This window comes from Amborella trichopoda, chromosome 5 (genome assembly GCF_054954075.1).
Source record: "Amborella trichopoda isolate Santa Cruz 75 chromosome 5, AtrichopodaSantaCruz75HAP2 v2.0, whole genome shotgun sequence".
Lineage (NCBI taxonomy): Eukaryota > Viridiplantae > Streptophyta > Magnoliopsida > Amborellales > Amborellaceae > Amborella > Amborella trichopoda.
Window position 1 is genome coordinate 40,906,852 of NC_142340.1, and position 70,218 is coordinate 40,977,069.

The window sequence follows — 70,218 nt, forward strand, 5'->3', positions numbered from 1 at the left end:
TTCATGATGTGGTAGAAGATAGAAAAAAATTATTGCAAAAAATTCATATTGATGACAATCCAGTTGATATGTTGACTGAGCACATTGGGAAGGGGAAGTTCACTTGGTATAAGACTTCCTTGGGGATTGTGGTTACTTGACGATTAGTTATTGGTGAGCAGCAATTTCTTGAAGTATACTAGTCACAAGGGAAACATGTCTTTAAGTGGGAGAATGTTGGATATGCAGTGAAACCCATGTTTGTGGGATACAATATTTACTTGATATCTGTTGTTATGAAGTTTCCTATATTTGTGGGATGTCAAGTGTGATATCATAAAGAGATAAACTTCCCTACTCCTTAAAAGATGGAAAATAGATCCTAGTAGATTTAGGACACTAAGTGAATTACGAATTGGAGAGAGAGTCATGTGGTGACTTCTCTTGAGTGTTTCTCTTTATAAAAGTATGCTTTGTAGAGATAGAATATTATACAAGGAAATCGAAAGAGATAAAGGTTAGTTATTTAGTCATTTTGGATGGATATTCTTGAGAAAGAAAGATCATGTTTTAGGGCTTCAGAGGGAGAGCTTGTATTCTCTTGTAATGCTTGCATGGTGTTTTTCTGATTGGTGGAAGAGAACTTTACTGTCCCGTGGACTAGGGCAATTTGCCAAACCACGTAAATCTTTATGTTTCTGTTCTTTTATTTTTCTGCACTATTTTTCTTTTCTTTATTTTTAATAAACCTTGGTTTTTATCCTCGACAATATATACATGAGTTTGTGTCTGCTCTGTATGTCTTATTTCCTTGCATGAAGCACGAGATAGCTCTTGCGTTACGTGGCAATCAAGAATTGCTTCACATGCTTGGCCGGTATAAAGATCTATTTTTTGTGGCTCTTTTGAAAATTAAAAATTTATGTAGCACTTTATGTTGGAACTTAGGGAAAGCTAATAAACACCAACAAAATTATTATGCATGTAACAACATAATATAGCTGTTGATGTGAACATAAAAATTTCAATAGTTGTACCTTCCCTTAGTTACACACTCCATTGGTTTTTAAAAATCGAAAATTTACTCTTTTTTTCTTCTTCTAAATACTCATGTGATTAAAAAGATAAGATTTAAATTTTAGATCAATAAAATATTGATGAGAAGTTCTTTTTTATTGGATTAAGTATATATTATGCTCCTCCTAGAGTATTTAAATTTAAGGATTGTATATAATGAAACCATTTACTTTTGATACTAGGTGGTCGCAATTACTTACAACCATCCGATGTAAAATTTGGTAGCTTGGATTTGTTACAAAGTTTGAGAAAATTTCTTTTGAAGTTTGATCTTGGTCAATAGAATAATTGCAGTCACCCAATTTCACATCTAATAGTCAAGATTAATGCGACCACCTTGTACCAAAAGTAAATGGTCTCATTTTATGCTTTTCCTTAAATTTATAATTTATTTCACTTGCGTGGATGCAAGCTTACTTTTACAAATGCATCATAAATGTAATTAAGATTCTCAAAAATTTACAATTATACTGTTTACAATTATATAAACAATAAATTGTAAAAAATTAAGATCCTAAATTGTAATAGGATTGAATGTAGACCGTTACTTTTTTTTTTTTTTTTTTGATAGTGATATCTAAGAGTTTAGAATATTAAAAGTTTTTTTTTTTTTTTTTTGTGGGTTACACCTATCGAGTTATTTTAAAGTGAATCCAAGAATCAAAGTAGTCCTAAATAGATCTTTAATATGATTAAGGATATAATATAAATTTAAATAATTTAACATTAAGGTATAATTTAAAAGTTGTAACGGATCAACTTTATTGATTAAGTCAATAAAATTATATTTAAATTATATCTATTTTATCATCAATGATTAAACAGGGTAACTCACATTTTCAATACTCTGCCAAGCACTTTAGATATATGAGCAGTAATAAGTCATATTGCTAGATGTGATCCCATAATCAAAAGCAACAAAGAAAAACAGGAATGGGTAAAAGTACTCACTTCAATATAATGTTAAATTTTTAATTAATAATTTTAATAATATTAATATTACTTTTTTTAATATAAATAATAAATTATTAATTATTTATTTTAAAATTATAATTATGAACTTCAAAATATAATTATCTTATCTTTAATTAATTAATAATAAATATGAATTTAAATGATAGTTATTTGTAATTGTTAAAGGAGAACATAAGATCCCTCGCATTTTCAATTGTCTAACCAACACTTTAGGCAGTCAAATTAGTAGTTATATTAGTATTGCCACTCGGAAATAAATTATTAAAACTGTGCACGGCTATAATTATTTTAATTTGTAAACTGTTAAATTTTGCTCTATTTTTAATATTTCTCTTTGCGATTTACAATACAATGTTAATAAAAAAAATTGAATTTAGTAAAGTTGACTATAAACATTTAGTTAAAAAATTCGGTATTAATTTTATTTTAATTAAATTTGACTAATTTTACATATATTGATAAAATTTCCATAATCGGATGAGAGATAAAAGTTTCTCTTTCAATTTATAATGGTTTTATAATGGGTCATTATATTGTTTTGAAAAGCATAGTATATTACACCATATGGTATATAAATGTCAAATACCTAATATACTACATCTCACATGAATTCCAATTAGTCTCTTAATTATCATATGATACTACAGGGCTATCGTATGATACTGAAGGGCTTTGACCAAATTTTCTTTATGAAATTGTTAATTACATATACTTTGATTTATTTATTTTTCATTCTCCAATCAACATAAAGTTTTACTTGTGTGTGAACTTGGGTCTAACTGAATTCGTAAAGCTCTATTCATGCGTACAATTAGATTTTACATGCTTTTACAGGAATTAATATTTTGTCTTTTAAAGTACAACTATATAAGCAGATGTGTCTGTATATGCGTGTGTGTGCGCATGTAGGGGGAAAGAGAGATTTTTTATGTCGTTAATAAATTTCCTTGAGAGTTGAGAGTATGGGCTTAAGGGGGAGAGCTGAAATTTCCTTTTGCAAAGAGGGTAGGTGGGTCGGTGGGTAGGCGACGAAGAGGAAGTGTTATTTTTCATCAAATTTGATATATTTTGTCAACTTCTATGACAATGGTCCAACATTTTTATAAAGAAGCGAATGAAGATGTCGATGTTTTTGCCAAATGAGAAATTCATACTCCATCTCTGTTGGTTACTTCATTTCTATAATCATGTATCTTTGCTTAAACATCTTGTATTTTATATTTGAAATAATGATAAGTCATACAGTACTATTCAAAAAAAATCATGTATCTTTGCTTAAACATCTTGTATTTTATATTTGAAATAATGATAAGTCATACAGTACTATTAAAAAAAAAGAGAGATGTAGAGGAAGTGGAAGAAAGGGTGAGAGAAAAGAGATTTGGGGAAAAAGAAATCCCCGATGCACCCCTTGATTCAAAGAGAGAGAGTTCACTGGAGAATGATGGAGAGAGTGTGTGTTTGTTGGGGAATGGGAAAGAGAGAGAAGAGAGAGAGAGAATGGGAGAGGGAGGGGAATGCACAGAAGAGAGAGAGGGTGGTGCAGGTTAAGTAATGAGAGAGGAGAGAATACCTAAAAAATGCAAGCATGAGGGAATGATCATAAAGAGGAGCGGCGAAGCGAGGGATGCAAAGCTGGGAAAGGTTTATATGTAGCCTAGGCTCTAAACAATCAAATTAGAGTCTACCTGGACACTAAAAGAGGTTGTTTTGAAGTTCAAATATCATCAAATTGATCAACTGGACATCAAGATGGATGGACATGAGAAAAAAATGGATTTCAAGTTTTGCAGATGGTGCATCTTGTAATGCATTTTTGGGCCGTTAACTTTCAAGATTTCACGTTTTCATAGAACCATATTTCTCGACACTATTTGAAAGTGGGCTCCAAGTGGATTGTTTAGAGCCTCGGCTCTATACAAACAGCACCCTTTTCTACCTTCAAATATGTTGGATGGAAATGAAGTTGTAAAATTGGGTCCACATGAATACCCACTTAAAGGAGGCGCCAATCCACATAGTCTGGAGTACGCATCTCCATGTTTTAGGCCCTAAAATGTGGATACACCATTCAATGGGAGATGTATAGCCATGCCCTTTTTGTGATCCAAACTCAAGCGATCAATGGAATCATATCTCCCATAGAATCATTTTCAAGAATTCAAACAGGCCTTCGGAGTTGATACCTAAACTCATAATGCAAGTTGAGCGATCAGCACAATATGGTACGACCACAAACATAACGCATTGCACTACTCTAAACGGTCATGTACTTATGTAAGAAAATGATTCATAGCTAGGGACATTTAAAAGAAGGAAAAAGTTTATATAAGGTCTTTACTTTATACTCTACCCATAAGGTGCACCTAAAAAACCCACTAGTGAAGGTTGTTTTTTTTGCTAGAAAACCCTCATATGGATCATCTCTACCTTGATACTCATAGACATGAAAAAAGGGGATTTCTAGTGTTAAAAATAGCTCATCTTCTAACACATTATCTGGACCATTCATTTTCAAGATTTTCAAATATTTATAGATCTACTTGATCATCACTATTTCTAGAACTTTAAATTTCCTAATGGGCAATAAATTTTCATTTAATCACAAGGCTTTGCAGCACCGAAACTGCATTTAGTTTTGAGGCGCACCTTAGTTCTATAGTATAAGGTTGACACTATGTACAAACCTCACCCTTAAAAGAATCCAAAAAAAGGAAAATATAAAAATAAAATGTATGTCAAGAAAAACTCACTAATCTTTGCATAAAACATCCAAATTACATACAAAAAATTTATACATTGATTCTTCTCTATTCTTCTTATATGCCTGGATTTGTGTACTCTGAGTAACTTAGCTCGCCAAGTGGACTCGGCCGAGTTTGAAAGCACCAGTAGAAAGCTATTGAGCTGGATATTGGGACCATTTAAGGCAAGTTGGGTGACACCTCGATCTTAGTCATTTATTTGTACAATAAAGCTCAATGTTACTAAAGGAAATATCCTCTTATGATATACTACAATTATTGATGGCACATTTAGAAAGCGATAAATAAAAGAACCTTTGAGGGAGATGTTGGCTATGTGGAGTAAGTCAAAGCAAAGACCTTAGATTATGGACAAGGAAAAGTAGAGTTTGTCGGCGTTAGGACTTTGCATGAAAGAATTGTACCATAAATTCTATATCTTTTTGTAACATTTTTACTTATCAATGAAAAACATGTAGAGACCTAAATCTCCACTGAATTACACAAATAAAAAAAAAAGAGAATATAATCAATCAACAGCTCAAAGCAGGTTGCAATAGTGAAGTCAAGAAGGTGCGCAAATCCAATAGATGGGTCCTCTACCAATTCTTTAGTTGAAGTTAAAATTTCAAAAGAGGTGATTTGAGTAGGCTTAAATTTGATTGTTTAGAGTCTCAACTCTCTATAAACTTTTTCCTTTAAAAATAGCCACCAGACTAGGTAATTAGATTGGTGAAATGTCACAACATAATATCTTGAGTTCCATTCTTGCTATGAATAGATGACTATTTCCCTACAAAACTACTTAAAAAAACACTTTGACTTTTGCTTCAATATTAGTAAAATGAAGTGGAGTTCCTGGCTCAATAACATGGACTGCTAAGATTGTACCCAATTTGAAGGTGGCTCTACTAATATCATTTCATATTGCAATTAAGGATTTGGATCTCTAGTATACATGAAATTAAGCATGCTTTCAGAGGTAGGAAGGTTAGGTTCCATAAATCAATGGAGTGAGAGTAGTGTTTGAAAAAGCGTTGTTCCATCGTTTAAATCTCCCAAGAAAACATATCATAGTTTGAAAAGAAAAGCAGTAGTAGATTACATATGGTTTTAGTTATCATGGCCAGTAATGGTGCCACTGGTGGCGTTCATTGCAGCCTAGGGGACTGCCTCCATCCCTCCCTCTCTCTCTCTCTCTCTAAACCAAAGAACAGAAAAACTACTTTGGTGACTCTTTTGCGGAGGTCGTGGCCCATTGACATGCGCAATGGTACCAATATGTAGGTAACAATATGTCCACAAGGGTCACGGTAGCTAGTAGTGTTAGAATTAGAAGTTAGAACTAGCAGAATCGGATTAGCTATCAAAACATTAAGGGGTTCAATCTACTCAAAATCAGTCTAAACATATAGTGAATACCGTTCGACTAGATTTTTAAAATCAATTTAATAATTAGTTCAAAAGTATAAAGAATATTACAGCAAAAATTACCCAACGTGGTATAACTGCCTGATCAGTCAAAACTAATAGACAAAGTGATGAAAACCAATCAAATATTAATTTTGATTAATTTTTTACTAGACTCAATTTTTACTTTAGAAAAAACAAACTACAGCACCCAATATGAATGATCAAACTGGGCAATCCAATCTTGTCTTAATAATCATAAGTCGCGATTCGATCTTAATAATGACTAGTCGATAACTACGATGGTAACCGTATGTTCACATGGGTCATTAAGGTCCCATCACGATGATTGATTGATAATAAGTGTATGATATCACCATAACAAAGTGTACGGGTGGCAACGAGCGGGGTATGGGCCAAGTTACCCCTGGCCCTCGTCCCCATAAGGCCGGGCCAAATTAAATGAAAAATAAAAAAAACTAAGAAAAGAGGATAGCGGGAACCAGGCTAGCCTTGGCTATGATTACCCAGCCCTGGCCTGACCCTCAAGCCACATTTCATGACTCATGTCCTAGTTTTTTAAGGCCAAACCGAACCGCCTGGTGCATTGGCACCCTTGACCAAGGGTTGGGTTGGTGATAGAGGGAGAGCGACAACTCAATTAAAGAAATTGAATCGGACTACACCCATTACCATCCAACCCTTTCATTATTGGTGATAAACCTTAAGATATGGTTTGTATAAAGCCGAAGTTTTGAACAATCAAAATAAAGCACACCTTCAAACCTTCAAATAGTGTCAAGAGTATAGTTTCAATATTGGAAATCTTTATGAAAGCCTTAAAATATATTTTCATCTTTAATTATAAAATTTAAAGCTTCAAAAATAATGTAGATCAAGCAAAACTATAAAAACTTGAAAATTAACCGTCCAAAAATACATCACAAGATGCACTATTTTTAAAACTTGAAATCCACTTTTTTCTTATGTCCATGCATCTTGAGATCGACGTGATCAACTTGAGAATATTTGGGCATCAAAACAACCTCTTCTACTGAAATTTTTGAGGCACGCCCTAATTTGATTGTTTAGAGACTTGCACTAATATAAACTGTTTCCTAAACCTTATGACCATAAACATTATCATGACGAGTTAGTTTGGGCTTGGAGGGCCAGGCAAAATTCAAATCTCATATAACCTAAATCGAGATGCAAAACAAAGCTTAAGCGAACTGAACTGTTTTCCAACAGGAAACAAACGTGTAACACACACTCCCCCAGCACGTTACATGTCATCTCCATCGTCCACATTTAGTGGATGATGACGATGACTTTCTTTTACTCCATTCTAAGATTGACCCGGTTTCTATGTGTGCTTTAATTTCAAATTCCAATCAAAAGACACATAATCATGAGTTGAAATAGTTGCAAAACTGCGAGATACTTAATACTACATACCTCATGGGTAATTTCCCAAAAATAAGTGGAAGATTCATATACCCCCAAATGGACTGCTCAGATTACAGGTCATTAACTAGCTCTTCCACTAAGAAAATCCAAACCGTTGAACTAAAATATACAGAGCATAGCCCACATTTACTATACTAGTGCTTGTGCTTTAGAAAGGAAGAGATGAGAGTGAGTCCATATCAGACTTCCACAAAAATTAATTCATCTCAAAAAGTTTGTACTAACCCAAAAAGATTACAAAGAAGGGGAAAAAACAAAAGATAAAAAGATAAATACTAAAGGAAAATGACAGGAAACCAAAATTACATTTTCTGTACCTCTTTTTGGCTTTCACACTTAGGATCCATTGCCTGTACAGCCTGTTTGTCATCATTCAGAGTATTGCCACCCCCTGATGTCAAAAATTATAAACAGTGAATAAAAATAGTGTCCACTGGAGGGAGAAAAGAAAAGATAATTTCCTGACTTATGTACAAAGCAAAGAGAGAGCACAAACAGTAAATAAAACAACAGTGAACACTAGAGGGAGAAAACAAAGATAATTTCCTAACTTATGTACAAAGAGATTGAGAGAGAGAGAGATGGTGTTGACGAAGTTCACCCATTTCCTTCAAGTGAAAGATTTGTTGTGAGTTCCCAAAAGATCAAAAAGAAACATAGTTCTTTAGCTTTCTTTGGAACCTGAGGCTCATTACATACTTCGATAACAATTCTCCCTTATGATCCTAATTAAATACTTTCTTTAGGTTTCTTTGGAACCTGAGGCTAATTAAATACTTTGATAACAACTTGCAGTGTCAAGATTGAAAAATTGTGCTGCATGGCACTGCATAAAAAATGAGCTAATGCCACTTATGCAACAGACCCAAGAAATAGTCCCACTCGCCGTAATAGAGTCAACAGTGAAAACCAACAACTCTCTCCCTCTCAACCCAAGAAATAGCCCCACTCACCCTAATAGAGCCAACAGTGAAAACCAACAACTCTCTCTCTCTCTCTCTCTCTGTAAGAGGGATCTGCATGTTGCAGTTTTAATGCCCGGACAACAAAGCCAAGAGACACAATCCTAACTCTTTTGATACTTATAAAAGGAGGAAAAAGAAGTCTTTCCAAAAATTCTGGACAACCCAATGAAGAGATTCTTTGAGTTAGTTCAATATATACCATGACTAGTATTGGGCATGATGGGCGCCCGCCTTTGTATATCACCAATCACATTTCCTCCATGAAACACGTTTTCTTTACTTGGGGAAGCTTGGAGATCAGATTTTGAGGAGAGGGCCGTCGACCATGATCTTCCACTTGAACCCGCCAAGGACATGATTGCATCCGCCTGTGAGAAACACAAACACGTATATCAAATCGGTGAATTATACGCTCTCTCTCTCTCTTTCTCTCTCACTCTCTCTACAATCCGCCTGTGAGAAGCACAAAGATCATGCACTTAGACCCATTGTTGCGAAAAATTAATGCGTGCTGATGCACCTAAACACCTCTATGGCATTCAATGGTGGAAAGAACAAGGAGCAAGGTATATAAATGGAAACATACCTTTCTCTATATCAAATCAGTCAATTATACTCTCTCTGCAATCTGCCTGTGAGAAGCACAAAGATCATGCACTTACTGTTGCGGATTGATGTCTTGTATTATGAGGAAATAGATCTACCAATGTGGAGTCAAAAGGACGACTCCGGAGGGCCGTTAAAAGCTCGAAGGGCTTGATATATCTGAGATTCTATATATATTTGTATATAGGGTATTTCGGTAATTTGTACAATCTATCTGGGACTCAATATATATTGTTGCGATGGGGTTTTTTTGGGTTAAGGGAAAAACACAGATCTTTTATAATCAGAGAGAGAACAGAGAGACGTGAGGAAGAGAGCTATTGTAACCCTATTCTCCATTGCCAGTAAAGAAGCTCTCATCTCCCATGGACGTAGACACGTTGCCGAACCACGTATATCTTTGTGTTGTGGTTGGTTGTATTTTTCTTTTGTATTCGTTTCTTCTTTCTTGTTTTCGTGGATTGTTTTTCGTTTCTACACTTACACCCTTTGTTGGGAAAAAAATAATCTGTGCTGATGTAACTAAACACCTTTATGGCATTCGATGGTGGAAAGAATAAGGAGCAAGGTATATAAATGGAACCATGCCATCCTCGAGAGGAAGGTTTAGGCTTCTAAAGGAATCTTTTTGTTTTTAGTTGGAGGGTAATGCTTCTAAAGGATATCGTCTGTGGTCATTTATTGATAAATTGATTTGTCTAGCCTTCCCTCTTTACTAGGTGAAGCAAGGGGCGAGTAAGTGAAATAGTAGATCACTTATCAGTGGACTATCACTTGACATGGAAAATTGGTGGCTCATCTAAGTCACATACAGCATCACTTGGGTGCTCCCAAATTCATTGAGGATTCATTAAAGTTGGAATAAGTGAGCTACAATCATAGAGGACCTCTGGTATGCCAAGTTTCCATTCCCATTATTCGACAAAGAATTTGGAAAGACAAGTTCATTTCAAAGGCATTGCATGAGCAAGGGGTGACGTGTGCTCAGCAATGGAAGTTAGCAAGAATTTGGTTCAATCAGCCAAGAGATATTCTTATTTGCTACGGGAAATTGGATAAACCTCAGAAGCAAACCATAGTTGCAGAAGTTTCGGAGCAAGAAGGGATAGATGCAAGAGTTATGAACCTATCAGGTTTGTTGAGTCATCAAGTGGGAAGAACATGGCATTCCTAAGAGGGCTACAAACAAATAAGAATACGTTGGATGTAAACTGTGTAGTGAACAAGCACAGATTTTGTAGTGAATTGTAGAGCAAAAGGTACAGCATAGTCACTCCAGTCTAACTTTCTAGTTCTCTTGTTTTAATTCCACCACCAGATTTATAAATCTAGAATAGTCATGTACCCATATGTGAGATTCTTTTGTCTCCTAATCTAAATTGCTGCATAGAGAGTTTCCAATCGAGCAATGGAAATATCTAGACATTTTCAACCCCTAATGAACATTAGGATGCCGACAGGATCGCTCCTTACTGCTTGTTCGACCTCAATAATGTCATATATATATATATATATATATATATATATATATATATATATATATATATATATATAAGATCTTGTCAGCCCATAGGCTAATGGAATAGTGTAAGCCCTACGAAGGTCACGATTGCATTTTGTATTTGAATTTTAATTTTTTTTTCTACAAATTCAAATTACATGAAATTTGAGACGGCCACTCTTCTCATTAAGGCACACCTAATAAAAATATTAAAAAACTTATTCGCAAACAACAAATTTACCAAAATACCCCTAATAATTTCAAGGGTATTTGGGTCTCTTTAATTTTTGTGAATAAAGTGTTTGATATTTTTATTAGATTCGCCTATTGTTTAAGAATAGAAGCTCCAAATTGCAAGTAATTTGGATTCGTACAAATAAAGCTAAAATTCAAATACGAATTGAAATCATGACCATTGATCTGGGCCCAGATTCAATCTGGGCCATTGGTCGTTTTAATGTAGCTATCAACTAGTGGGCTAACATCATACTGCTCTTATATATCTATGGGTGTGTGTGTCTTTGTGTTTCAATCTTCATCATTCATTTATTGTTTATAGCGTTTCATCCCAAATACCCAACAGTTCATTGGCTAGCTTAGCTTTAAGTCTCACCTAGTACATACAGTACATTTCATCAGATCTACATAAACTTATCCAGGACTTTTGAGAATAGGAATAATTGATTTGTATATCTTCCCTATGCAACACTCAAGGTTACTTACACTCACACCTTGACCATCATGTGCCAAGGAACATCTACAAGCATCTTAATATGAAGTCTTCAAGCCAATTTACCCTTACCTACAAAGCATATGAACATGCTCCAAGAGGGACAGATGTCTCTATCTCATGTCTCGTGGCCCCTAATATATAAGGAACACTCAATAAAAGGACATAAGTCCAATACCTAAACCAATCAATAATCATAATCATCGTCATTATACGAGCTTTAACCCAACTACTTGAGGTTGGCTACATGAATCCTGTTTGGCCATTCCACTCTATTAAGGACCATACCCTCAATCAAACTATAAGTGACAATATCTTATTACTACTTTAATACAAGTTCTTTGAAGCCTTTCCATTGTCCTTTCTAGAGCCTCCCACTTGAACCAAATCACCCTCCCAACTAGTGTTGTTCTAGTTGACGCTGCACATGATTAGACCACCAAATATACTTTCCCTCATTTTATCGCCTATTGGAGCTACCCTTGAGTTCCCTCAAATGTAATAATTTTCTTCTAACCCTATTTTGTCACTCATCCATCTTAACATCCTCATCTCAACTACACTCATTCTACGAATATGTTGTTTCTTCACCGCCAAACATTCCGTCCCATAAAGAAAGATGGTAATGACCTAAAAAAAATAGGGAAAAAATCTCAAAAGTAAAACGAATCAACATGTTGTTAGAATAATATTGGATATGCAATGTGCAGTAATTCAGAGGACAAGATTCTTCTTTGGAGATTATGTTTCCCTGAATAATGAGCTTACCATAGAATAGGGACCAAAAAGTGGGTCCATCTATCTCCTGGAAAATGGGAGCACGGTTTGGATACCTAATTTAAAGCAGCAGACTAAAGAACCCATTAAACTACCTGTAAGATTGGTGCACATTTCTTTTGGGTAGGGTTACGTTTGTGCGCATGATAGAGGTAAAATAAAGAATAGCTTGGCGTGCATGCGTGTGTGTGTAATTTGTTGGGTTGCCTTCAATGAAGTTCGTGTATAGACTTTCAATAAAGAATGCTGGAGATCTCATAAAAAGTAGATATTTTATAATGATAACTGATATTCTTTCCAGTAGTTAATGATGTTAAGAAAAGATGGCAGTAAGATTCTCTTCAATTGGAGAGCAAACTCACTATTGAATACCCAAGTTTATGATCAGGTGATAAAGAACTTTGGATCGCATACCATGTTTAAATATATTAGTTTCAGCAATTAATAAGTTCGGCTGGAACATTGTAAATTCATCCAGAAAAGCTAAACCAGTATCCAAAGCAAACATTACTGCATCTTTAACTTTGGATTGCATACCATGTTTAAATATATTAGTTTCAGCAATTAATAAGTTCGGCTGGAACATTGTTAATTCATCCACAAAAGCTAAACCAGTATCCAAAGCAAACATTACTGCATCTTTTTTTATAAGATCAAACTAGTTTTAAAAATTCACTTGAAGTAAGATAGTTATAAGAAAGAAAAAACACAACATAGAAAATAAATACATACACATTCTTTGGCAGTTAGACACATCAAGGGATAGCTCCTAGATGCACGAGATCAAGCACACAATCTCTTGAAATAATGTCTTACAAACTCAAGGTTCTTCCCACTTTATTAGCCTCAGTTATCCAGCACATAATTGTTGGAGGCAGGGGCAGGTTCAGGAGCGGAACTAGTTCAAAGAACACCAACCGCCATAAGGTGGAAGCTCCATAGGATCAGGATTGACGTACATACATTCGACAAGTTAAGGAGCTAGATCCTAGGATACCTGGGAGCGAGATCCCATGCACTGGGATTGAGGTTTTGCCTTGGAGGGAACAAAGCTCAACTACGCATAAATGAGATCAATTAATAGTATATGATAAAATTAGGATCAAGACATGCCTGCTCAATCAATTATCATACACCTTAGCTTACTAACAATCCAATCGTTATAATACTGAAATTCACTGCAATAATATAGTTTAATAATATCATAAATTGGCTTACTATGAAATTAAACTATAGTTTTTCAATATCATAATTATAGTATACCACGATATGATATGTACCTTTTTTTAACATAACTCTAAATATATAAATCTATCATACTAAGGAGAGGAGCACTAATTCAATTAATTGTATAACTCATGTCCTAGGAGGGATCCTAAAAGCATGTAGATTGAGATCCCATTTTGAAGGGAGAGAGAGCTCCCATATCTCTAAACCCAGCTCCCTCTAAGATTCCTTAAGAGGAACCGCAAGATCAAGTTCCTAAGGTGGGACCATGGCCTTACCCCCAAAGTTCCAGCAACTATGATCCGGCATAAGCATTAGAAAGGAACCCTATATGGAATTCTTATAGACATTCCTAGTTTAGAACTTCTAGAAGCTCCGGAACACAAAGTTTTCCATAGACCCAAAAAAACCATTTCAGCCTTCTTAAGACTTTTCCATTTAAGACTCCAGTAGAGGTCCCAAAACAGAATTAAAATTTCTTTAGACGTGTTTGATAGTTATACTATCCAATTGAACCACAACTAAGACCCCTCAACAAAGCCCGTTTTCTTAGTTGAACTACGGTACTCCTACCAAGTGTGGGCCATGAGTAGATGCACCGAATTAAACCCATATGTGATCCCTTAACCACTTTCACTTCATATTAATAATAAATCACCCTACCAAAAAGAGTAGGCCTCACCATGCACAAGCAAACCAATCACCCCAATAGGTCACTAAGAATAGTGGTTAAGTCACATAGGGTGCACCAGAGAGTTAGGCGCGAGCCCTCATAAATTTTATGGGGATCTGCTCAAAGCTAAGAAATATTGAGAAATTTGCATAATCTTGTACTCTAATATAATAAAACTCAAGAAGACTTGCCTATTGGGAAGTCAAGTACCAGACTTCAATTGTCATATTAGGAAAGTTCAATACAACGAGGTACAGGGAAACTAAAGTTGATGCTCGAAGCAAGTCACTACCAAGTCAGGTAGAACTGGATCAAGACAGGATAGAATCCAGTAGAGTCATGGGCTCAAATGATTTCGGACATAGGGGATTGGTGACCCAGGTTGACTCATGCAAGTCTCAATTCACATCAGAAGGAAAAAGAAGAAAAGGAAAAACCAATATTGACAAATATGTCATAAGGCATAATTGCAATGACAAGGCCTAACTTTTTTACTAAAGACCATGATTAATTCATGGAAGCCCCAATATTATGGCAAACATCAAAAGAAAATTCCAGCCTCCTCAATGGCACTTGTGAGTTTTGCAAGGCATGTGCTCTGAAATGGTACTTTTATTCACTAATCTAACAAAAAAACCAACTTTTCAATTCGCAATTGTCATTTCATGTTGGCTGACATTTTTCATGGATCCAGACAATTAAAGGATCTATTGAGGATCATGTCAATGTTAAGAGGTCCTTGTTCAACTTATCCATGACACCAAGTTACCAACAAAAGGAACAAGGTCTTTTGAATAAGAGAAACAATTTACAAAGGCCAACAAAACCAGATATGAGCAGGATCAAGAACCACAAATCCCAAATATCTTTAATAGAAAGAAGTCTTATATAGACAGTGCACTAGAGTCATAAACTGACCTTTTTTGGGTGCACGTCATCAAAGACATGGGCTTGGCCAGCATAAAAAATAGTCATCTGCCGACTAGCAGATGCAGGAACCTGTTGACTGGCAGACAAAAAGTAGAAGCACTTTAATGAACTCCTCGACAAGGACTATAACCAAGAAAAGAATTAAAAAATAAAAACATGACACAAGCAATTTATCCTCAAGAAAGTACACTAATCCATTTGAGTACAGAAAACCAAAGATCATTGCGTTCATCACTGTCCAATGATATGATGGACAGTTATGGAGAAAGAAACAGAGAGCGGAATCCACTATTGGGATCATGTAGTGTTATGGTGGTTTATCACTCTCCATCCATGACCTTCCATCATCTCATTGGGCAATGATAAGCCAAGATGGGTTTTGGTTTCCATAGTCAACCAATTTATAGCATACTCTCCCTTCTCCAAAACAAATGAAAAATTAAGGAAAAAAAAACAAGAGGTAATAAGTGCAAGACAATAAATGCTTAACCTAGAGGGGCCAGCTGATTCAGGATTAATGCCTTGAGTCCCGGCTTTTAATCGATTGCATCCTAGAAGAACATTGCCTGAGTTTCTATCACCTGGAGAGGCTGATATGATATTTGAGATTCCAGAACCTATTTTTCCTGTTCTAGAACCTTCATCAGCAGCTGGTGGTGAAATAAGAGAAGGACCAGCATTGGTATCCCTATAATTTGAGCAAATCTTATCTGGGTATCCTCTGTATTGGTTGAAGCGAGAAGGGAGGCAAGCAAATTGAGGTGTATGCAATTGTGCGTAACGGTCCCAGTTGTAGTTAACTAAATTGGATTGGTTACTCATTTGAGTTTGAACTAATGCTGGGCCGGTAGAGGTTGGCCTAGGCGGTTGCTTACTGTAAAGAAATTCATTGTCAATTTGGCTCACCCTTCTATCGTCCTGTGCCTCATTGCGAAAGATCTGTTTTTCAGAAAATGGAGCATCATACAACAAAGTGATATTTGTCATTGATTTGGTAGCTCAAAGATGAGAGTGGGGCATTTTATAAATATCTGGAGGAAATACAAAGAAACATTGGAATAATAAACTAGGAAAAATCCAAAATTTTGTCAACCAAAAAATATCAAAGGAACTCATGAAATGTTATCCTAAGTTTAGAGGTGGAGGATTGGTTCCTTGCTTGCAATAACATGGTAACTGAGAAAGATAAGGATTTTCAAAATACTGCATATAATTGAGTGTAGTTCCAAAGGAAAAAATTTTAGAAAACCATGCTTTAGGGAAAGGATTATTCGCTTTTCTTAATAAATAACTCTTTGCATTGATAGGTAAGCATCATCATCATCATCATAGCCTTTTCCCAATTATTTGGGGTCGGCTGCATTGATAGTTAACCATTTCCTCAAAAAAAAAAGAACTCTTTGCAATGATAATGTACTCTTGTACAGTTTCTCCTGAAGTACCTTCATCAGATGTGAGTTTTCAAGTGCATCTGTTCCAACTTGAAGCACCCTATCCCTCATTGACCCCATATGAGCAGAATCTGAGCCACTCCTTTTCCGCCCTGAACACTGGTTATCAATCTCGGGCCCGGTGAAGTCACTCCTAGAACCATGTAATTGAACTTCCTTGTAATTGCTAGCTGGATGCCTCTCTATTCCACAAAAAGGAAAAAAGATAAACCCAAGAATTGTGTGTGAGAGAGACAAGGTCACTGAATTTAGAACCATGCTTTGTAAAAAAATATTAACATTTCTAAAAAGTCGATAAAAGATGAATGCCATCTATGGTGATCAACGATCACGAAAAAGAAAACTACAAAGTGTCCACAATTTAACATGCTCAATTTATTTTTCAAGAGGATAAGCATTCCCAAAACAGAGAGCAACAAAATGCATAAGAGAATCCAAGTCAATCAAAGTGAGATAGGTTACATTTCAAATAATCATCTCAACAACAAAGAACATGTAATAAGAACTCATCCACAAAAAAGGAAAGAAAAAGGGCAAACTAATTTCTTAACGTAAAAAAGATTACCGAATGCATAAAATAAAAAAGGAAAAAAAATGAAAGCATAACCCTATGATCAAGGTGGCAAACAGCCAGGTAAACTCAGGAGACTGAAAAAGGCAAAGTGCAGCAACAATCAACATTTGAAAATTGAAAGGAAATATGCAATTACAGGACAAGAGGAAAAGTAAATTGAGAACATTTATGCAGCTAAAAGAACGTCACAGTAGATTAAACAGAGAAAGCTATCTCCATTTTCCTTTTTTTTTTTAATAAAGCTATCTCCATTTCTGCATGCTAATTACTGTTAAAAAGAATGAAGCTACAAGATTACTACAAAAGAAAAAAAAAAGGAGAAGGGGAGAGGGGGACATAGAAATCCAAGTGTAAATGTGAAGCCACTCATGCATTACCATAAACTCCAGAAAAGCACAACAACAGGCAAAAGCAGAAAGAAAGAAATACAGGAAATCCCAAAAGCAAAACTGAATCTCTGTACAACCATTTTACTCATAGAAACAAATATGCCCATCAGATATGGAAAAAAGGGACAAAAGAAACACCCAGATCCACTAAGAAGTAACCTCGACGTCCCCGGTTCTAGTCCTCAATCATTCACAGCGAGAGCGAGAGAGAGACCACCATCATGGTATTTGAAAAACAAAAACATAAAAAGAGTATGACTTAGAGATAGGAAGAGACCAACCAGCCATCTATGCAAAAGCAATGGGGGAAAGAGACAGAGAGAGAGAGGGAGAGAGAAGGAGACCCATCATTGAATTCACCAAGAGAGAGAAGAGAGAGCAACTAACATTTCATTTAAAAATGAAATTGAATTGACAGAGAGGGAGAGAGACCAACCACCCAGCCACTAAAAAAATTAGAGAGAGAAAGACAGAGAGCCAACCTTCAATTAGAGGAAAAATAGAGAGAGAAAGGCACCTGAAGCAAGATCTGAGCTAGAAGGGTTGCAGAGCTCTCCACTAAATCCACCATTCTTAGCTAAAACAGCTGAGTCACTGCTACAACTCATCCCTAGAAAGTCATGGAACACTGGCTGGCCTTCACTCGCCATCATCACACTCGCCATTCTCACTCTAAAAACCCACACCAATGCATCAACAGTTTCATTCCCTCTCTATTATCTACAGGCCCAAAACAAAGCAGAAACTGAAGAGAGAGAAAGAGGGAGATAAAGGTCAAGAAATGCAGCAGGCTTTACTCAGAACTGTGAAGCAGAAGACCCTAAAAAACAAAAACACAATAACCCAAAAGCAAAAGGCAAAAGGAAAATGGAAAACAGGGCCCTTCTAGAGACAGAGAGGGGTAAATCACAGTCCATGTTCCATTTTCCGTTCTTTTAAGAGTGTCCTTCTTTTAAGAGAGAGGAAGGGAGAGATTCTTTTCTGCTTTACTCATCAGCTGTTCCAGTAGAGAGAGAAAGGAGAGAGAGAGAGAGAGAGAAGAGAGAGAATGGTTTGGAGTTTGGAGTAGAGAGAGAGAGAGGGGGGGGGAAGGAGACAGTGGTTTGGAGTTTGGAAAAAGTATTCGTTGGTTTTTATATGGGATTGGCACGTGTGAGTATCATGGTACCTACGTTTTCTGGCTTGGTACGCGTGGAGATCTATAGTTTAGAACACGTGGTGATACCCTATTGGAGAAGAGAGGAACCAGTCATTCCCCACTAAAGAGGCGTGAATTATTCTTGACTCCTAGGGGACCTCCTTTTGACCGCTGTGTTAGAGACACAGGCGGCGGGGTGCAAAACAAGGTGGACATGTAAATAAGGCGCTATAGTGAAGTCTCGCGGGAGCCTCATGTACATCTACTTTTTCTCTAGTAAAAAACTTAGTGAGAAATTTTTTAAAGCCTTTTTACTCATTGGAAAGGGGATGCGGTCACGGTGGTCGTACCCCCATACCTGATCATTACGGTTTAGATTTCATTCACACTGGCACCACTACATTAATATCTTCAAAAAAAGCTGACTCTTAAATTGTTTGAAAAAAAAACGAAAGAGTTTATATAATGATGCTTGTAAAACTACGGATGCCCTTAAAAAATCTATCGAAAAATATAGTTTTAATGTTGAAAAACCCATTAATTGATCATTGAGATTTATGACTATGAAAAATAAAAATATGTCAAGTCTCAGTACATTTTACAACATATTATCTGTACTGTCTATTTTCAAGATTTTCATATGTGCATAGATCTACTTGATTTTAACCATTTTTTAAATTTAAAATTTTATTATTAGATATAAAAATAGATTTTGAGATATTCCTAATAACATTTTATATCAAAATTATATACCATGATAAAATTTGAAGGTGCACCTTATCTCTACACCTACGGATGCATCCGTATGCAAACTGCACCCTTAAAAAAATAGATAGGCCTATCTTCCTCAAATAATTATCTAAAACAACCATGGTTTGTTATTCTGGTCTATCAAGGATCATACCTTAAGTAAAGCTATAAATCTTATTTATTTTTTCACTACTTACAACCATATCCTTCTGGGCCTACCTACTTTTTACCCTTTTTTAACCTTCCACTTGAACCAATTTACATCTCCTAACCAGTGTTGTACTGAGTCTACACCGCACATAACCAATCCACCTAAGTCTATTTTCTCTCATCCTATCACCTATTGGAACTACACATAAGTTCTCCCTAATGTATTCATTTTGAATTTTATTACTTCTTATCTTGTCACTCATCATTTTGAATGCATATTAGAAATCACTCTATATGAGTATTGCTTTAAAAGAAAATTGGATTTTGTGACATCCTTGTACTTGCAGTAAAAAATCAAACATTCTCTATCCTTTCTTAGGAAAATATATACAATGAGACCATTTACTTTTGATATAAGAATGTCACAATTATTATTGAACATTGGATGTGAAACCGGATGGTTGGGAATGTATAATTGGGCACAAAGTCCAAAGTAAAATTTCTCAAATGTTAGGGCACACTTCAATCTATTAAATTCACATCCAATGGTTAAAAATGGTTGTCACATCCTCTTGCCAAAAATAAATGATCTCCTAGTGTACAATCCCTTGGTGTTTTTATGAGGGAAGAATTTTTCTTTTGTTTTTTTTTTTAGGTTTCACTGGTAAGAGGAATTACATCTTCCAAATTTAAAGTCATAAGAATTATGAAAGATTTTCGTTCAATTGGTTTATGCAATGTGTTGTATAAAATAATTAATAAAACCATTTCTAATCGCCTATGGGTAGTGCTAAGTGATATGATTGACCCTAGACATGCTGCCTTTCTGAAAGATAAACTTATTACAGATAACATCCTCATGGCAAATGAACTCATATCTATCTGCAATAAGTATTCTAATAGGACAAAAATGTGCTTGCAATTAGATTCAAGCAGTACTTAGGATAAAGTGTCTTGGCCCTTATTATTGCTCGTATGAATGCTTTGGGATTTCCATATGCTTTTATATCTTGGGTTCGTTTATGCATATCTACTTCTTTCTTCTCTGTGTTGCGTAATGGTTCTCCTAATGGTTATTTTAAAGGAAAAAGATATTTGAGACAAGGGGATCCCTTATCTCCTTATCTTTTTCTACTGGTGATAGATTTCTTGAGTAGACAATTGGATTATGCTATCAAGCAAGGTATAATTACTATGGCTTTTCCTTAGAGTTGTGATTATGAAATATCACATCTTTTTTATGCGGATGATGCTGTGATTTTTTGTATTGCTTCAATTAATAATGTTGTTACTTTGAAGTCAGTCCTCTCTATTTTTTAAGAAACCACAAGACAAGAACTTAGTATTGCAAAAAGTGAAGCTTTCTTTTTTGGTGTCTCGCAAGACAATAAATCTTTGATTCTTAAGGAACTTGGCTTTGGCGCAGGGTCCCTTCCAGTCCATTACCTAGGGCTACCTTTGTTTCATGATCATTTGAAGCATAGTCAGTGTCATACTTTGGTTGGAAAAGTTATTGAAAAGACAAGTTGGCAGGCGTTGACTTTGTCTTATGCAATGCGTCTCCAACTGTTGAAATCAATTCTATGTGCTTCTTCTATATTCTGGATTCTATCATTTATTTTACTAAAAAGAATCTGTAATATGATTGAACGGTTGCAGAGAAACTTCCTATGGCCAGGTATGGCTGGAAAGAAGGGGGTTCATCTAGTTAAATGAAACACAATCTATCTACCTCAAGCAGAATGGGGTTTAGGGATATGTAATATAGTCGATTTCAATATTGTAGGGATGATGAAATTGGCATGGAGAATATTGGCAGAGCCTTCATCTTTATTTGCTCAATTGTTTAGGCATCGTTACTTCAAGAATTCTTCCATATGGGAGACTAAATACAAAAGATACTCATCTTACATTGGGAAGCGTATCCGACTCAAGTTATCTCATTTGAAGGATAATGTCTGATGGGTTATTGGTGATGGTCGGCTTGTGGACTTCTGGGCAGAGCCGTGGTAATCACAAAAGTCAATATAGGACTCGTATGGTACGAGTGTTCATCAGGACCTTGAGGTTGTTATGCCAAAGGTCTCTAATCATATTGGAGATGTTCTTCAATCTTGGGTCTTACCCCTGCCTACGTCAGGCTTTTTGACACAGATATGGAAGGAGGTTCAGAATATTATCCTTATACTATAGCCATATAGGGATTTTTTTGTATGGATTAATTCTGCGAGTGGTTTGTTCTCAATTAAAGAAGTTTGGGAGCATATTCCTAATAAGGGAACTTCTCAACCGATATTCAAAACCTTGTGGTCAGCAAAATATCACCCCTGAGTGAAATGGTTTTCTTGGTTAGCCCTCCATCATTAGTTACCTATTACTTCTTTCTTGCAGCAACGTGTGATTGCTATGGCTCCTCATGTATGTCCCTTTTGCAAAAATAGTGATAACAGTTCATGTCATCTATTATTTCTTTGTGACTTGTCACAGGCTATATGGAGGTCGGTTACCTACCAATGCGGTAAACGCTTCATCTCTGACAGTTCTATTCGTATGATATTGAGAAAATGGTTATCATTCAGATTCAAATCAAATGGTTTATTCAATATCTGAACGCCTTTATTCTTCACAATTATATGATTCTTATGGTGGAACGCAACCGGAGAGTTTTCCAGGATAAGTTGACCAGAAGGGAACAATTAGTCAAACAGATCATTTATCATGTTCGAGAGTTAGCTATTGCTAAATCCTGGACGTTCCATTTGTCATAAAATGCGATCATTGATAACTTACAGTTCAAATGGTATCAGCAAAGGGATAAAAATACTATTCCAATGGCATGGTCATTTCCTAACCCTAATCACTTCAATATAAACATTGATGGGGCTTCCTTGCATAGCCCAGGGCAAGCAAGGGGAGGTGGTGTTATTAAGAATTCTGATGGTACTTTTATTGCAGCATTTGCCAAACCTTTTAGATTCGCCTTTAATAATTATATGGAATTTTGCGCTTTAGAAGAAGGATTAATCATAGCTAATCAGCTACCCATTTAAGATTGAAAGTGACTCAGCATTGCTCGTTAATATTATTCATGAACGCTGGCGACGTCCATGGAAGTTACATATAGTGGCAATAAAATGTCGACAACGTCTCTCTAAGTGTGGGTGGTCCATTTCCTATATCTTTTGTGAAGCCAATATGGTGGCTGATATTCTTGCAAATATGACTACATCTTATCAAAGAGCTACTGTATGGCGTTCTCGTTCGCCGGATTTTATTTGCCTTACTTTAACTCATGATTTGGCACAAATGCCATGTTCTAGGGTTTTACGGTAATGAACTGTAAACTTTTTATTTCTTACTTATTAATAAAAAACGGGTAAGGGGCCTTCTCCCCCACTGACTTACCCCAAAAAAAAAAAGTCATAAGAATACTCAAATAAGGTCTTACCGAAAGGAGTAAATCTTGGATTTGTCCCTACATGAGCATAAAGTCTTTGGCATTAGAGAGAGAGAAAAGAGGTCCCCATAAATGGGAAAGCTTTTTATGTTCCCCCTACACCATAGAAGTTCTATGTTCCCCCTTATCCAATCGTCCATTTTTTAATGGAGGACTAAGATTGCCCCAATCACAATGTCATGTCTTTACACTGTTTTATTTTTAATTTTTTTTCTATAAACTTTTTTGACACCAAATTTTGGACGTCCATTCTTCTATTAAACTCGATTTAACAAAAAATATAAAAAAAAATATTTTCAATAATTTAAATGACCAAAATATCCCTAAAAATTGTAAGGGGTATTTTGGTCATTATTTTTTATCGAAAAATTATTGTTAATATTTTTTATAGGTGCGCCCCAATGAGAAGATGACACGTACCAAATTTCATATTCAGAAAAATTGTATTAAAAAATTTAAAATAAAATACTTTTAAGACTTCAGATCTAAGATCAAACAATGAGTGGCTCTCTTGATAAAAAATGGACGGTTGGATGATAGGGGGAACATAGAAAGCTTTCCCCTCATAAATAAAAATAGATGTATAAATTAGATTTTTGTGACGTAGGGAAGAGGTAGTTCTTTAAAAAGTATATATAAGACACTATTTACATCACAATTATTTTTTTCTGTCAAATTTGAAAATCTTTATCTGTCAAATTTCAAATTGGGTGGTTTGTAAGAGTGCTATTGACTAGACTCAAAGTTCAAAACGAAATTTCTTGAACTTCGTAAAATATTTCACACCATCCAATTTGACATCTAATAGTTAAGAATAATTATAATCTCCTTATAACAAAGACAAATAGCCTTCTAATGTACAATCCCTTCTCTTATTGTGATGACAAGGGTACTTTGAACTATTTAAAAAAAAAAAAGTTGGGTCATTTTCTTCCTTTTCTAGAACTATTAGGCATGAGCCAAATGTCCAAAGTGACAATCTTTGGAATTTTGTATTCAAGAGTCTTGGTTTTAAGGTTTGGATCCAAAAGAGTTGAGGCTATAAATTTGCAGGATTCAACTTTGACGCCCAGCATCTAATGAGTTATGACTCAAATCCAACATTTCCTTTCATTTGCCAAGCCAAAGGTTATTGAAATTTGTAATCATGACATTACCATCTACAATTATGTTTTCGTGCACAATATGTAAACTTTTGTTTTGGCCTTTAGCCTTTCAAAGAAATGACTCAATTTTCATGTTCAAAGGGATAACATAAAAAACATAACACGCTTAACATAAAATAAGAAGAAAATAAGAAGAAGATGGACTAAACTTGTTTCTTCTTTTGTAATTTATTTTAACTTTTACCTCTTACAATCCCCACACCTTGGTGGACATTCTAACTGGTGATAACGAACCACCATCCAATTGAGTAATTTTTAGCTCTTTTTTTCTTCAAAAAGAAAAAAAAAATGAAATATTTATAGGAAAAAGCCTACACGTGGGCAGCCCGCATGGTAACTCCCCATCACCACTGTCCAACTTGTTGGTTGGAAATTCGGTTGGATGAAGAAAAAAAAGAGAGGCAAAAGATAGTACAAATGAACGAATTGAAGCTTGAATCCTTTTTGTTTAGCGTTATCTCAAGACTCCATTTGTCATCTTTTAATAATGTAATAGATGTGTATAAGAAGGGCAACTCATCTTTATGATACAAGAAAACAGATAGGTCTCTTTTGAAGCGTATAAGTAGACATCAATGTCTTATGTTGCTATAGAGAGATAGAGAGATAGAGAGAAACAAGCAGAGAGAAATGAGTTCACTGTTATGCTCTGAAATTTCATATAGAAAGGTGTGTTTAAGAGAGTTGCAAAAGTATATTTTCATATGGGAAGAAGGACTCTTATTATAAAGCTTCTAGAGGCTACCCATTTACTGTAGGAGTTGTTACATTCTCCACCAATAGTCACAAGTTACATGCACGTCCTTAACTTGATGACTATTGTTATCATTGAATGTCTACACAAGACATATGCTCACAAAAAGACATCACGCCCTTAACTTGATGACTATTGTTATCGTTGAATGTCCTACACAAGACATATGCTCACAAAAAGATATCGAGCCTCAAGCTTGACCCACAAACATGCTCAGGCGAGGGGCGCCTCAAGTGCAAACTGCAAAGTGCGTCATCAAGTACCCACCAACAGTTACAAGTTATATGCATGCCATATAACGCCCTTAACTTGATGACTATTGTTACCGTTGAATGTCCTACACGAGACATATGCTCACAAAAAGACATCGAGCCTCAAGCCTGGCCCATAAACGTGTTCAGGAGAGGGGCACCTCAAGTACAAACTGCAAAGTGCACCATCAAGTACCCACGCACACGCGCATCCGCATATACACCATCTCTCTCACTTTTATACTAAGAGAATACCTACACTTAAATCTACTCAATCTATACTCTTTTGTTCAATATGGGATTAAAAACCTACAACTTTTTCTCTCTACAAAATACAACTTAACGAAAACCGCACAGAACCACATTGTTATTTTGAAATATACACAAATATTTTTCAAAACAAAAAATACCATCAGTTGGAGGATGGCGTTGAACGGTGGTGATGGGGACTTACCGTGTGGACTGCCCACACGCTAACCGAGTCCATCTTTAAATTAGATGATCTTATAATATGGTTTTCTTCTTAAATAATTCATATTTTATTACAATGTAATACTACTTGTTGGTCTATACCACTGCACAACATTATTCAGGGGAAGTTCCATTGAGATGCAGTGATAGGTGAAAGGGGAATGATTACATAGACAGATCTCATGTAGAAATTTTTTTTTTTTCTTAATTGCAATTTGGAAAAGACTCATGTTATTACAATAGAGCATATGGACCGTCCAATTTTATGATCCTCCAATCTAATGACGTATTGGGTGAGTGTGTTTTTCAATGATGAGGAGGCCCACACTATTTCATATAATTATTTATAGAAATAGATGGTTTAAATGTGACCTTTAATAGATCATAATAGCGAATCGAGATTCGTGTAACCGCGTCCAATTAATTGAAAAAAAACTATGATGATGAAATGGTCTACATGTGCCAAGTCTATAAGAGGCGTTAAAAGCATGACTATATATTCATTTCCCATCCAAAAGTGTAATTTTAAGTAGTGAAAGGTTAATAAAAGAAGGGAACATATTTTCTAAAGTTTGAGGCTTCATCTGCACTTCAAATATCATCGAAAAATGCAAATTTGGCAAAATCTGTATATCTTTCTCTTTTAACATATTGGAAAATATGTATATGAAATATTTCTGCCTCGACAATCATGAACCTGAATAAAAAATGAATTTAAATCCTTAAAATAGTTCATCTTACAAGACCTTTCTCAAATCCATTTAAGATCTTGACAAATCAGTCAATTATGCAACACAATGGAGCTTCAAAATCCACGGTCAATGACGGAATTGGATTTGCCAGTCATCACAAGTTTTCTCGACATCAAATCTAGCTTTTTTGGTAGAGTTTTGATGCACAACTTTACCAAAATTCGTAAAGCCGTGACCTCATCAAAGCCTCACCAATAAGAAAAAGAACCCACGGAGAAAACAGGATTTCAAATATTAATTAATTAATTGATTTAATTAATTAATTACTAAATTTATTAGTTAATTAATTAAGAAATCCGTAATGAAACATTTGAGGGTATTTTCTAAGAAGAGGAAACTATTTGTAAGGAAATCATATTTTTTGAGTCTTCTTTTGAACAAGTGAACATTTTTAACTTTGTTTTCGTGCTTGAATTGCAATGCTTCTTTATTGTTATGCAACCTTGAGGTCCCGTTTGTTTGGCCACTAAATGCGTTTGGCTCAGTATGAGTGTGTTTGTCCTTATTCACTTTTAGCTTGCTTGTTTGGAAAAAACCAGGTTCTTAAGAAACACCGATTGGGATTTGCATTGCTCAAACCACATTGAGGATTGATGGGACCAACCCGGTTTCCATTATATCGGGAACAAATTTGGCCCCACCTTCTGTATTTTATTATTTTAAATTTTTATTTTATTTTTTATGTTTTATTTTTTATTGGCCAATTCACTCAGTCAGATCCCCAATCCAGATCAATTTTTAGGGAAGCCTCTCCATCCAACCTTTCCGTTCCTTCAAACGCCAAAACAAAAAACCATATATAAACCCATTTAACCCCGCTTGGTGAACCTTAAGTTCTTTTCCTTTCCTTTTTTAAAATGTTAACTGAATTTCATTAATTTTACAAAATTACATTACATACTTCAGGATCCAATCGTGGCAAAACAGGAGAGACACCATTAGAACAAGGTCTGGGCCTCCCAACCAGAGAGAGCTAGATAAATTGTAAATCCTTGAAATGGGGACCTTGAGCTTTTGACTTTGGTTAGTTCAATAGAGTTAAATATTTGCCAAAGCCTCCACTCTCTATATCGTGCCCTAGCCCCTAAGAGACCTCTCACAATTCACAAGTAGGGCTCGCAATGGGTCGGGTGGCCGGCCTTGCTCGGTCGGCCTGGCTCGAAAAAACTAAGCCTGGGCTACAAAATCTAGCCTGAGGGCCAGCCTAGGCAAGCCAAGACATGCCCGTTTGGATTCGGCCCGGCTCAGCCTGGCCCTTATTTTTTTCATATTTATTGTTTATTTTCTTTTAAATTACCTGGCCAGCCCGGCTTTGATAAAATCAGGGTTGGGCTTAAGCCGGCACTCAAGGGAATAGGGCCAAGCAACGATTAGGCTGGCCCGGGCGAAACGCAGCCTATTGTCAGCCCTATTCACAAGATTTCTCTCTCTCTAGCCCCTAAGAGACCTATCACAATATTTCTCTCTCTAATCTCTGCAATGCAAAAAAAGTAAAAAGTAAAATAATAGTTTGCGGAATCTTATGAAAATCCCAATGTGGATGTCACCTCCCAATTAAGACATAAACAAATAAGGGATGTCAGGATAGCATCATTATAGTGGACGTGGTCCACAAAACTATAAAAAGAACAAAAAGCCCTTGTCATTAAAAATATTAACCTTAACTCTCTTTAATCTATGGGGATTCCCCATATGTTCACACTTTGTGTATTTTAAAATGAGACATTCTACACTTAAGAATGGCACACTCATGTAAGGGTCACAACAGGACAGGTCGGGTCTAGATCAAGTAGGACCCGAACTCACACCCAATGGGATCCAACCCAAAATTAAAATATTTCCGTTTTTTAATTATATTTAAATATATTTTATATATTCATACCAAAAAAATATTACCGAATCCAAACCCGAACCTAGATAATGCTTCGACCAAGATTTGGATGCAGACTTGACCGTCAAGACTGGACCTAGACCCAGACCCAAACAAGTCTACCGCTCAAGTCCCGAGTCGGGTCCGGGTCCATTGTCACACCTAACTCTTAGCCGCTAGATGCCGATTTGAATGGCTTGAGGTGTCACAAAATTTAAGAAAACTTTTTACTTTGAATCCAATTAATGATATTTACAACTACCTAATTTAAAATTTAAAAAAGATAAGTGATTGCAACCTCTTTATATTAAAAATAAATGGCCTATGTACTTTTCCTTAACTACGGCCTTGATAGGCAGTTTCAATTTAATGACTAAATTTCACATCAAATGGTTGGAAGGAAATGTGACCATGTTTCAAAAGTAAATGGTCAACTGTGCTCTTTACACTAGAAAACACCTTACTCTCATACTAAGTTCAATCCATTTTGGTAAATTTTACCGGTGTTTCTTTACCAAAAAACGATAGTTATGCAAGGTAACTTTGCTGAATTTGTTTTCAATGCCAAACATTTTGGAGAGGGAGAGAGAAAAATGAGATACCCAAACCACCCGTTCCCATTCTGATATGACCAATATGGACACCCAAACCAGTCATTCTGATATAACACAAAGACCACCTATTGTGATATTCATCCGGTACCAAATTTCACAATTTGATTTCCAATTTTTAAGTAGCTTTCTTATATGTATCCAGGACTTCCATGTGTCTCAGAGAGAGAGAGTGGTGGGGGGGGGGGGGGGGGGGACTGAAACCAAAGAATGTGCACGACAGATATGGGGGCAGACACCAAAACCAAATAATTTGTGTGAGACAACACCCTAAAACCAAAGAATGTATGAGAGAGAGAGTAACCAAATAATATGGATGAGAGAGGACACACTAGAAGCAAAGAATGTATGAGAGAGAGAGAGCAACTCAAACTGAGAAGTAGCACGTGAAACATCATGCACAAATCGATTCAAGAAACCATTCAGACCAACCTACAGACCCACATGCATCTCAAGACAAGAGCGCTTTTACTCACTTATTGCTCAACTTTCTTGTCCCAAGACATATCAAACACAACATTTTAACATTTCTCTCACTAAATAAAAATACCTATTGACAAGCCGAACATATTTTCTCACCTCTTTTGGAAGTTAAAGGATTTGATTGAGAAGGCGAAAACCACAGCGAAGACCACTGCAAATCCAACAACAACAATCCCTGCCACATCAAGAAGCCGATGCTCAAATCCAAAGTACTCTTCGAGGAAATGCGATAATGGCATTGTGCGCTTTCCATCTGCTAGCATTATGCGTTCCTCAAGGTCACCATATTGGGATGTCAAAAGCCCATAAAGACTCCATGCAATGGGGTTTGCCCAATAGTACCATCTCCACCACCCAGGTATCCTCTAGAGAGAGGAAAATTTCATTTCAGTTTATTGAACGAAAAAAGATTATTACTCACAGAAAGACAAGGAGTCAATACCTCATTTGACAGCAACCATCAAAGAAGATAAGGGCATTCCGTAGCATGCAAACACTTGGAAATTCTTTTGAATGAAAATGATCAGGTAGCCACGCGGATTCAAATTACTTAATTGGACTTATGGGAACAAAGAGGATCCAAAGGACGCCAAAGCTCCCGAATCATATTTATCTCACGATAAGAATGAAGTAAGAAAAATTAGAACTCGAGACTCCAAGATCATCTTCCTAACTAGGTGTTGGTCGCGGTTGCAGGTCCAAATGTATATTTTGGACCTGTGGAATCACTATATATGCAACCCTTTCTAGTATTTGACAATTGACATAATGATTAGCAGTCAAGCAAAATGGTAAAAGGTCAATAAATAAGCAGCAAAAAAAGAGAACCTTGACAAAACAAACTGACCTAATACTTTTAATGAAAGTTCTATCAAACATTTACATGGCTACAACCTTTGCAGTGTCATTTCAAGTTTGAACACCCTTAACACTCGTCAGCCACTGACACGAGTGACAATGGCCATAAACATTTTTAATTGACACTTAAAACACCTTTTCAATTTCAACATTAACTTCAATTATTCATAAACAAGAACTAAAGAGCCCAAGAGGAATGGTCAAGCCACACTTCAAATGGATTTTCCAATACCCATGCAATTTCAAAGTCAGCAACTACAATCCTCTCCCTAGCTCCCGCTCAAGGGATTTCTGTTACCATACCTCATATTTCAGGATGAATAAGAAAATCAACATTGGTTTTGTAGCAGCAGAGGCAATTGCTACAATATTTAAGAACGAGAGAACTCATTGCTTCCAAAAACTAGAAAAAATTTGCGGAAGTTCCAATCCAAATTGTAGGCATTTATAAGGCTCTCAAAACAGTAAATGGAAAAGAAAAGGCAATGGATTTCAAGAAGTTACCTTATGAGGGATCATGAACCCACTGAAGAGGTTCCACAGCATATAGAAAGGTGCCGCAATGATAGAGGCCACATTATGGTTGGGCGTGACTGCTATTGTCATCATGCCAAAGAAGGTGAAGTAGAGGAGGGTGAAATACATGAAGCATATGTACCAAATAAATTTCACAGCCACCCATTCAAATGATGCCAAAGAATAGAAAATTGTTCCATAGATCAGGGTCTGTACAAGCACATAGGGGAACTCAATTGCCACCTGCAAAAAAGAGAACCACATTTCAAGGTGTCAACAGAGTTAAAAATATGTTGAAATTCAGCGGAAAAGGGAAATATGACCACAGTGAGTTAAACTGTGTTTCCCAACAAGAAATAAGTCAAAACTCCATACAATATTTCTTTTCCAATAAATGGAAACTCCATACAATATTTTAGAATTTATTCTTTCAGGACAGGTGTTGCATTTGTCTGTTCTCAAATTAGGCTGATATAAAACAAAACTCAGAGGTTTTTCCTGAATTCCAGCCTAAGGAATATAAATACATAATTCACAATAACCGATTGCTAGCAGAGAGGCCTAAACATTTACGTAGCCAACATCTTCCAATTTCATAAGAATGACCATCATGACACAATTTTTAATGAGTTTTCTCATCAACATTTCCAAATAATATGAAGTCCTTTTGTAGTAATATGGAAGGAATGAAAGGATTGAGATGTCAAGCCTTCATTTCAAATACAAAAGAAAATGCCCAGCCATGAAATATCACCTTTTCCAAATGCAGATCAAATGAAACATTTGCCTCTCGAATTTTCACAATATTGAATTCCAGCATGTTTTCTTAGACTTCTAAATCAAATAAAAGTGCCACTAGTTTGTAGCTGAAGCAGAAGAATGGACATGCTGAGTCAAGAAGCCTGGGGCCATTGATCAAAAGGGAAAGAACAGCCATCATTTGCATATTCTGGGGCATTTCAATCACTTTTAGAAATGATCAGAGTATCCATTATCCAGGGGTCTTTGGTCTTTAATTCAATTTCATTTCACCCTACAAATCACAGGAAGAAGTGCAAGAGAAGACCTGTGCAAAGGCGAAAGCCAGAGCAGAGTACATTCCAGCTGCTCTTTCCCGGTATGATACCAGCCTCTCCACTGAAACCACAGGCTGAACAGCAGTTGCATTGGTGATGCCAATAAACAGTACTGCAGCATACATGGATCCCATGGCATTAAAGATATCCTGCTGTGTTCCCCTGAAAATGTAAGTTGTCACCAGCCAAATAAAAAGATAGTTTATCTAGACTGCCGATTATAGAGGCCATTCGTGAAAAATGTTTAGCGAGTAAGCATTAATCTAAATGGTTTGGAAATATGGCCCAAGTAGGATACCTTTTAGAACCAAATCTCCAGCAGATTGTACCGAACATCAAAGAAATGATGACAGTATAGAAGAACCGTACTGCAGTGTATTGAGGGTTTCTCCAATAGGACCAGTGCTGCTTCCAGAGACAGGCCACAAATTGGACGGAGAAGGGCTGAGAATATTTGGTAGGGAAGCTTAGCTCTTTCGAGTCACAATTTGGCCTTCTCAGATTTTCAACCATCTCCCTGTTCTGCCTATACCAACAGAAATAGACAATTATTACATAACTTTCAAGACCCAGCCAAAAGATTTTTTTGTCTTTTTTTATTGGGAACTGGAGTTGAGCACACAACTAGTGCACGAGTAATACATCAAAAGCATTAAGTTACTTGTTTCTCTTTTAATCCAAATAAAACCACTAGGCTAATGGGTTTCTTCTTTTGTCTAAGAAATAAAAAAGGCATTAGATTACTAGGATTCACCGAAAAACCGAAACTGGCACCCAAATACTACTTACTGGTACAACGTTGACGATTTGTAGATTTCAGCAAAGTCAACACCAAGGCGACTTTCCTCAGAAGAGGAAGTGACATCTAGCATCCATGCTGCGGGGTTATAACCCTCTTTGATTTTTGGCACTCCTTCAACTGCCTACAAGTGCAAAGAAAGACCCCAAAAATATATCACCATAAATATGAGCTCCAAAAAAATCCCGCAAAGACGTACTGCCTTCTAGAGCTTCATAAGATAATTTTGTTCTATTTTCTGATACAACAAATAACTATTTCTTCAGTGTATATCAACTTATACTTTACATGCTAATATTGTTTTATTAATGGTATGACACGGGTATACTGAAATATACAAGTGAAGTGTTCATTGATGCTTGTTTTGCACTACAATAGGTAGATTGTTATGTCAACAACATTATCCCCCCCTCCTTACATAGATGAATCACTTGAACGCAAATGTATACATGTAGCAATATGCCAACTGCATTATTCTATTTTAAGCAAAGTCATTGCCCAAGTATTCAGGATACCAGATAAAGGCATAAGACACAGCAAGATTGTCAACCACTAAGATCAGCAATAACCATAGCTTACCTCAAAAAACTCAATCAGCTTCTGAGAATGTAGGCCGAGGGGACCAGCATAAATTAACTGCCCTCCACGCTTCATAAACAAAAGCTGCAAAACATGGGCCACAAGAGTTACTTCTATAACCTACTTAACATTCACTGGATACTTATTACCTTTGCTTTGTAATACAAAAATGTTTTGAGCAAGGTCATTTTTTGGTCCTTATTGAGTAAAGTAAATATATTTATAGAAAGATAATGACATTTTGTTAGTTGTTCGAAAGTATTAATGCTCCATATGGGTGATATCTCATCCCATGTGGGTGATTTCACATCATAGTTAATAAATGCTTTCATTTACACTTAATTAATCACCTAAAATACCGCAAGCAAAAAGTCACTGCATGGTAAAGTAAGGGCATCAAGTGTCAAAAACTATTGAATATGTTAAGGAACTACTCCATTAAGAGAGACTAGCCTAACATATGTGTGTGCATGTGCACTCAAGAGCGTGTATGTATTTCCCTGCATTGTGACCCTATTGCCACCCTATAATGAAACAACTAGTTATACAAACTTTTAGAAGTATCATGGGCAAAGATGCAAGGAGTACCTCATCAAATGATTCGAAGATGTCGATGCTTGGCTGATGAATGGTGCACACAATTGTCCTTCCAGTGTTCACAATATTTCTCACAGTTCTCATGACAATGGCTGCTGCTCTGGCATCCAATCCTGAAGTGGGTTCATCCATGAAAACAATGGATGGGTTCGCGACAAGCTCCACAGCAATGGTCAACCTTTTACGCTGCTCTGTTGACAAGCCATCTATTCCCGGTAGACCAACAAGAGCTCCACTTAGAGGGGTAAGTTCCACAAGCTCCATCACCTCATCCACAAAAGTCTGCAACTCCGCCACAAAATAAGCTTCTTTTAATAACAAGTATGCTACATAAACCCCACTGTAATCTCCCTCCAAGACATACATCAGGATAAGAAAACAAAGGGAAAGTAAAAAGAAAAAGAAAAGAAAAGAAAATCCAAGGGACTTTATATAAAGCATAATCTATTTGATCATCAATAACTAATGACAGGGACATGATGGAGAGTGGAACTTGTGGGTCCCACTGCCTCTCCACTAACAACCATCATTTTAGTGGGATGGTGATGATCAAATGGAGTAGAATTTCACAATTATTCAATGCAATGCCCCCTAAAACCAGGAGAGCAGTAGAAAGTGAAGCTGCTGAAGAATTTACCCTCTGAGTTTCCAAATCAACATGAGAAGGTAATCGAAGCCATGCAGAATAGATGAGAGATTCATGGACGGTCAGACAAGGAGAATGGATGTCATTCTGCTCACAATAGCCAGATATTCTTGCAAAGGTTTCCTGCCTTTTCGGGTAGCCGGATATACTTATGGTCCCTTCTATGTGCCCACCAGTTTTTCTCCCGGAAAGAACATCCATGAGGGTGGTTTTACCAGCACCACTCACGCCAACCAATGCAGTAAGAATACCTGGTCTGAATGCTCCAGTAACATCAACCAACAACTGCAACCGGTCCTCTAAGACACCTTGTTGTTTCAGTTCCTTGAGGGAAAGCCACTAGAATTAGTTGGGACACTATTACTTACCAAAACGGGAATGAGATCAAGTGACAATCATTTCAAACATACCACGGGAACATCAACATAGTAACTAATGTTGCTGAAGCACATAGACAACGGATGAAAAGGAAGGACCATTCCTCTTCTTTCAGTTCCTATTGTTCCTGCACCAAATTATGAGCATGTAAAAATAACTTGTATGAAGAAAAATAATAGAACCGATCGAATCCTGATGCAATTTATATCCCCTGAACATCTTAAGAGGTTTTCTCTTTATAGGTACCTTTTATAGTTCTTGAACGCAAGTAATCACTTAACTGAAGCTGACCTCCTTTCTTCCTGTCATTCCTCTGCTTAAGCTCTTCTTTTGATAGCACTGCCTGTTGCTTCCCGAGAGCTGTTTAAAATTTAAGATTATCTTACTCACAGTAGTCCATAACTCCATGAATTCATGTAGTTTTTAATAGTCCATTCAGAATATTGCTTACGATTAAGATATGTCAGGAAAAAAGTGAACAGCAGGTTGAATAGGATTGAATAACCGAGCAGGGCCCCAGCACCAATCCAATACCAGTATTCCTCGGGGAATAGTCCACGTGTTTTGATAAGTAATATACCTAATGACTCATTACTGTGGTGGGTGGCTTTCTGCAACACAATAAAAGCCACCAAAATGTTACATCCAAAGTGACCAAATACAATATAACAACAACAACAACAATAAGAATCATGCTTCTCGGTAAAAAGTTCTGAATACTTTTAAGATAATACAAACTTTTTGTTAGTCTGGTAGGATTTCCAAAGGGATTAAGATTATACTACATTTCTTTCATCTAACATTTGGAAAGAACTTAGCATTATACCATATTTCCAAAGCACTTACGATGGTTTGTTGGTAACGCTCTCATTAAAGCAACAGCATTACATTATATAGCTCAACGTGGTAGAAAATTACTACCCATATATCATATATCAAAGAGGAATCTAGCTGCTATACTTCCATCCCTAAGAGAGGACCTACATTTGCTCTAGTCATAGTAAGATGAATCTTGTTGCAGCACCCTAAATCTCCATAAAAATATAAATTCTGACACCATCTAAAAATTTAATCACATTGCCCCTGTCAACAAATTCCGGGTATGAAAGGAGGCCAAGGGTAAAGTGAAAACCTAACAAAAGACAGAAGCCCAGTGCCCTTGGCCTCACCATCCAACATGCCCTAACACCCGTATAAGTCTTATATACATTGATCCTGCTTTAGCTGATTTGTGTTCACCTTCAAGTTGGTTTATTTTTTGTTTCTGTCTGCATCTCGGATACAACTTGATGTGCACTTTGTATAAGTATTTGTAAAGTTCTATGTTCTGAATAATCTTTCTCGATCATTTATAAAAGCTGGCCACGTGACACGATACATGTAAAACTCAACAACTCACTTTCACTCTTACTAATCAATGACAAAATTTTAGTGCCGAGTCTCTAATTCCAAAAAGAAAGGGAAAAAAAATTCATGCTCTATTGCTTGTACCATAAATCCCATCCTATTTTCCTGCAGAACTGCACTACCATGGCATTTCTTTGGGTCCATGAGATCTTTGTATTTCCATCCTCAATCAGGACTTCAGAGGAACAAAAAAATGAAATTTGTTGAAGTGGAGAGAAAGACAAAAACCTGAAGACTTAAGGGTAACGAGCGAACCTTACACGAGCGGCTATTTTTAAAATACACCCCAGTCCACAAGTCACAAGGACACAAGCATACCGTGAAATGCCTCGGGGAACATCACACCCAAAAACAAAGTTGGATACCTTTTGGCTAGGTTTTTGCATTCTTAGACCTCGTAGATCCAATAAAAATGATCTAAGAGACTCCTTAGGGGTTCTAAACCTAAAAACTTTTCCCTCTACTATAAGAATAACTTATTCGAAAATTCCTTAACCTGTATGAACGTTTTCTGCCCACTGAAAGAGAGTAACCTAGATTGACTCCCGAGCTTTAGAGATGGCCCAACCCTTGCCAAGTTTCTTCTACCTCATTACTGGGCAGCCACCTGTAAACCCAGGTAGTCATTTTTCACTACAATAAATGTACTCTCTATAATTATGTTATTTTTTTGGTGTTACATTGCATGGGACCAACCACAGTTGAGATAGACTTGATGGCAAGAATTGTATCGGATTATTGTTGTAATAGCAGCAGAAATAAAAAGGACAGAAAATGTTGACAATCTCGCTCCAACACAGTTCCATAAATCTTCCTTAATTGGGTCCAGCAACAAGGACTTTAAAGTCACAAAGATCAAAAAATACACACTTCGAGAAAAGTGCCAGCACCAATTGACATAAACCTACACCAACTACCCAACACCACATATTAAAATTGACAATAAATAACAAAAATGTTCCCATAATCAAGAGTGCAATTCACTAGCTAAACGCTGCAATTATTCTCCAATATTTGTCATTTGGGATTAGATCAACGTCAAGTTTCTGCATAGACAAACCAGAAAAAGAGGATCCAAATTTACTATAGGATATTAGTCCCCCATGGCCAGTCCCAAGCCCAGAGAAATGAGAAGAGTCATGTTAGATTGGTACCAAGAGCAAAACATTTGCCACATCTATTTCATGAATTCACAATCAATGTTATATGCTCATGCTAGGGCATTCCCAGTAGAGCTTTTAAAAGGCAAGAGAAGGCCCAAAAGGAAATGGATGGAAATAGTAAGAAGGGATAAAGTGACCTATGATCTAACTGGGGGTATGAACTTGATAGATCGGAATGATGGAACAAGATTCATGTAGTTGATTCCAAATAGTTAGGATAAGGCTCAGATGATGACGATCTGTCCCCTCAATTTTTTCGTTTTACTGCAATTATTAGAAGAAATTCATAACAAATCTTCCGCAGTAGAAACTGAAATGCCAGAAATTAGTGCCTGACAGAATTATATACAAAACTCTTGCATATGTTGAAACAAAGCATCAAAATCTGATGTAACCAGCAAGTTAACCAAAGAATCAACATTAGCTTCATTATCAGAAAAAAAAGATTAGCTTCATGCTGATCACATAGGAATCTTCTATTCTCAAAATCTGATGAACATGAAAAAACTTCAAAAGAAACAGTGCCCAAGTTGATTTCTAAAGTCAAACAGGCTTTGTGGATGAAAGATCTTCGGTAATCCTCCCAACGGATTAAAGGATGAGTCAGTATAAGGGGACCAACTCAATTGAAGTATTGTGTAACTACTCACTAATGAATAACAAATTTTTGTTTCTAACCAAGAACAGTTAGTAATAAAATAAGAGAGAGTAGCTATTATTCACACTGATCACTTAAGCGATGTAATTGACAATAAATCTCTTCCAGATGGATTAAGCAGCAACGTTTTCGAAAAAACTCGAGCTGAGGGATAAAATTACCTTATGCCATGAGTTTCCAAGAAACTCATTTGCAGAAGCTGCATTCTGAGCATACATCAAAGGTGAAAACCAGTACCCCCACATCCACCAGCTTCTGATGTTATCTGTATGAATCAAAATGATAAATGTAACCCAGTGGTGCAGTCCAAAAAAAGAGGGACAATAAAAGAATTCGTAGCAGATAACTAACCTCTAGAAATTATATATCCTCCAAGAACCATGACAACTAACATAGCAAATGACCCAAATGTGTTGGCAACTATCATATTTCGACCCAAGGATGCCATCAGTCGGAAAAGACTTATAGACATCTGGTGCAAAAAGAAATATAACAGAAACTGTCGAAAGAATCTGAAGAAAAAAACTAAACGTAATTAGTTCATTACATCAAATAAAAATAGAAAATAAAATGAATCGAAACAACTTAAGTCTGCAGTATAAATAAAAGCCCTGACCTTGATATTTCAGGGTCAAAGCCAATCACGTAGTATGTGACTGCCACCCACATACCAGACTCCATGAGGGAGGTTGGAATGCTCAGGAGCCAGGAGGGAAGCGTGTAAACCCAACAAGGGTAGAAGTGCAAATCTCTATGCTTATAAATCACAGGAAGCTTGGCTATCAGCATAGGGACCTCCGTAAACCCATTAAATAAAATCATCAGTATGCCAAAGTACAATGCTCCAAGATAAACCCCACCATCATCCACTGTGTTATGATGCATCCTTGTTCGGAAGAACACAGTCATTGAGATCACAGCAACAAAAAACAGCTGCAAGAGATGCATCTCAAAATATGATACATCATAATAAATGTTTTAGAAATCGCACGAGACCATCCAATTCAACTAGTTGGACAGGGAAGTGGGACTGATATCACAATGGTTGAACATTCTGAACCATTTTGAATGGTTTTGAATGGGCCGTTTAAAACAGGCTAGACCTGCTCGAAGTAGGTTGAACTGGATGATTTACACTTTTTATTTATTTTTATATTTTAAATGACTTTTCACCCATCGAACCAGATTTAACCAAAGTGGCCCCTTCTTTAAGCCATTGAACCATTTTGAATAGTTTTAATGTTTTGATTTGCATTGGACGAGTCATTGTGGCAGGGAAGACCAGTTTGAAGTCTGCTGAACCAGCTGGTTTGCATTTTTTTTTTTTTTTAATTTCTTCTCTAACCCATAGAATCAGATTGATCCAAATCGGACCCTTCTCAGGCTCCACCATTCCATTTTTCAAAACATAGCCCATAACATATCTCAATAATGATGGATAACCAAACATTTCACTTGGGTCAAAACCAGATTTCAAAATTACCTGAATAAACTTGAAGACGTATATGAATGAATTCCTCTTCATCAATAGCATCTGCCAGTAAAAACTGGCCTTGAGAAGCACAGATTTTCTGACCCCATAGTTAGAAGTTGACAGGGCTGCTGGATGATTATTTCGTTTGTCATATGGAACAGCTAGCTCCTCAGACAAATGCCTCCCAACAGAAAATGAGCGAAAAGCTTCCACAAACTTTACCACAGGTACATATTGGTAAGGATGATGTGAAGACCAGTACTGCTGCTGATCCTTCTTTGAAGTAACCTGAAATCAAGAAGAATGCAAAAACTTATCATGATAATTATTGATTAAAAGACTTATAATTATTGATTGAAGAAGAGGAGGAGGAGGAGAAGCAGCAGCAGGAGGAGGAGGAAAAGCAGAGGAAAAGAAGGAAAAGCAGCAGAGCAGGAAGACGAGGGGGGAGAGGAGGAGGTGGAGGGTACTAATGATGATGATGATGATAATACTACTAGTAATAATAATGATACTAATAACAATAATAATTAGAAGAAGAACCAACTTTTAAGTCGCAGTTCACAAATCGTTGAGTCTAAACAAATAAGGACTTACTTCTTGCAAGAAGTCAGCCACATTTTTCCTCTCTGGACAGCGAAATCCCATTAACTCAAAGAAGCTAAGGACATATTCGCGAGGTCCTTGATAAACAATCTGACCTTCAGAAAGGAGTATGACATCATCAAACAATTCGTAAGTTTCTGGTGCTGGTTGCAAAAGGGATATTACAGTAGTGCCATCTAGTGCATGGACCGAATGCCTCAGATATCTAATTATTTGGTATGTGGTTGAACTATCAAGACCAGTTGATATCTCATCCATGAACAACACTCGAGCTGGGCCAACTAGTAATTCACCTGAAAAGTCCATGTACCACTACATTTTCAAGAATTCGAAGCAACATATTTAAACAGAAGCTGTAAAGAAAAGAAACCGAAATATGAGATGTGTTAAATACCCGTAGTAAGACGTTTCTTTTGACCCCCAGATATCCCTTTAATCATTTCATCTCCCACCAAAGTATCAGCACATATGTTTAGTCCCAACATCTGTGCTAGTAGTAATATAAGACATCAGTAACCACCAAGTAGCACATTAGGTGATCCAACAAAGATGCATCTCCTATTTTTCTAAGCTATATTTATACCTTCATTATGTATTCTGTCACGAGGCTAGTTTCTTGACCCTCCAAAGCCAATGCCTGAACAACAAGAATTCATCCAGGTAATCTAGAGGCATGTTTACAGAAAATGACCGTTGACTGAATCTTTGATGACAGCTACTTTTGTCGAGCACTTGTGATGTTAACTATCAAAATAATAATTAATAAATGTCTATAAAAAAAGTCACAATCTATTCCAATCATCATTTTCCATTGAATTGAGGTAAAGTGATGGGGAGAGTATAGGACCCGCCAGAATAAGAAATGAACCACCAGTCTCTCTTAATCACCATCCATCACCTCAATGGACAGTGATGAGTTAATGTAGAACAGTTTCTCAGGAGTCACTGGATTATTTACAGACCTAGTAACAATAACAATAATCATCGCCATCATAACGATAATGATAGATAGGCCACTGTATCCAAGGAACATAAGACCTATCATTGCATGCACAATGTACCTTCATAAGAAGATCAAGGTCTTCATCGGGCTTGACTCCAGCACTCTTTTCCCTTCTTGCCAGTTCCAAGAGCATATCTACCGCAGCAATTCATACATCATATTCATTGCAAAAGACATTAACTTTATTAAGGAAGAGTGTTGCACTACTAACCATATTTTATTCCAACACCTTGGCAACGTCCTGAAAATTCTAAAATTTCTCTCACTGTCATCTCCCCCACATGCGCTTCCTGCTGACTCACATATGCTGATGTTCTCTGAGGCACAAACTCGCTCAGCTTGTGTCCGTTATATGTTATACTGCCTGACACCTGTAGCATTGCACAGTAACGATTTATAGGAAAGTACAATACTTAAAGAAACAGACCATTTTCCACCTAAGTTCATCGCTAGGAAAATTATTTCATGATTTCATGCCATGCACAAAGAAAGCTCCCTGATTTTTAGAATTCTATTTGGTATAAACATCAAGATCGATAACTACATTAACTAGAAGACAGAGCAACAAAGCCTGACTGTTGCATGCCGTGCACAAAGAAAGCTCCCTGATTTTTAGAATTCTATTTGGTGTAAGCATCAAGATCGATAACCACATTAACTGGAATACAGAGCAACAAAGCCTGACTGTGAAAACACTGCTAGTTCTATGAGAAACTAACAGCTACCCCTAAATCTTAATTTATTTAGCTTAAAAGGGCCCATGCTATTGATAATGACTTGACCATAATGCCAATCACCCACTAACAGTTGCTACCTGCTCTACCCAAACCAAATGATCTTTATCACAAATAGTATAGACTGTCAGCCTATTATGCATAGGATACTTCGCAATGGATGCAGTATCCATATCAGATACTTCAAATTTTATTAACAGGAACTTCATGTTTTAGCTGTGTTGAAAGCTGTATCTGCGCATCATAACCTTTGTTGTTTCCCTTCCAGGCTTTCCAATAAAAACCCCCCTCTTGTGATCTCAAGTTTCTGTGCCACCCTAGGCACCATCTGAAGCAAATACATGTGATGCACTTGCACATTGCAGTATGGATCCAGCTAGAATTCTTGGAGGACATCTATGTGGGCTTTTTTTTCAATTGTTTGTGTCAAACATCATTTGGTATGTTGGGGAATGAGGGAGCATTCTCATAGTTTCAAGGTTATTCTGTATCTTTTTTTTATTTTTTTGAATAAGAAGGTTGTTCTGTATCTTTTTCAATTAAGAAAACTAAATGTGCACATGGGCCCCTGGTTTCTTTGTGTTTGATATATACATATCTGAGAGTATTCAATGGCCACCACCACCATATATCAGTACAATATTTCAGGCAAGTAGGGACAAAAAAAGCTAATTGGTGTGTACATTCTCATGCCATCAAACGGTCAAACCTGCAAGTACTTTTAAGAAGCTTAGTCCAAGATTGCCATGTAATGAGAAAATATAACGAAAGAAGTTTGCAGACCTGCAAATCTGATCCAAGCCTTCCAGCGAGAGCCAAGAGCAATGTTGTTTTCCCGGAGCTTGGAGGACCCAAAAGCAATGTCAATCTAAAAATAAAAGCAAATCAGTCATTAAAAGTACTAAGACAAACCACCTTAATGTCAGTAACTCAAATCTCGCAGAATTTCACCTGGAAGGTCTAATGATCCCACTGAGGCTGTCCAGTACTGAGAGTCGCTTTTTTCTGCTTGGGAAAACCCGGAATTGCCTTAAGAAGGCCTTGCGAGAAAATGTTCCATAAATCAAAGAGAAGAAAAAATTCACAGAAGCACAAAAATTCCAAATTCTTTGTATTCGAAAAAAGCCACTCTTTCCTACCTCGGTCATGTTAAAAATGAAGTTGGGAATAGTAGGTAGAGCTCTACTTCCTACATGGACAAATGCATCTACTTTTAGCTGCTGAAACCGAACCTCGATTTTTGGAAATTCCAACCCAACTCTGCAAATTTCATAATAAAACAAATGATAATCATTAGTGGATCACATAAATTTCCAAATGTGCAGAAAAAAACGCACATCACAGTTATAATTCCTTAGAAGTCATAGATGCCTTCAACAACATTAGCAGACAGAAACGATAACTGATGAAAAACTTACACTCCCAACAACCAAAAGAAGTCCAAAAGAATATTGATAACCATTACAAAAAGACAAATAGCTCATCCACAATGATCCATAATAGATCTTTCAGCTCTTAGTGAATTAGGAAAGTACTAGATTTTTATTTTGATGATCAATATATTCCGTATACTTCCGTTCAATAATTACAAGTATGCGAAAGATTTTCTTTCAACAATGAGGTTTTCAATAGATCATCATAGGTGTTTATGATTGTTAAATCGTAAAGCCATAGCAAAATCAAGAATAGCATCACCCATCTCATTCGTAACCCCAAATCCATATCCTCCATGTACCATTTAATACCCTCTACTACCTTTTCATACATGACCATTTAAACTCCTTCCTAAAAATGTCCTCTTTCCATTTGTTATTCCAGGGACCAGTCCATTTATATCCTTCCATAATTGTCTTTTAATTCTATCCTCCAATCCTACATGTGGCGGCGTATGAGCACTAATTGCATTAATTATCTCCTCTCCTAACACAGGTTTAATTAACAAGAGCCTATCACCTACTCTCTTAACATCTACTAATTTTCAATAGATATTGAATAACATTTTGAAACTAACAAATAAGTTTCCCATGAGTTAAGTTCATAGGGAAAAGGACTCCCACCCACAAGAAGTAGAAAACACCACTAGCGACTTCAAGTAAAACAGAAAAATCATAGGCAATGGAGACAAACAGGTTTTCACAAGAACAATTAAAAAAAAAGACTATTTTTTTTCCTTTGGATTACTCCATAGCAAGTACCGACAAACTCCACAAGAAAATAAACTTAACTACCCCTATCAATTGGAGAAACTACAAATTTCTCTGGCCTGCCCAGGAAACATAAAGCATTCCCCTGTGTAATCAATTATGAACACCGATTTCTTACAAAAAGAGAGAGAGGAAGATAGAGACAGTGTGTGTGCGAGTATGAATATGTGGTGGAATGAAATTGCATGATAAAAAAGAAAATAGTATACCTATCGAATCGACTTCGCATTTGTGCAAGGAACCGCTCAGAATCCTTATCCAATATGCTAAAGAGCCTATCGAGAACCAGCTGTCGATCCTGATACCCTAGACTTGCTACATCGATCTCACTGTGCTCCCCAACAATGTTTTTGAAAAGACCCCTTCGTACCCGAGCATAAGTGGGCAATCTCTCGAGTGCTGCCCACTTCAAAGCTTGCTCATCATCATCTTCTCGAAAAGAGTTCATTCTCTCAAAAACATTATCAGAGGAATTCCATAAACCAGAAGCATAATTCCCACCAATCTCCATCCCAGACCCCCAGTGCCAAAAAACCTAGAATCTAAATTCCCTGATTCCAAACACTAAAATCATTACTGCAGAATATGGCCCTTTAAACCAGCCGATTTTAAGATGAAGAACCTGAATTCATTTCAAAAATTAAAAATTCACATAACTTGAATAGAACTCGAGAATTATTATGCAGATAATGAGTCATAAAAAATGTAATTCGAAATTCCCAAATGCCAAGCACTAATTTGACCCTAAAAACTTAGAAACATTAATGGGGAATGGATAAAAACTTCAGTCTCTGAGCTTTTGTGCCAAAACAAGCTAATGCACAACTCAAAACATGTAGCTGCTTAGCCATTGCTTCAAACACCGAACACTAATTTACCCACAAACTCTGGGATTTTTCCAGTACACATAGATGTTTAAAATTTGAGTATGACAACCAGAGACTAGGAGCCAAAAGCTATCTCATGAGAAAACCCACTGTAATTGAAAACATAGATGAAACTCTGAGAAGCAAAGAACCAGATAAGCTCATTACCAAAGACTCAAATCCACAGCCCGAACACAAGTACATCCAAAACAGCAAATGCATCCACACTAGAGTATGCGAAAACTGTAACTACTATAAATGAAAACTGTAACTACTATAAATGCAGCTAAAATAGCTTGAAAATTCAGGCGGAAAAATTGAAATATTTACAACCACTTAATCCTAGTTCATCATAAAATGCAATACATTCCAAATAGATTTATCAAGTGATAATGCATGACTTAGACACACAAAAATCAACACACTCGCCCGAAAACAAGAAGCTCTGAAATCAACAAGAGGTAATATATATGAAAAAATAATAATAAATAAATAAACACCACAGTGGAAATTACTGAAAAAATAAAGCTCTCCCAAAAATACAGTAGCTCTCTGACCACTAGGCCCTATTTCCCAGATCCTAAACCCTGATTCATCCAAAACCAGGGGACACTGCCTACATATCAGAGCATTCAAGCTCTGAAAATTATGTACGCAAAGATGAGAACGATTAAGAAGAGCAACTCGGAATTTGCAGGTGAAGAACAATGATGTGCTTGTTTCTAGAGGGGGAGAAGGTTGGATGGGGAATTTAAGGGGCTATTGTGGACGTGGGGTGGGGATTAAAAATGGAGCCATTTTCCTGGTGGTTGAAACCATTCAACAACTTTGCAGGCTGGAAGGGTACAGCATTAATGGCAGCTCTCTCTCTCTCTCTCTAATTTGTTCTAATGCAGCCAATAAACCTAATGGCAGCTTTTCCCTCTATCCAGATTTACTCTCTCTCCGCTTCTCCCTGTACAACAACGTTCGCGCCGTTCTCTCTTTAATTTGCTGTATAATAACATTCCCGCCGTTGAGGGTGGTGGCCCGGCTGCCCCCGAAAGCCCGTCCTAAAAAATGTGGGCCCGGCTCAAGAAATGTACCTAAGGCTGGGCTAGGGCAACCACAACCTTAGGGTAGGGCCGGGCCTGGGGCTAAGCTACTTGAGTTCAATCCAACTCGTCCTCTTTTTTCTTTAGCTTTTTTTTGTATTATTTTTTATATTATTTGGCCGAGCCAGATGGGGCTAGGGCTGGGTCTAGGCATGGGCTTTTATAGCTTAGGGCTGGGGCCTAGGCGAACACTATACAGACTAGTGTAGGGCTAGGGCAGGGGTAGCCTCAATGCCAACCCTTCCCGTCATCTCTCATTTATCACCTCTCTCACTCTTCTCTCATATTTCTGTCTCTATTTTTTTTTTTTTTTTTTTTTTTTTTTTTTTTTTTTTTTTTTTTTTTTTGGGCAATGTCTTGTAATTTTATTGATCAAAAAAGGTTACAAAGCAATCAAACAAAGAATCACACAACATTCCTACATCCCCTGTAATTTAGTGATTTTCAAACCTTGAACCACAGCTAGCATTTTCGTTTCATTCGTTGTTTTGACATCACACGGACCTGCAAAACATAAGATACAAACACCTACGTGGTTCCTTATCACGCCCCCCCAACTCCTGTTGGTTCAAGAACTCCGACAGACTTCCATGACAATTCACTACCCAACACACGAGCAGCCCATCACCCTTTCTGTCGAATCTTAACCACCGTTTGTACCATTAAGTTCCTAACATTCATATTCATGTCCGCTTTAGACATACCAAATCCTTCCTTCATAATAGAGAACCAACTCAACATTCTATGGTGTATTCTCTTATTAACCAAGTTTCCCTATCTCATTATCATCCTTTAAAAAACTCATATATTTCTCTCCAATCAAATCTCCCACACCACTGCAACCTTTCCGATCTGAAAAATCAATTTACCCACCTTTGGCAGCCCATCAAAAGACATTCTCAATAATGTTAGTATGACTTTGAGGTAGCAGACCATCAACACCCAAGTTGCTAAAAAACCAACACCATATGTAATGTGAGTGCAGGTTTTTTGGATATGGAAAAGTATCATGTCTACATCATGTGGACTAGTGGAAGGATGCACCCTTCTAATAGTTGAGTTCTCATATGGCCAATATCCAACGATCGAAAATTAACCTCATTTTTATTTTCTTAATATAAGATATTTATCTAAATTTTATGTGTATATGTATTTTTATTAAATAATTAAAAAATAATTTAAATAAATAATTATTAAAATATTTCTAAATATATTTTGGTCCACATTTTTATTCAAATTATTTTTATTAATTTTATTCAATCCGACATATAAAAATGAATCTAAATACAAAATATCAGCTTAATATTATTTTAAAAAATTTAAAAATAAAAAAGAGATTCATTATTGGCCCTTGGATGAACATGGTTGAATCTGAACCTTAGAAGAAAGAAAGGAAACATCTTAGTACTCGACATGGACATACGAAAGGAATAAAACAGCTTAGTACAAAAGTTCGCTGCAAGTTATTTAAGTGCCAAAAAATAGATGCAAATGTGTTGGGAAATAAAGGGCACAGTCGTCCTTTTGGGGTCCCAATACCCCTCTCTTTGTCTTAATTACTTCTCGGTCTAAACCTTTTTAGTCCACGACACAATTAGTCGGTCTAATCTGGTACCGAAGTTCGCGTGTGGATTCTCATAAGGCCGCGGTTTTAACAAACTTTGGTGTAATATGGCTTTAGAAGCCCAGCCAAATGGGTGAGGTTGAGACGTGCACCTCTTAACTCTATAAGATGTAGTTTTGGCTATTGGAAATTTTGTGATGATCTCAAAATGTATTTTATTTCAAATTATAAAATTTGAAGTTCAAAATATTGTCTAGATCGAGCTGATCTATAGACACTTAAAAGTTTTTGAAAATAGAAATCTCTTTTTGTTTTTATTCTCATACATCTCAAAGTCGAGATCATCAATTGGATGGTTTCTAGCATTGAAGTGACATTTTTCAATGGATTTTTTAGTTCCTCCTTGCTTCTACGAGACAAGGTTTATATCTGATATAAACTCTTATTATATTTTCAAATGAAAGTATTCTGATGATTTATAATTTAAAGGAAATTTATAAAATTACTTTTAATATTTGAATTTTAACTTCGTACCTTTAGTTTTTTATCTAATTTCAAATAGACCATCATTCAAGATCTTTTTTTTAAATATATCTGATCTTCAAGTGAGGGATGAAATGATGATAGATTGAATTTTTTCATTGTCAAAACTGGTTCTGTCCTGAAGCTTAAGCAGTCGATTGGATACCTGGAAATAAATTGTCTGTGAAATATATTACTGACATAATACATTACATGCAAATTGATTGTTACTGTTTGGGTAGTATTTAGATGCAACGTGAGAAACACATTGCTCTTACTTTACACAAAAAAAAATGGTCTCTTTGTAGACATTCCTATTTAATATTGAAATGCATATGTATAGATAGCATGAATATACCATGTTTGTCATGCCTCAAAAAATAATAACTTAGTAGTGTGAATTAATATTGGTCATAAACATTGAGAGAACTATTTTACTCACAGGCATTAAATATCGTTAATTTGTAGTTTAAATAGTAAAAAGTGATGTATTTTTTTAAAGAAATTATTGTGAAATGGTAAAGTTTTTTAAAAATTAGATTGAGATATTGAATGAGGCCAATGTGAAAAATAAAAATAAAAATACAGTTAATATATTATTAGTAATTTATCATTTATCTAAACCATATTCCCAAAAAATCATTTTTTTTCCAAAATAGTAATCATTATAATTTAAATAAAATATAATTTATCACTTTTTTATGTTGATCTAAACCCTAATCCCAAAAAAATCCTTTTTTTTTTTTTGCACAAGAGAAAGGGAGAATAGTGAAGGAATGGATGTGCACAGGAAAGAAGGAGAATGGTTTTTTGGGCAAGTGTTCACAACCATCCTGCACATAATAGAACTTATATATTTTAGACAAATCTTGTGCAATTTATTTCTATTTTCTTATAGTTGAAGTGTACCCAAACTGTAAATCCTATATTTCATTGTAATATGTTTTCCTCTAATAGATTATCATGCACCCAAACGGCCCTAAGTGAAGTTTGACATAAATAGAAGGGATTATTCATAAAGAGATGTTTTATTTTTTATAGGTGGAGGTTACAATCATTCGTGTCCCTTAAATTTCAAAATGGTTGGCTGTAAGAGTGTCATTGACTAGATACAAAGTTTTAAAACGAATTTTCTCGGACTTTGTGACTTACCTCAAGATATCTAAATTGACATTTAATGAGTGAGAATGATTGTGACCTCCATGTGTAAATGATAAATTATCTCTTTGTAGACAATCTCATTATGGAGCCGACTTGGAAGCGCTTGAGTTTAATCAAAATCATTGAGAATGGGCTTTGGTAAAAGGAACGGCCTTAATCCTCCCAAATTTTGCTTTTTAAATTTTTTTGTTATTCAACCACCAAAAATTTGGCGAGCCCATTCATGTTTTCTAAACACTTCATAAGACCAGTGGCCTTTATGTGCTTCCCCATTAACTTATACTTTAGGGTGTTTAAAGGATCATTTGAGAAGAGTAGTTTAAGCTTATTGAATTATGGATTAAACTAGGTGAAAAAGTAGACGTAGTTTTTTGATGGACACCCTCCCTCCTCAACTAAAGACTGATTTTGCCTGATGGGAGTACTTCGTAGCAACAAGCTTCTATGTTGGAGAGCATAGTTTTGTTTTATTTTTTTTGAGTAACTGTATAGCTTTCTCGTTATACATCTTTGTTAGTTCATTATAATGAACCTAACATTTTTTTTAAAAAAAACTCTAAAAATAAATATAAAAATAAAAGGCCTTCGATACTCTCCTATGCACTCTTTACTCTCTCTCTCTCTCTTTGAAAAGGAATTTGTTTGAAAAAGTAAAAACAATATTGTTATTCTTGTATAGGAAAGGGGTTGGGCCATGGTGGTGGCACCCCCATAATAGAAGCAAAATATTACCATTGTAAAATGTAATAGGATAAGAAAGTACATATAGTTATTGTACAAGATAGGAAAAATGTATATTGTATTTAACATGATAGGAAAGGGCATACTACACCATTGTATTATAAAACCGCCACAAACAAGGTGGGGCACAATTATCTTTTCAGAAGTTCATTTCTCTCTAAAGAATTCTTTATGCTTAGCATCTGATTCCTTCATATTCTAAAATTATACATTTTTTTCAAAGCCATAAGATTAGAAAGCAATCGCATATCTCTAATGAATACTCATATCTAAATCAAAACATGACCTTTGTTGGAGATTAAAAAAATTTGGACTCAACATAGGTAGCCGGAATTATAGAGGAAAAGGAAGAAACTTTGGTGGTCAACAGTTCTTCAACTCTCAAGGACATGGTTTTGTTCAAATTAGTCAGATCTGTAATGAGGGTCGTGGAGTGACCCAAAAATGGAAGTACACTTCCTATATAACACATGAATCAAGGCTTTCAACAAGATTCTCAAATACAACAATTTACTCAGACACCTTGAGAAAAGTGTTAAGTTTGTGGGAAACTTAGACATACTACTTTGAAGTATTGGCATCGCTTCAACCATACGTACCAAGTAGAAGATATTCCTCAGACCCTTGCTGCAATGACTATAGCTGATTCACGAGACTCAGAATGGTTCCCGAACATAAGTGCCTCCACTCATATGATAGGCGATCCAGGTAAGTTGCAAAATCTTCATCCCTTTAGAGACACAGATACAATTATGGTTGGGAATGGTGACCAATTAATTATTTCATATATTGGTAATGCAAATATTGATATTCAATCTAGAAAATTCAATGTTTCTAATGTCCTTTCGGTGCCTGAAATGAAAAAGAACTTGTTGTCTATTAGTCAATTTACAATAGATTTCCTTGTATTTTGTAGTTCTCATCGAATGGTTTTCTGATTAAGGAAATTAATACAGCGAGAACTCTAGCCAACGGGAGTAGAAACAGGCTTTATTTTCTCATTGGAATAAAAGAACGTCAGAACATGTGTGGCATCAACATCTTTGATATCCGCAAAATAAAGTTGTTCGTTATTTAGAATCTAAATAGTTGATTAATGTTGATGCATTGAATAAATCTCATTCTATTTGTACTAGTTGTCAGATGGGAAAAAATTGTAAACTTCCTTTTAGTGATGTTGATAAAACCTCTACTGAACCTCTTTTTAAGATTCATTCAGATTTATGGGGCCGTGCTCCAATTTTATCTAATCAGAGTTATCGATTTTATGTGGTACTTGTTGATAATTACACTCGTTTTACTTTGATTTATATTTTGAAATGAAAATCTAACATTTTTGCTGCATGTATGAAATTTCATTGTATTGTTGAAAAGAGATTTGATAAAAGAATTCGAGTTTTTCAATGTGATGGAGGTGGAGAATTTGCTAAGAGAGAATTTATTAAGCATTTTAATGACAATGATATTATGCAACAATTATCATGTCCGAGAACCCTTGAACAAAATGGAATAGTTGAAAGGAAACATAAAAATATTGTAGAATTAAGCCTTACAATGGTGTTTCATGTAGGAATTCCTAAACGTTTTTGGGTTTAAGCCTTTCATAAAGCAGTATTTGTTATCAAACCCTAAACTCCATCTATCAATTTAAAAATGGATTCACCATACTCATTATTGTTTGGACGTTTACCAAGCTACTCCTCACTTCCATGTGTATTCTTGAGCTATAATATCCAACATAAGGGCCACAAAATGTCTACATTCACCCACATGATGAGTTCATATCTCTAGACATGTTGTATTTGATGAAAATATATATCTTTATGCTAACCCTAATTCTTTGTTTGATAACGTTTAGGTTCAAGGGGAGCTATCCACATATACAGTATAGTCAGAATGTTATGAGCCTGACATACAAACTCTTTCTTCTTTTGATTCATCAATTCCATATAAACCACTCATACGGGGCGCCCTTTATGTATCTGGTCCCTCTGGTCCTACTTTACCCAATACCAATGATAGCTCTCTAACTTCTTTTATAGAGGAATATGTTACTGCTAAAACATCAGTCCAAGATGTCGAGGATGATGCACCACACAATCATGATGATGAAAATATTGTCATTCAAGAAACCAATCTATCTAATTTCTTACCAGCCTCTAAGCATTCTCGTCATTGCATGGTCACCAGATCTCAAGATGGTACTCAAAGACCTTGGATTCTCCCATCAATGGCAGCAATCTCAAGTGCTTATACTTTTAAAATTGTCCCTTCTGAACCTAAAACCATTAAGTAAGCTTTAGGTCATCCAGGTTGGCATCGTTCGATGGAAGAAGAAATTGAAGCCCTCCATGCTAATTCAAATTGGGAGCTAGTTTCACGACTTCCATGTATGAATGTTATTTGTTGTCGTTGGGTCTATAAGACTAAAGTTTTATGCAAGTCGAGAGGGACTTAAAGCTAGACTAGTTACTAAATGATACAATCAGGTTGCTGGAATTGATTTCTCTAAAATATTCAGTCATGTTATTAAGCTTGCTAGTATTCAGATTGTGTTCACCATAGTTACTGTATGTCATTGGCCTATCAGACAACTTGATGTGAAATATGCTTTCCTGCATGGCCTTCTTAAGGAACCTGTATTTATGGAGCACCATCTTGGATTCGCAAGCTCAAAATATCCATCTCATGTCTGCAAATTAAATTTATATGGTTTCAAGCAAGCACCTCAGGCCTGGTTTGATCGATTTAGTGAATATTTATTTTTATTGGGGTTTTATTGTAGCATCATTGATTCATCTCTATTTGTTTCTCGTACTACTCATGACACTATTATCCTTATCCTTTATGTTGATGATATCATTGTTACTAGTGACAATTTAGATATTTTAGAATGGTTCATTCCCCAACTTGGAAGGGAATTTGCCATGAAAGATCTTGGACCTCTTCACTACTTTCTTGGTATAGAGGTATCTCATTTTTTAGGAGGGATTTTTCTCTCACAAAGCAAATATGTAAGGGATCTTCTTGATCGTACTCAGATGCTCGGTGCCAAATCTATTTTAACACCAACGACAATGAAAAATACTATTCATGAAAGTTCTAATTTGTTCCTGATCCATCTCTTTATCGGAGTATTGTTGGTGCCTTTTAATTCATTACCATGATGCGGCCAGACCTTTCCCATAGTGTTAATATAATGTCAATTTATGCATGCCGCTACAATGACAAATTTTCAAGTAGTTAAATGTATTCTTTGTTATCTCAATGGTACATAGTCATATGATATAAGAATCTTATCTGCTAATATGCCTTCTTTGATGCTAACTGCGTTGGATGTCCAACCACTCGTCGTTCAACTACTGGTTTTTACACTTATCTTAGTTCCAACTGCATATCTTGGAGTGCTAAGAAATAATCGACTGTTGTTGGTTCCAGTGATGAAGTAGAATACCGATCTATGGCATCCACTGCTGCAGAATTGATATGGCTTTCTTTTATTCTTCCTCAATCACTAACATTGTTTTGTGATAATTAGTGCTCTCTACATGACAGTAATCATGTTTTTTATGCACAGACAAAGTACATTGAGTTAGACTATCATTTTGTGTGTGAAAATGTTACTCTTGGATTATTTATCGCTCGGTTTGTTTCCTCTCGCAATTAAGGAGCTGATATCTTTACCAAGCATTTGCCATGAGATGTTTTTCGAGATCTTTGCCTCAAACTCAAGCTTCAAATGCCTCCCCAGCCAAGTTTGAGGGGACTAAAAAAAACAAAATATTACTATTATGGAATGTAATAGGATGAGAAAGTGCATACTGTCATTGTAGAAGATAGGAAAGTGCATACTGCCATTGTAGAAGATAGGAAAGTGCATATTGCCATTATAGAAGATAGGAAAGTGTATATTGCATTTAACAAGATAAAAAAATGCATATTACATCATTGTATTACCATTGTATATGCAATTATGAAAGAACCACTACAAACAGTATGGGGCATTTATCTTTTCATATATTCATTTCTCTCTCTAGAATTCTTTATCCCATAGCTAGTTACCATGTTGTGGTTTCCAGGCCTGTTGACACCACCCATTGACACTTTCAAAAAAGCTAACTTCCTAATCTATATGAAAAAACAGATACGGGTCTGTCTTCTCCACTAAATTATCAAAAAAAGAAAAAAGATATAAATGCTAAACAACCAGCCTAACAAACTCATCCATTTTTGTCACATGATTTATGCAAAAATTTCGAAATTTTTAATGACTAGTATCATGTACAATGGTACATGTATCACAAAGATAAAATGCGGCAAAAAATCCATACTGATAATGGTGAGTATAAATTAAACCAATTTTTTTTGCAACCATGAGCATATAATGGTTCATTTCATCCATCTATTATTGACAACGAATAGGAAAGGTTATGTGCAGCAATTGGTTTATATGCTACGTGTATCGTGATATACTTTCCATTTTACAAAAAGCATAGTGTTTCAAAATGAGAACCAAAAATAAAAATATCGCATATACGACATATTTTCTCTCAAGAAATCAAACTATCAATAACCACCTCTCAAAATAAAAATATCTAGATTTCAAGATAAAAGGAATTATTTACATTAAATTGGTGCAGACTGGCTGACCAAGTTGTTGAACAAGTTATTGAAAATAAAAATATTGAATGAACCACATTACGAAGCTATGAGAGAGTTGTATTGGAGTACCTATCTACAAAAATAAAAATAAATTATATGTATATATACCTGTGAGGTCAACAACCGAGGCTATTTTCCTACTTAGGCAATTGATTGAGAAGTTTAGGGCAAAGATAAAAGACTTCCACATGGTCATTATTGATATAGGGAAAGCTTATGATAGAGCACTTAGAGATTTGATTTGGTGGTTGTCAAAAAGAAATGAGTCTCCAAACACTATGTTGACTTGGTGAGAGATATGTACAAGTGATCACTAATTAGTGTATGAACGACTAGTGTAAAGATAAATGAGTTTTTAGTGAATATGTTTATATAAAGGGTCAACATTGTGTCGATACCTCTTTACCTTAGTTATAGATGAGTTAACTAAGCACTTACAATACCGTAGTACACGTTGTTCGCGGATGATATAGTTTTGATTGGTGAAACTTGAAACGATGTCAATACAAAATTAGAATTTTGGAAGGATGCTTTTTAAAATTAGCCGGACTAAGACATAGTATATGAAATGTAAGTTTAGTAATACTAGGAGTAGAGATAAGGAAGTAGTTAAAATTGATGGCAAAAAATTTCTCAAAAAAATTTGACGGCCCAAAAATACAAAAAATAGTTCATTTTCGATATCTTGGGTCGACAATCTAAGAAAATTGAGAAATTGAGGAAGACATCACATATAGAATTAGAACTGGGTGGGCGAAGTGGAGATGAACAATTGGAGTTTTATGTAATCGCATCATACCAATTAAGCTCAAGTGCAAGTTCTATATGACAGCTATGAGACCGGCTTTACGCTATGGGGTAGAATATTCGGTGGTAAAAAACAACATACCTATAGAATGAGTGTAACTGAGATGAAGATGTTGAGATGAATGGATGACAATACAAAAAGGGATAGAATTCGAAATTAATACATTCAAAAAATTTATGTGTGGCATCAATATGCGATAAGATGTAAAAAAGTAGCCTTAAGGGGGTTGGCCATGTATGGTGCATACCCAATACAACACCTTTTAGAAGGTGCAAGTTAGTTCAAGTGGAAGGCTAAAAAAAGACAAGGGGCAAGCCCAAAAAGACATGGTTAGAAGTAATGAGAAAATATATAGGGACCTATAACCTCATTGAGGGTACCCCAAATAGAGCACAATGGCGGATCAGGATTTGTGCAGTCAGCCTCAATTAATTGTAAAAAGGCGTCGATGATTATGATAAATTTATTAAAATAGGAGATAAACTATTTAACATTCTGCCTATTTACAACTATTATAACCAAAATCATGAACTTTTTAAGGGCATTTGAAAATTAAATCAAAGGATATAGGCAAAATGTTAAATTGTTCAGCAGTCGTTGATAACTTGATAACTTTCCCTATTGAATTTTAGCGTGAGATAAGCACTTTTTTTTTTAGCTTCAACTTAAATTATTTTGTTTTCTTGTACGAAAATATATAAATGAAAATTATTAAAATTCCCCTAGGAGTTGAACTATTTGACAATTTACTTATATTTTTTATTTTAATTTCAAAAATCCCATTGGAACATATGTGATGATGAGTTGGAAATGACTAAAATGGCATATAGCCAATAAGTTCGGTAGATGTATTTTGATGAATTTTCCCAATATAAATTTGTGTTTAGAATGCATGAAGAGACTCACGAGCATTTAAAAGGTGGGGACTTTTCTTAACATAAAAAATGATAAAGAAACCCAATATACCCAATTTTAGTAGTAGGTTAAAATTTAGATGATGGAAAAAAAAATAATTGTTAGGTTGGTGATGCAAAACCAACTCTAATGGATTTCTCTTTGTTTAAGGGGATTTTGTTCAAACAGAATTATGAAGCTATATAAGTCATTGTAGAGAGAGAACAGTGAATCATGTATGTCTGAGGGAAACTCCTATGAGAAGAGTGAGAGAGTTTTGGGCAAAGAGAGATGGATGGCAAACCCTACCTTTGTTCTGATCTTGTATTGTGCGAGATTTATTGGCATTCATTTGCAGCAACAAAGTTGGTTGACAATATAAAAAGTGTTTGCACCTAAAATCTAGGAGAATTTGAAAGAAACCCTTACCAAATCATACTTTCAATGAGACAATTACACTAATACTCGAGATTGTGGGGTTCGTCGATTTACGGTTCAAAGATAGGTTATGATCTCAAAAGAGACCCGCCGGCAACGTTGGTTTGAAATTACATAAAACCAAGGAAAATAAACCAAGAAAGTGAGAAAAGAAAATAAAGCAAATAAATGAACTAAAAAAAAAGGGTATAAGAAACTACTTGAGAAATCCAGAATTGGGGGCTCGTATATAGACCGTGGGTTGATTTACACTTTTGGTACCTTCTCTTTTGAAAATGGTTTCGGTTTTGGATTTAGTTTTGTAGATAATTATTATTAGGAATTTTGTAGAGAAAAAATCTATTTGAGCTCTCATTTGCCATTGTATGGTAAGTCTCTACAAACCCACAAAGCTTATAATTTACTCCAGTAATATTGAAATCATCATTGTCAATTGCCTATGGATGTAGCTCGATTAAGGAGTACATATATTTGTGTGTTGATGGTGCTTAGATTGTAGTTTGTAGTATGTTGTTGTCATTTTAACATTCTTATTTTTGCTTCTCTTGATTTCCTTTTATTTTTTCTAAATTTGCTGCAGTTTATATGGTTATTGGGTGTTTGGATTTAAAATCGATTTGCCACAAGTTGATTTAAAAGCATTGGATTTGATGAAGTAGGGGGCTCACTACAATAAAGAGTAATTGAGCAAGTATTGGTTCCCAACAAGTGATATAAAAGCATTAAGTTTTATACATTATTTTTGGAGAGAATGGTGAGTAATCAGTTTGAAGCAGAGAAGTTTGACGGGCAAAATGATTTTGAGATACGATAATCTATACAGACCGCACCTTGTTATAATTACTTTGATTGTTTAGAGCCTTGGCTCTATACAAACCGAACCCTAAATTAAAATCTCCAAAAACAAAGACACTTAAGCCATACCCATTAATATTATCTTACTATATGCAACCCTAAACCCTACATATTAATATTTTCTAATGAAAAATTGTTTCATGCAGCAGGGACCACATTTGTACATTTGCGGTACCCAAGGTATAAAACATCCATTTTAAAAGACGGATGCAAATAGGTAGTCTATTTAAAAATAATTACAACTAACCGTCCAAATATTTTCTTAATAGAATTATTATTTTTATTTTCAAAATTTATTTATTTATTAATATTCATAATTTCCATGTTAGAGATTACATATCTTTAAAAATTAAGTTAAAAAATCCATCTCAAAAATAAATTTTAAGAGGCGACTCATTTGTACATGGACTCCATATAAGTAATGTTTCAATGGCGTTTATGTGCACCTATGTTTTCCAATGCTCTTGAGGTGTTCATTGAGGACCACATTTGCATACAAATATGAGAATGTCCTTTTATCCTTTTTGTCGACAATTCCTTTACCTAATCCGGGTCGTTTCAGGCCCACAAATTTACACAAGAGAGAAAGGGGCAGAGGGAGCAATAAAACTTCCTCATGGGACAGAGAATAATAAAACTTCTTGAGGTAATAAAACTTTTTCAGAGTATCAAAAGTAATGGGAAAAACTTCATATCAAAGCGACAAAACTTTATTCTTGGGCCATCGCCAAATAGAGGTAAAAAGGGCCGCCATAAATGCCCAAATACGGTTCGCACCAGACCTAGGGACGGGTAAGGCCTCGGGCCAAAGAGGCCTTGCCCAACTCTGATCTTGAGCAATAGTGGCTCATCCCTCAAGCCACATTTGTGGCCCAGGCCGTAGTTTTTTAGGATTTAGCTTGGGTCACCGAGCTCATTGCCGGCCCTATGTCCAAACCTTAAGGCCATTTAAGGCCCTTTTTGATTTCTCCAATAAAGGGAGAGTGACTTTATGATTTCTCCAATGAATTTCAATATTGATAGATCAAAATCTTCTAGAATTACAAGGAAAACTCGTTCATGATAATCAGTTCAATAAACTATTGGAAAGAAAATTTCTATTAGAAGTTGGTAATGAAAATGTTGAGAGTCAGATGGTTAAAAGTTAGGTTCTCAAAGCACATGAAAGTCACACCAAACTACCAAACAAGTGTGTTCCATTAATAAGTTCTACCTGTACCAAGTAAGTTTCTTACCCGCACATGAGAGAGACTCAACTCATTTGGACCTAATTAATAAGGGTGGCGTTTGTATAGAGCCGAGGCTGTAACCAATCAAAGTAGACCTCGCCTTCAAATAGTGTTTGAGAAATGTGGTTTTAATATTGGAAATATTTGTGATAGCCCTAAATATATTTTCATATTTAATTATAAAATTTCAAGCTTCATAAATAGTGTATAACATATCTATAAAATCTTGAAAATTAACGGTCCAAAAATGCAATACAAGATGTACTATTTAAAAAACTTGAAATCTATTTTTTTTTCATGTACATGCATCTTGATGTCGAGAAAATCAATTTGAAGATGCATCAAAACCTCTTCTAGTTAAATTTTTTAGGTGGGCTCTAATTTGAGTGTTTAGAGCCTCTGCTCTATATAAACAATCAATGTAGATGTACATATGTGTAAGTCGGCCCACTCATATGTACATATGTGGCCCACCACTAAAATTTATTTTAGATAATTTCGTTTTGAAAAAAGTTTATATAGAGGCACTAAACAATCAATTTAGAGCCCACTTAAAAAATTTCACTAGATGAGGTGGTTTTTATGCCCAAATATCTTCAAATTGATCATCACGGCATCAAGATGCATAGAAATAAGACAAAAAGAGATTTCAAGTTCTGGAAATAGTGCTTCTTGTAACATATTTTTAGACCGTCAATTTTCAAGTTTTCAGAGATTTAGCAATATCTACACTTGGTTTTGAACTTTTAAAATTTATAATTAAAGATGAAAATATATTTTAAGGATGTCACCAAGATTTATAGTAATGAAACTACATTTCTCAATACTATTTGAAAGCGGGCTTTACTTTGATTGTTTAGAGCCTCAGCTTGATACAGACCATACCTTTTTATTTTCTTTTCTTTTCTTTTTTTTTTGGTAGATTCATCATTTAGGTCAAGATGATAAAAAAATATGAAAAAGAAAAAAACTTTTGAATTAAAAATATAATTTTTTAATGAGTAATGATCTCATGGGACCTTCCCACACCCATGTATGTAAAACTTCAAATGATCACCATTAAATTTGGTACAGATCTCTAAAAAATTATCACATAGATGTGTGACTTGAATTTTCTAGACATCTATATTAAATTAGTAGTGATCTTTTTGATGACTTTCACACATGAATATCAGAGATCCCCTAAAGATCATTACTCTTTTTAATATACGGTTTATATTTTATTTGTGGACCGTTCACGTTAGATAGCGTCTATCTTTAGTTTGCACGTCAGGCCTTCGACTCGTGAAACAATTTTCCATTGATAAATTCCAATCCATTTCAGTTAAGGTACCGCATGTGACACCTTTATGTCTTGCCAAAATCAGTGGGTAATATAATATTCACATTTTAATTCAAATCCAAATAGTTTTCTACTTTCTTTTTTTGGAAAAAGTTTATATAGAGCCAACCTAAAAAATTTCACTAAAAAAAGTTGTTTTGATGCTCAAATATATTTAAATTGATCATCTCGTTAACAAGATGCATATACATGAAAAAAAAAAAATAGATTTCAAGTTTTGGAAATAGTGCATTTTGTACTGTGGTTTTGGACCATCAATTTTCAAGATTTTCAAGTTTTCATAGATCTGCTCGATATACACTATTTTTGAAGTTTTAAAATTTATAATTAAATACAGAAATATATTTTAAGGCTATCACACATATCTCTAACATTAAAACAACTTTTTTAGACACTATTTGAAGATACCTTCAATTTGATGGTTTATGACCTGGGCTCTATACAAACCGCATAGCACATGTTTCCACTCCAAAAGTTCTTCTTCCCTTAAAAAGTTTATATAGAGCCCAAGGTCTAAACAATAAATTAGAGCCTACTTAAAAAATTCCACTAGAAGATGTTGTTTTAATGTCTAAATATCTTTAAAAGGGTCATCTCTACATCAAGATGCATACACATGAGTAAAAAATGAATTTCAAGTTTTAGAAATAGTACATCTTTTAACATATTTTTTACCATCAATTTTCAAGATTTTATAAATCTGCTTGATGTACAATGTTTTTTAAGTTTTAAATTTTATAATTAAAAATAAAAATATATTTTAAGGCTATCTTAAAGATTTTCAGCATTGAAATCATAGTTTTCGACATTGTTTGAAGATGGGTTTTACTTTGATTGTTTAGAGCCTGGGCTTTATACAAACCACACCTATTTCATTTTTTCCTCAAATTCTTATGTCTTGTTTTTATTAATATAATTAAGGTTTTTGTTAGGTTATACCACTTGATTGTGTAGACTTTAAAGTGCTCCACATTTTTTGATACTAAAATACCCTTGCATTGTTATACAAAATTTTTCAAGTAGAGCATTTTTGGTCATCTAGAAGAGTAGAGTAGATATTTTTGTAAAAAAATATTGACAGTATATTAGTAGCTAAAAACAATTAATGTATCATGTGGGTGATGTCACACACTATATCGGTGATGTCATTGTTCACTATTGTTAATAAATGATTTTGTTTTTATTAAAAAAATTTAGTTTACCCTTAACTAATTATTTAAAATATCCATAAATAAAAAAGTATTATACTATAGGATAAAGGTATCTATATGTCTAAAAATGTTGAGCACTTAAAGACCTATACCACAAGTGATATATCCTAACAAAACCCTAAAATTAATAGATCCCCTCATTTATTTATAAAAAATAAAGAGATGAAGGCTTTCACTTCTAAAAACGTCAACGTGGCTTTAGGTATGTTGCTCTTAGGTCAATTGGGTTAGGGCGACCGGTAGACCCTCCGGGGCGACTCAACACGCGTCCAAGTTTGGTCCAACTTCTAAACTTGACAGGTCGGGTCTGGGTCCAAAAGTATGGACCTAACAGTTAGGTCGGGTCAGGCCTGGGCCTAGCCTAACCTAACCTGACTAATCATTTGCTATATATGCTATTATTTTATATTATATAAAATATATATTCTTATAAAATAATGTTTGATCCGGGCCTACCTAAAGTTTTCATTTTTTTTTTCTTTGAACTTTTATCTTTTCCTCGCCACCCATAGGCCAGGAAAACATTATGCATACATCCCAACCCAATGACCAAATAGACCGCTTTTAGATTTATTCGCTTTTTATTAAAGAAAATATTTCTATGCTTCCCCCACAACATAGAAGTTCTACCTCCTCCTACCATCCAGCCGTCCAATTTTGATCAAGAGAGCCACTTACCGTTTGATCTTAGATCCGACACCTCAAAGCATTTTATTTTTAGTTTTTTTTATACAAATTGTATGAATAAGAAATTTGGTACTTGACATCTTCTCATTAGGGCGTACCTATATAAAATATTAAAAATAATTTTTCAATAAAATATAATGACCAAAATAACCCTTGAGCTGTCAATGGTATTTTTGTCATTTTATTTCATTGAAAATATTTTTTTAATATTTTTTGCTAGTGCGAGTTTAATAGAGGAATGGACGTCCAAAATTTGGTGTTAAAATAGTTTATAGAAAAAAATAAAAATAAAATAGTGTAGAGACGTGACACTGTGATTGGGGCAATCTTAGCCCTCCATTCAGAATCGACGGTTGGATAAGGGGGAGGATTAAACTTCTATGCTGTAGGGAAAATATAGAAAGCTTGCCCTTTTATTAATATTTTTCTTTATTATGTGCACTAGAGGCAATGAAAAGATCACGGCTATCAATCGGGTCGGTTCCATGTGCGACCTGTTGGGTCAACGTGACTCAAGTCTGGGTTCGATTCTAGCTTTTGAAACCGGTCGCATTCGGTAAATGTCTAGAAGTATGGATTTGAGCGTTGGGTTAGGTCCAATCAGGATCAATTGGGGTCGGTCGGCTGTTCTTGGGCCAGGCTTACCCAAACCATTATCTTCTGTATAAACACTAATATTTTATATTATAATATATATATATATAATATATGTTTTGAAAAAAAATATGTTTGACCCTGAATTGCCCGACTTGTTAGGTTCCAGGTCCGATCTACCTTGGCCCGACTTTTTAGGTTCCAGGTCCGATCTACCTTGGCCCGACTGGGTCCACGTTGGATCCATGTTCAACCTTGGGTTTGAATTACAAAAATAAAAAAAAATAAAGTGTGTATTACAAAAATAAAAACAAATAAAGTGTGTATTACAAAAATAAAAACAAATAAAGTGTGTATTACAAAAATAAAAACAAATAAAGTGTGTATTACAAAAATAAAGTGTGTATTACAACAATAAATAAAAACAAATAAAGTGTGTATTACAAAAACAAATAAAAAGTGTATTACAAAAATAAAAACAAATAAAGTGTGTATTACAAAAATAAAAACAAATAAAGTGTGTATTACAAAAGAAGTTGTATTACAAAAATAGAAACAAATAAAGTGTGTATTCAAACCACATGGTTTTGAGGCCCATCTTTTTAAGGCACATTTTATTGTGTAAATGAATTACAAAATTAGTGCACAATGGTGATGAGAAAACTTCAAATGGAGGGCGTAAACGGCCATGATATTTGCTTGCATCATTTAATTGCAAGGGCAATTGGAGAGATGCATTCCATGAGAAAGTGTTGTTAGCAACTCAACATCATCACATGGAAATATTAATGGGTCATTAAGTAGAATTTTGAAAGAATGATTGGGCTTCAACACTCTATCCATTCCATTATTTATTTATACTTGTTCGTCTTCCTTTTTATTCATTTATGTTGTTAGGTGATTATTACCTGTGTTTAAAAAGTTAAAATTGTCTACAAGCCACATATTTATCTTTGTACAAAGAAGTCACAATTGCTCTTATTTTTTAAATTTTAAAATGGGTGGTTGTAAGAGTATCATTGAATGGACACAAAGTTCCATAAAAAATTATCGAACTTCGTGACTCACCCAAACCATCCAATTTGATATCTAATAAGTAGAAATGGTTGTGAGCTCCCTATAATTAAAGACAAAGACATGGTTTTTATGAGTCCATATGAAAAAAATCACATCTTAAAAATATATTTTTGAAATGGATTTTTTAACCTAATTTTTAACGACAAGTAATCTGAACTTGGAGATCACGAATATAAAAAAATAAATAAATTTTGAAAAATTAAAAATAATAATTTTATTAAGAAGACATTTGGACGGTTAGTTTCAATTGTTTTTAGATGGACCACGTATTTGCATCCATCTTTAAGATGAAAGCTATACACCTCGAGAACCGTAAATGTAGAAATGCAGTCCCTGCCGCATGAAACAATTTTCCTAAAGATAAATGGTCTCTTTGTAGACTATCCCTTAAAAATCGCCCTACTCACGGAGTTGAACTGGAACTAGAGACCAAAACGTGGCCAGTCAAAGAAGGAATCGGACTCGAGGGAAAATCATCTTTTTAGCTTTTTTTTTTTGTTTTCCTTGTCAATAATTGATCCTACACTAGATTAGAAGCCCCATTGATCCATAGTAGCACAAAATCAATCTTATATTGTTCCCAAACAATATTAAGAGTCTTGATTTCCCTTTGTTTTCATGTTTTTTCATAAAAACATTATAGGTTTATAAGGCTCAAAAACACCGACACACCAAACTGTCAATTTCTCCCTCGAGTCTTAACAAATAACCTCAACTTTGTTTCAATTAAGACTTTTTTTATCCTCTATCAAAGCCCTCTAATTTTTTTGGATCGAATCAAGCATTTGAAGATCTCAACCATCAAAAGTTTTTGGTTTCGTAAATCGATGCTCATAGTTCTAATTCGCAGTTTTATGGAGTTTTAATGAACGATTTGGTTGCGGATTTTGATCATGAAGGGGTTCGGATCTATTTAAACCAAATATTTGGTATTTTTGAATAATTTTTATGCTTATGTTAATTTTTTGGCTCTATGTAGGTTTTTTCTGAAAAGTTTTCTTCTGTTCCGAAATATTTTGGAGTTTCAATCAAAGATTTCTTGGGGGATTTTAGATGCAAAGGGTTTATGATTCATTAAAACTTAGTATATATATTTTTAGGCGATATTTATGTTTATTTTAATTTCTTTTGGGGTGAAGTCTAGGGTTTCTTGAATAATTTTGAGAAAATGCGATATTTTTTTTATTTTCATGTTAATTTTTTCTGCTAATTTATTATTATTTTATTATGACAAAATTACAACCAACTCTCGAGATTAGACTTTCTATGCAAGTTACCTCACCCAAACTTTTTTTCTCACTTTTTTCCTCAAAATACACTTCTCTACCAAATACTCCTCCAAGTAAAAAATGTTTTTTTTTGACAAAAATACCTTTTTTCGTACATAAAAAATTTAATTTTGGCCAGACATTCACTTGGGCTTACATGGCTGCCCGACCACTCTTTGACATTGCCGGACTGCTCTTTGACATTGCCGGGCCACATTTGAGGCTTGTTGTTGGATTGCATGTGCCTGTTGCTAGACCGCATGGGCTTGTTGTTGGACCGCTCTTTAATAGTGTCAGACCGCACGGGCCTATTGCCGGATAGTTCTTTGTCAGTGCCAGGCCGCCACTTGTATTGCCGAATCACTACTGTTATTTACCGGACAGACATTACACTGCCGGACTACCCTAAGAATACTTTGGACAACCTTTTCATGGGAAAGAGGAGAGAGAGGCATGGGTAAAAGTAAGGAAGGGTAGTTTAGATTTTTTTTTTTTTTTTGGGTTGGGGGGTGTTTGGTAAGCAAGTATAATTTGGAGTAAAAAGTGAAAATACTTGGTAAGGGTAACTTGTCTAGAAAGTCTAATCTTGGAGGTTATTTGTAATTTTCCCAGCTTTTATCACGTGAGGTTCATTATTGTATTGTTATTAGGTAGGATTCATATTTTATTGTTTTTTTATTTTTTTGTTCTTTTTTTTAAGATTTATTATAATTTAGATTATGAAAAGACTTTGTGGTACTCTGATAAGAGTATTATCCACTAGTTGGATAATTTAGTCAAAACATGTACAAAATTCATCATTTTTTCATAAATCAATTCATTTTTATTTTAGAACATTTCAAAATTTTTCAATTTTTTTTGCCAGGGTTCACTGGGTCGACTGGGAACCAGTGGGTGACCAATTCAGCCACGATCCAACTGGTTATAACCATGATGATTAAAATCCTTAGTTTTACGCATTTCTAATGGAACATATATAAATTCACATTTTACCTTTTTTTAATTTTTAATTTTTGTTTTTACAAAACATTGATTCTTGTATGGATCTAATAAAAATCGGCATTTTACCTATTTTCATTTTTTAACTTTCTTGAAATTTTATTTTCTCTTCATTTATTTGAAATTTTTGAATTTTAGTTTTGATGAGCTTGCTAGAGTTAATTAAGAATTTTGATTTAACAAAAAATTTCAACAAAGTTTCATCAGAGCTTGTCAAGAAAAATATATTTCCCTAAAAAATCGTATTATAAAAAAGTATGATTGATGTATTATGAGAAAAAAAATTATCCCAAAAAGCGTTATGAAGTTAAATAGAAACAAAATGAAAAAGCGCCTTTTTCTCTAAACAATAATGTCATTGCAAAGAAAAAGAGAGTGCACAACCATAGCAATTAAAGATTTAGGTAGTTAGTCATTGCAAAGAAAAAGAGAGTGCACAACAATCACAATTAAAGATTTAAGAAATTAGGAATTAAGGGTGATATTCGAATATTTCAATTTTGCTTACACTCATTGATAGGCAGCTTTTTTATTACTCTATATATATATATATATATGCTCCCAATAAAATAATTATATGCTTTGTGTCACGACAATAAACATATCATGTTGTTGTGTTGAAAAAAAATTTAGAGAACCAATTTGTCAACTACTACCTCAAACCTACCTGGGATTTATTGTATCCACAAAAAGCTTCTCTTAAAGCTACTGTGGGCCGCCCAATAAAATCTTGCGGGTAAACCATGTAACTCCATTCCTCCATTTCAACGACATTGAGACTTCAGCAGCAGGTCTGAGCGGCTCTTCGTAGAATCCAAAGTTGGTTTTTGGGATTAAGAGAGCTGTCCGGTACTTTGAACACCGGACAACTTTTTTATTTTGAAAAAATTTTCCCATTCTCTTATCCGATATTTGTATTGCCAGACACGAAGGCAACTTAAAAAAAAAGAAAAAAAAAAAATTGCGGAAGAGGGTGGTATTCATAATTTCGGAAAATTAACTCCCCATTCGGTAATTGACCACTCCCAAAAGTGTCTGTACGTAATTTGCTCTAAAATATTATTCCCCGACTTGCTCATTATAGTCAGAGACTTATAAACCTATTTTCTCTCCATATTATAAAGTTTGAAGCTCCTAAAATAATGCAGATCTAGTGTAAACCATTGTTATTACGATCGGAGTGGATCGCTTGGTCGGACTATCAATAGGTGTCATGGCTGATACAGTTCAAAGAAAAAATTAGGCTCGGTCAAAACTAACTAATATTACTGTTTAACTGATTTTACTGGTTGGATTGGTCAAATTTGACTAATTGGATAAGTTGAACATTTTTTATATTTATATTTTAAAACTATTACTTATTGTGCTTTATTTTTATAAAAATCCACTCGATTCAACTTATTGAACTGAGTTTGACAGAACTAGACCTCTCACCCGGTTTGCTGGACAGTGCGAAGCTTATATAACCTACTACGTGTTGTAGACACTTGAAAATAGAATATTAGAAAGAAAATAGAATATTAGAAACTGCTCTTTTCTTATTTTTGAGCTAGCGGCTCATATGTCTTTTCAAATTTTCAGTTTTGATCATGAAGCTTAAATTAAATAAGCTTTTGTCTTCTTTATATAAGCCCACTAATAATGTCTTTCTCTATCTTTGAAATCTTGCTAAATGTAGTGTCCCTATCTTACATTTATGCTTGTGGGGTGAAAAGCAAATGAGCTGTCTCCAACATGAAAAAAGACACCTAAGAAAAAGTCATCCATATATCTAACATATCAAAGGAAAAATAGATAAAAGAGACTATTAGGGGCTGCAATGGGCCACATGGCATGATCTAAAAAATAAGGGTTTTGGCCACAAAATGTGGTTTAAGGGCCGGGGCCAAGATAAAGCTAAGCCCAACTTATTTGTCATATGTTCACATTATTATTATTATTATTATTATTTTAAAATTTTATCCAGCGCTGCAAGGCTTGACCCAAACCTGATAGGACCAATGTCAGGTCTGGGCCGGTCCTCAAGGGAATAGGGAAAGGCTATGGCCAGGAATGGCAAGGCCTGTTGGTTGCCCTGGAGACTATTTCCTCGTATAAGGAAGTCACGATAACTCTTGTCCATCAAATTTTAAATTGGATAAGCTATAAGTGGGGTGCAGTTAGTTTGTATAGAGCCAAGGATCTAAATAATCAAAGTAGAGTACACCTTCAAATAGTATCGAGAAATATGGTTTCAATAGCCTTAAAATATATTTTCATCTTTAGTTATAAATTTTAAATTTACAAAAATATTGTAGATGAGCAGATCTATGAAATCTTGAAAATTGACGGTCCAAAAATGTATTACAAGATGCACTATTTCTAAAACTTGAAATCCAATTTTTTTCTCATGTCCATGCATCTTGTGGTCAAGATGATCAATTTGAGGATATTTGGGCATCAAAACATCATCGGCTGGTGAAATTTTTGAAGTAAGCTCTAATTTGATTGTTTAGAGCCTCAACTCTATCTAAACATTTTCCTCAAGAGTGTGCCACCTACTAGACTTAAAGTTTAATTTTTTTTTCTCCAATTTACCGACATAGACCGACATCCAATTGCTATAGATCTCTTCATAACAATGGTAAATAGTCTCATAGTATATAATCCCAACATAAAATACATATTTTTTTGCCCCTGCGAAGGATTTAAAGGCAATCCATTTCTTGATTCCATTTATTTCTTGGACAAAAGATAGAAAATATATAAGCCATCTGATGCGTAGAATAGTACAGAGAACTAATGTTTCTCCGATCAACGTCGAATTTAACACCGTACGGCTTAATATATGTTTTTGCCTGGTTTGCCTCCTGGAGTGGTTGGTCAAGAGAATTGAGAAAGCGGTATCGTGTCCATTAATTATGTATGATAATGGCGGTGCCCACTGGTATTGTGTTCCTTTTGTCTTTTCGAACAGTCACTATGCCTACTGCTACTACTACTACTGTACCGATCTGACCTTTTTCATGAATCCAAGAGAGAGAGAGGCTTTCTATCAAGTCATGGAAGTCTCGAGTGAGGACATAGCAATCATTCTGTGAATCTCCGATCCTAAACCTCAAAGGGAATGGTCGTTGTAAGAAATAATGTTATAATACTTTAGACCTACCGTCTATTTTATTTGGATATTGTAAATTTAATATATATTTTTTTAAAAAAATTATATGAGGTTCTACTTTATAATATAGAACTACGAAGGCTCTTAAAAAATCCTTCGGAAAAGGTAATTTTAATGGTAAAAAACCCTTTGATTGATCATCTTTACATCACTACCAAAAATAAAAAGATTTTAAGTCTCAAAAATAGTGTATTTTACAACATATTATCTACACCGTCCATTTTCAAGATTTTCATATCTTTATAGATCTACTTGGTTTTAACCATTTTTGAAATTTGAAATTTTATAATAGGATATAAAAATAGATTTTGAGATAATCTTAAGAACATTTTACATCAAAATTATATACTATGATAAAATTTCAAGGTGCACATCTGTATGCAAACTGCACCGATATTTTAAAGGGTGCGGTTTCTATAAGGTTGCAACTTTAAACAATCCAATTAAGGCACACCTCCATAACATGTAATTTTGGTGTAAAATATTCTTAAGATTATCTCAAAATCTATTTTCATATCTAATTATAAAATTTTAAAATTCAAATATGGTCAAAATCAAGTAGATCTATAAATATATAAAAAATCTTGAAAATGGACGGTCTAGATAATGGGTTGCAAAATGCACTACTTCTGGGACTCAAAATTTTCTTTTTTTTTTTTCATATTCATACATCTTGATGTTGAGATTATCAATTAGAGGGCTTTTTAACATTAAAACAACATTATCCGATAGATTTTTGAGGTGCATATGTAATTTTATATTTTAAGTTTGCAACGTTATATATACAATGGCATGTATTATGAGACAATGTCCAATCTATGCCATCAAAATAAAATGGTCGGTATAGATTAATACAATCTTATTTCTACAAATAATAGCAACCTTATATAAAATTTTCTCAACCTTAAAGACTTTGAAACTCTAGATCCTAAACCCTAAGGGTCCGTTTGGCTCATTGGATTCAAATTTTCAAGAGTTACTTTTCCTAGAAAAGCTGGGCCAATCGTGTTTGGTTCGCTT

At 35.1% G+C, this 70,218-nt stretch overlaps 2 protein-coding genes across 5 annotated transcripts; both read right to left on the minus strand.

The window, feature by feature from the left end:
- Positions 1–7,654: 7,654 nt before the first annotated feature.
- On the minus strand, positions 7,655–18,809 carry TIFY8 (TIFY domain protein 8). Of its 3 annotated transcripts, XM_088867936.1 has the most exons (7): positions 17,996–18,577; positions 17,638–17,653; positions 16,507–16,697; positions 15,555–16,003; positions 15,053–15,140; positions 8,820–8,988; positions 7,655–8,046 (listed from the first exon to the last, which is right to left on the minus strand). In XM_088867936.1, the coding sequence occupies exons 1-7, from the start codon at positions 18,047–18,049 to the stop codon at positions 7,958–7,960; spliced, it is 1,056 nt and encodes a 351-aa protein (XP_088724062.1). In that variant the 5' UTR covers positions 18,050–18,577; the 3' UTR covers positions 7,655–7,957. The 3 variants fall into 3 exon arrangements, with proteins under 3 accessions (XP_088724062.1, XP_006829635.1, XP_088724063.1); XM_006829572.4 differs by lacking the exon at positions 17,638–17,653 and having other exon boundaries at positions 17,996–18,809; XM_088867937.1 differs by lacking the exons at positions 15,053–15,140; positions 15,555–16,003; positions 17,638–17,653 and having other exon boundaries at positions 17,996–18,583.
- Positions 18,810–29,228: 10,419 nt separating this feature from the next.
- On the minus strand, positions 29,229–45,491 carry ABCG32 (pleiotropic drug resistance 4). 2 transcript variants are annotated; one of them, XM_020661825.2, is made up of 24 exons: positions 44,239–45,491; positions 42,965–43,085; positions 42,777–42,865; positions 42,609–42,693; positions 41,303–41,462; positions 41,150–41,226; positions 40,672–40,725; positions 40,483–40,573; positions 40,080–40,381; positions 39,492–39,770; positions 38,625–38,941; positions 38,360–38,520; positions 38,170–38,273; positions 35,232–35,391; positions 35,027–35,140; positions 34,813–34,907; positions 34,394–34,726; positions 33,748–34,038; positions 33,160–33,243; positions 32,571–32,704; positions 32,080–32,307; positions 31,772–31,943; positions 30,694–30,948; positions 29,229–29,696 (listed from the first exon to the last, which is right to left on the minus strand). In XM_020661825.2, exons 1-24 carry the CDS (start codon positions 44,538–44,540, stop codon positions 29,424–29,426), a joined length of 4,281 nt encoding a protein of 1,426 aa, XP_020517484.1. In that variant the 5' UTR covers positions 44,541–45,491; the 3' UTR covers positions 29,229–29,423. The 2 variants fall into 2 exon arrangements, with proteins under 2 accessions (XP_020517484.1, XP_088724064.1); XM_088867938.1 differs by having other exon boundaries at positions 40,080–40,400.
- Positions 45,492–70,218: the final 24,727 nt, after the last annotated feature.

Coding starts and splice junctions, on each gene's coding strand:
- ABCG32 (XM_020661825.2), bottom strand. CDS start 44,540: ATGGAGATTGGTGGGAATTATGCTTCTGGTTTATGGAATTCCTCTGAT. Junction 34,039..34,393: donor TTGATTTGGAAACTCAGAGG/GTAAATTCTTCA, acceptor GCGGAGTTGCAG/ACTTTTGTGGATGAGGTGAT. Junction 32,308..32,570: donor AAATCGTCAACGTTGTACCA/GTAAGTAGTATT, acceptor CTGTTGGTATAG/GCAGAACAGGGAGATGGTTG.
- TIFY8 (XM_006829572.4), bottom strand. CDS start 18,143: ATGGCGAGTGTGATGATGGCGAGTGAAGGCCAGCCAGTGTTCCATGAC. Junction 15,141..15,554: donor GAATCAGCTGGCCCCTCTAG/GTTAAGCATTTA, acceptor TTTGTCTGCCAG/TCAACAGGTTCCTGCATCTG. Junction 8,989..15,052: donor ATGACGTGCACCCAAAAAAG/GTCAGTTTATGA, acceptor TGTTTCTCACAG/GCGGATGCAATCATGTCCTT.